Source organism: Centrocercus urophasianus, unplaced genomic scaffold (genome assembly GCF_019232065.1).
Source record: "Centrocercus urophasianus isolate 14NV4802_14NV808 unplaced genomic scaffold, USGS_Curo_1.0 seq_17, whole genome shotgun sequence".
In the NCBI taxonomy this organism is placed as follows: domain Eukaryota; kingdom Metazoa; phylum Chordata; class Aves; order Galliformes; family Phasianidae; genus Centrocercus; species Centrocercus urophasianus.
Window position 1 is genome coordinate 18,617,210 of NW_024884722.1, and position 68,991 is coordinate 18,686,200.

At 49.3% G+C, this 68,991-nt stretch overlaps 5 protein-coding genes across 6 annotated transcripts in view; 2 read left to right on the forward strand and 3 right to left on the reverse strand.

Moving 5' to 3' along the window:
* Positions 1-3,183: 3,183 nt before the first annotated feature.
* Positions 3,184-20,788, forward strand: PITX3 (paired like homeodomain 3). Its single transcript, XM_042817774.1, has 4 exons — positions 3,184-3,227; positions 14,185-14,325; positions 17,877-18,082; positions 19,291-20,788. The coding sequence occupies exons 2-4, from the start codon at positions 14,217-14,219 to the stop codon at positions 19,852-19,854; spliced, it is 879 nt and encodes a 292-aa protein (XP_042673708.1). The 5' UTR covers positions 3,184-3,227; positions 14,185-14,216; the 3' UTR covers positions 19,855-20,788.
* Positions 20,789-23,863: 3,075 nt separating this feature from the next.
* ELOVL3 (ELOVL fatty acid elongase 3) lies at positions 23,864-28,015 on the reverse strand. The gene is made up of 4 exons (XM_042818811.1): positions 27,953-28,015; positions 25,475-25,606; positions 24,898-25,049; positions 23,864-24,285 (listed from the first exon to the last, which is right to left on the reverse strand). Exons 1-4 carry the CDS (start codon positions 28,003-28,005, stop codon positions 23,864-23,866), a joined length of 759 nt encoding a protein of 252 aa, XP_042674745.1. The 5' UTR covers positions 28,006-28,015.
* Positions 28,016-39,373: 11,358 nt separating this feature from the next.
* On the reverse strand, positions 39,374-44,300 carry LOC122160237 (2-hydroxyacylsphingosine 1-beta-galactosyltransferase-like). The gene is made up of 5 exons (XM_042818601.1): positions 43,464-44,300; positions 41,149-41,288; positions 40,940-41,016; positions 40,314-40,533; positions 39,374-39,750 (listed from the first exon to the last, which is right to left on the reverse strand). The coding sequence occupies exons 1-5, from the start codon at positions 44,298-44,300 to the stop codon at positions 39,435-39,437; spliced, it is 1,590 nt and encodes a 529-aa protein (XP_042674535.1). The 3' UTR covers positions 39,374-39,434.
* A 5,029-nt stretch (positions 44,301-49,329) lies between these two features.
* On the reverse strand, positions 49,330-60,586 carry NOLC1 (nucleolar and coiled-body phosphoprotein 1). The gene is made up of 14 exons (XM_042818731.1): positions 60,476-60,586; positions 60,313-60,368; positions 60,103-60,233; positions 58,808-58,926; positions 57,939-58,080; positions 57,319-57,431; positions 56,422-56,569; positions 55,617-55,757; positions 55,128-55,217; positions 53,760-53,903; positions 52,993-53,547; positions 52,155-52,267; positions 51,695-51,775; positions 49,330-51,407 (listed from the first exon to the last, which is right to left on the reverse strand). Exons 1-14 carry the CDS (start codon positions 60,584-60,586, stop codon positions 51,249-51,251), a joined length of 2,103 nt encoding a protein of 700 aa, XP_042674665.1. The 3' UTR covers positions 49,330-51,248.
* A 4,139-nt stretch (positions 60,587-64,725) lies between these two features.
* The window catches only part of PIK3AP1 (phosphoinositide-3-kinase adaptor protein 1), a 38,904-nt gene continuing 34,638 nt past the window's right edge, over positions 64,726-68,991 (forward strand). For both annotated transcript variants that reach the window (XM_042818137.1, XM_042818138.1), the window contains exon 1: positions 64,726-64,796. In XM_042818137.1, coding sequence (XP_042674071.1) covers positions 64,784-64,796 — 13 coding nt within the window. In that variant the 5' untranslated portion in view covers positions 64,726-64,783. The remainder of the gene's footprint in view (positions 64,797-68,991) is intronic.

The following is a 68,991-nucleotide window of genomic DNA, read 5'->3' on the forward strand; positions in this document are numbered from 1 at the left end:
CCCCCTCCCAGCTAAGCCTACCTCCCCTGCCAGTGAAGGGGCTGCAGCCTCTCTGTACCTTCTGCCCCTGCCCAGAGAGCTGCAAAGTGTTTACAGAAGCTTGTCACGGAGCTTGAAACCAAGCCAGCCAGGAGCCTTCTGTTTCACCCAAATGCATCTTAGTGCATTAATAAAGAGCAAACATTGCAGTGTGCTTTGCATTTTTACTCACGATCCAGTACTGCATTGTCTGGAGAGAAAACAATACAGCACAACCCCACGCTGTATGGGAGCAGCAAGTTCACTCGCACACACCAAGCACTGTGTCATCCAGCCCTTGAGTAGTGCAGCACCACCCCTGCACTGAGGGAGTGCAGGCAAAGGATCAAGAGATGGGAAAGGCCCACAGTGCTTTATTCCCAAGTCACTGGTTCTTACACACAGCACAGGACAGTCGAACTCAAGATCAGAACAGCAAAACGTGCAAATCCCTCAGATTCCTGCAGTCTGGGCAGGAAGGGGTTTGACTCAGAAGGCAGAAGCAGTCACTATGGCTAGGGACTGCTTGCAGATGCTGTCCTCAGAGATGAGAATCCAAAACAAATATCACAGTCATTCCCACCAGCTGCCCCTTTCCAGAGCAAGCTCAGGTAGGGACCAGCCCACAGCCAGCTGAAGGCTCTCCAAATGGAAACTGATGTTCTGCATCTGGTACAATCTGCTCTCGGGCCAGGACCTTCAGCTGGAGCAGCAGAGCTGAACTGAGACACTCAAGAACAATCAAACCCTTCTCTGGCAATCATACAGAACACAGCACTGAAGCTGCAGAGCAGCCTCCTTGAGCTGAAACATCCTCCCGGCTGTTCTACATAGCCCATGTCTTAGCAGCACTTCCCAGTGACGTGAAACTCCCAGCGTTTTCCATGTTCTCTGCTTGGCCACAAGCAGCCATGCCTTTTGGCAGGAGCAACCTAACCTCAGTTAGTCATATCTTTGTCACCTCTTGGCGAGGCTACAGCTACGTGATACACCTGGGCATGAAGCCCACAGCACTTGGCAAATGCCAGCTGGACAAGCACACTGCAGTGGGAGCCCTGACTACCACAAAGGCATCAAACCACCCTCTGCCTCTTGGCTCAGGAGGCCAAATCACAGCGTCACTACTGATCTCCAAGGAGTTTGATGACATGAACCCAACATGGCTAAAAGGTTAGTTAAGACAGGAAGGTGGAAACCATGACCAGCAAAGCCAATTGCAGCACACTCTGAGAGCAGTGAAACCAGGCAGCTGCGGGACTGGATCTGCCTGTAACAGAGACAGGGTTTCCTCTGAGAACACACTCCTCCCAGACGGTAAAAAGAGAAGTATGCCTAACCTGCTTTGTGATTCCCTTCTTCTGCATGTCCCATCTTTCTGACAGTTCAGTCTCAGTTTAGTTTGCGTTTACTTCTTTTTTTTTTCCCCTTACTTCCTAATTAATATGAAGTAGTAACATCTGTTTCCTGAGCTCAGGTGAAGTCCTTGGTCTCTTCTCCAGCAGTGAATCCTCCAGCTGGTGAGACAATATGAACTGCAGCCTCAGAATGCTCAGAACCAACCACAAGAGCTGCTGCTACATTTCATCGCAAATGGAGAGCCCTCTCTCCCAGAGAGATGGTTTCTGCAAGAGGACGGCTGCAGGAGGCTGTCCCAGAGAAAGCCTTCCTGTTCCCATATTGTCTTCGTGCTACACTCCGCAGGGAACAAGGCTGAGATGGAATGCTGGTTCTTATTTCCAGTTGCCCAAAGGAAATAGCTAAAAATACTTTTGTTTCATCATTACTTTAGAGCATAAGTACTGTCTGTATTTGTTGCAGACTACTCACGGTGGAAGGCTTGGAGGTTTGAGAGGCGATTCACATACTTCCCTTTATTGCTGCAGACCATGAGCTGGGTTTTCTGCTTCCCTTAGGCATGTAGTGAGAGAGACGGACTGTCCTGGGGAGTGCCAGTGCTGCTGTGCTGTGCCTGCTCCTCGGGGAGGTTAAAATCAGAGGTGGGAAAAGACGTGGTCTGGTTTGCAGTCCCTTACTGCATAAAGCAGTGAGGCAAGTGGGAACCTCAGGTTACTACTATTAATAAATGTGGTAATTTCTCATGAGTATCTCAACACTGACAGCTTCTCTCAGGCTTTCCCACACCCCCGGCACTGCCATGTTAGTGTGTTTCTGAACAACAATCCACAGTGCCGTGTCTTCTTAACCCCTCTTCATGTCCTGGAGTTCTCCGTGTGCATTTCTCTTCCCCTTCATATCTATGTGCCACACGATGCGTTTAGCAGGCTCCCTCGGTACATCTCATAAGTCACAGGTTAAAATCCACTCCTATTGTCACATTATTTCCTAATCTCTAAAACACGTCTGTGGAAGAGCTCCAGGCTGACCTTTAGCACCGTAAGCCGGCACACGGGTCAGCACCGAAGCGACCCGAGGGAGGAAACCCGGCCGCAGAACCGCGCATTTCTCCCTCCATGCCCGGCGGCGGAGGCACAGCACCCCGCGGCGGGGCCTCCAAGGGGAAGCCGAAGAGCTGCCGGTGCAACGAGAGCTGGGACGGGGCGGGCGGTAACTAACGCGCAATCAGCATTCCCGACAGCTGCCGCCGCGCCGTGCGGGGCTGCGCGCCCAGCAGTCGGCTGTGGGTCCGGACGCGGCGGACAGCCCCTCCGGGCCGCAGAGCCGTGCCCGCCGACAGCGCCGCGCCCGGACCCCCGCTCCCCTTCCGCGGTGCGGTCACGGCGGCGAAAGCCGTGCGGCGGGGCGGAGGCGCGGCCACCGCGGAGAAGGCGTGATCTAGCGCCCGCCTTCGCGAATAGGGGAGCCGGCGAGCGGCGGGATGCAGACGATCCGCGTGGAGATTGGTCGGTGTGGAAGCGGGGCGGGCTCGGGGCGGGCGGTGCTGGACGGGGCGGGCGGCGGCGGGCGCGCAGCTGGAATGGGGCGGGCGGGAGCGGGGCGCCCGGTGCAGCTGGCGGGGGGCGCCGGCCGCCGCCATAAAGTGAATGGGCCGGGTGAATGGGCGGCAGTCGGCCGGCGCCCTCCGCCCTCCCCGTGAGCCGCAGGCCGGTAGCGAGGCGCAGCGTGCCAGGGAGTCGCGGGGATTTACTTTCTGACAGCTGCGGAGCGGCCCGGGTAGCGGGGCAGGGGCAGCGGCGTCACCCCGTTCGCAGGATTAAGGCCGCCGAGCCGAGCCCGCATCTGGAGCTGCTGTAAGTGCCACTCCGTCAGACACCTCCCGGGAATGGGGTGGTCCGCCGCTCTTCCTGGGGCGCCCTCGGTGCCCGCCCGGCTGTGTCCAGAGCTGGCGCGGGGCGGGAGCATCCTCGGGGCGTTGCGCTCGGGACCGCAGCGCCGTGCCTGGGGCGGGAGCCGGGGGACAGCGGGAGGAGCGGGGCCCGACCCCTGCCCTACTCGGGGCCGCGGTGCTGCAGGTCCTGCCGTCCCGTTGGGCTGCTCGGGCCCCTCCCGGCAAGCGCTCCCGGAGCCCCTGGCAGTTGCTAAACTTAGGCATTTTCCACTGGGGCGAGCGGGGCCGGAGCTGTTTAAATTAGCCGGGGCTCGCTGTAAATAACGGCGCTGCGGGCTGCGGCTCAGCTGTCTGCAGGGTCCGGGGCAGCAGGACGCGGGGAGACAGCGCCTGGGAAAAGCGCAGCAGCACGACGGCTTTCGGACAGTTGGATAAATGATATTTATGTAACGGGCTGGCGCCTGTTTACAGCAGAGCCGACCTCCCTGCAACTCCGGGGTGAGGGCGAGCCGGCCCGTGACTGCGGGTACCCGCCGAGAGTAGCGGAGCCGGCCGGGTTGAGGGGGAAGGAGCGAGGGAAGCGCCGACCCTCGGCGGCGGCTCCGTCGGCAGCTGCGAGGGAAGGAATGGAACTGGGCAGCGCTGGGAGGCTCGAAGCAGAGCTGCTGTCGGGCTCCGGGTTCTGGCACGGGCTCCGGCGATGAGCGCGGCCCGGGGAAGCCGTTACCGCCGGCGGCAGAGAGCGGAGCGGCGCCCGACGGAGCGCGGCTGCTCTGCTCTCAACGAGAGCGAGCCCGGGGCGGGGGCTCCGTCTCTTTGCTCGCAGCGGGCTACGAGGCGGCTCGGCCCCGGCTGGCGGCGGCTCTGGGAGCGGCCCCGCGCTGCAGCTGCCGGAGCGGGCTCGGGGGGGTGGCGGGGCCCGGCACGGTGCTGCCGAGCGGGGCACACCTGTCGGCCCCGCGCCCCCGCCGCGGGACAGCTGAGCGGGACGGGACGGGCGGCCCCCCCGGCAGCGCTGCTGGGCTCGGTGCCGCGGCCCCGGCTCACTGCCGCCCGGCGGGCTGCGGGGGGAACTGGTATGAGCTGGTGGTGCGGGAAGCAAAGAGGGCAACCCGGCGCTCCCCTGCCGCTCTCTGCACCCGGCCTGCGGGATGCGGTGTGAAATGGCTTCGTCCTCGCTGCGGTTTAGGGAGATGCTAAAAGCAGCAGCTCGGGAAGGTATCTCTCAAGAGCGTCACCCTTGATCGTGTCCTGCCGCACCATTGGCGATGGCAGCGAGGTCTTTCATGAGCCCCCTGCTCCCTCGGAGGGACGGACGTTTGTGTAAGCTGCCTTCCTGCGGGGACAAAGAGCTGCTGCTGACTCCGGAGGGACTGGCAGGGCATGGAGCTGCTGCCGGACCTCACTGATAGTTGCAGAAACGGGGCAGGAGGCGGTTTTCGTTACCAGATGGTCGCACTGTGCCGGGTATCAGGCGTTGTGTGAGGGCTCAGGGCAGGGGCAGTGTTTTCGCTCTGCTGCCAGCATTGCACGAGGGCTAGTCTTCGTGAAACACAGCTATATCCTGGTAACTGAAATGTGTACTGTCCCGGGCACTGCTTTGACAACTTGCAGCTCTGCGTTGGCAGAGAAATGTCTGCAAGCCTCACTTAATATCTGTTGCCTTTCTGAAAGGGCTTAATTCTGGCAAATAATAGATGTGAAATTCTGGCAAATAATAGATGTGAAAACTATGCAACAAATTCGCTTGTGCACCTTATAGGAAGGTCAGCAAAAAAGCAATATCTTTTCTGTCTGTCAGATGCTACCAAAACCATGAGATTAAGAGGTAAGGCTAACTTTGGAGACTGCCAAAAAGAAAAAAAAAAAGAAAAAAAGAAAAAAAGAAGAAAAAAACAACAACAACAAAAAAGAAACAAAAAAACAAACAAAAAAAGAACCAGAAATCCGATCAGGGAGAGTGCACCGAAAGGAAGATGAGATGTGCTGGGGACATGAGCTCTGTCTCGTGACCTGGCACATGTGCCCCAGCTCTGGGGACAGGGGAGGTCCTGGGCTGGGAATTAAGTCCCTGTAGGGATGGCTGGTGGCCTTGCGCCATGTGTCCTACAATGGGGCAAGACCACGGAACCGGGAGCAGGAGCTGTGGCGCTGCTGGCTGCCTGAACACAGGAGGCTGTGGTTTGCTTAGGGCCTGGCCGTTGGGAGAAGGTCCCCCCACTTGCTGTGCAGTGCTGGGGTGCAAAGGCATTGAACTGTGCCAGCTCCGGAACCTGGCTTTGGGCTGGGGCACAGTGCTGGGCTACCCATGGCTTGCCTTCCATCTGCGCTGCCTGGCACCACAGCTGGGGCTGGGGAAAATCCTCCGGCAGCGCAGAGCTGGGATGCAGGCAGCAGGAGAGAGAGGATTTGTTGGCTGCACTGTGCCTGCTGTCCTCCCTTTGTGTGCCGGCACCCCTGCCCTCCGCCTGGCTCACCTCTGAATATTAATGCCTCTGGCAGATTGGATAATAATGTGACTGGGAATTGAATGAAGCTGGTTATTAGCTCCTGGCTTGCATGGGACATTTAAGGCAGCCCTGAGGCTGCTGATGGAGGTGCAGTGGGTCAGGTTGTGCTGCAGCAGGGGCTGGCTCTGCACTGATTGAGATTGGCTGTGCCACCAACTCCTGTGGTCTTTGTGGACAGTCCCAAGTGCGCTAGAAAAAGGAGACGTGGCCCGGTGTCACAGAGGAGAAACCGAGCTCTGGCTGTGCTGAGCACCCTGCAGCCTTGAGCCAGCAACACCACCTCGCTACGATGCTCTGCACTATCTCCCAAAGCACGACTCCACCAGAAAATAGGCACTTACACCCTTTTTATCCATGCACAAGAGCAGGGGAACCAGAGTTAAAGGGCAGGAGCTACTATTGATTTTGTACATCTGATTCTTCAACCTTTCAAGGTATTCAGAAAGGCGTTGAGGTGCTGCAGCTACTTGTGACTTCAGCTGGAGCAGAACTGCATTTGTCCAATTAACCCTTCAGAAATTACCATCCAAGCTTCTGTGAATGAGCCACCTGTTTGCAAACCCCGTCCAACAACTTCCACCATCCCAGAAGCCAACAGCCCCAGACTTGTTAGTGTCCCCAGGACGGAGCATGTACTCGGCTGTTTCTCACAGCCCTCCTCCCGCAGCCCCCTTTATTTAAATGCCATAATTTGCTGCTAGCAGAACCTCGGGAAGGGTCGGGCTGGAGGGCTCAGCTCCAGCGGCACTGCCTGCAGACAGCACAAAGAGGAACCAAAAGCACCACCATCAGGGCTGGGAACCCTCAGCCTCTTCTCCCAGTACCAATTCTGTGAGGCCAATTTTTGGGAGATGCCGACAATAACCATACAAAGAGATGCATGAGAGTTCAGCCATAAATCATGCTGACCTGTCTGTGTGTGGACGTTTTTATTTACTTGCCTTTCTGAAAAACAAATAAACAGAAAATGCCTCCCAAATAAACCAGCTCCCCACTTGGATTTGAACACGCTTTAGAAGAAATCCCTTTTGTTTTAGCCATTTTTTATTTCCTGTTTGTTTCTGAGCTTAGACTTGACAATGAAAACCACATGAAATTCCCTTTTTGTTCCATCAGTTTTATTTTTGGTGCCACAATATCCAAAACTTCCAGTTCTGCAGGATTTTTTTTTTATTTTATTATTATTATTGGTGGATGCGCATTTATTGCAAGGTTATTTTTTTTAAAGCAAATGCATTATTTTTTTTTTTTTTTTTTTTTTTCCCGTAAAATGAAAGTCAGGCAGTCTTGAGGACGAGGTGTACCAGGGTGTTTAAAGAATACTCGTGGATGTGAGTGATATTCGTTGAGCTGTAAGCGCCGTGCTGGTGCAGCTCCATAGCTAACCGGGGAGCAATCCCACAGGCGAAGTACGGAGCAGTGCACGACCGTGCGTCCCGTTGGAAGCGTTTCACAGCATCGTTCTGGCAGCGGGCGCCGGAGCTCAGCTATGGCGGTGCTCAGCGCGTTACCCGGTGCGGGCTGCCGGCGGATCTCGAGGTGCCGAGGTGTCCCTGCAGCGGGGGGCTGCGACCCTAGCCGCTCGCAGAGCGCCCGCCTCCCCCTGCCTCGGCCCTTTGCTCTACACTGCTTTGATGGGATTGCCCGCGGGCTGGGCTGAATGAGTAATGACGGATCTGCAGCTTTCTTCCTTACCCACCCAAATGCCTACCTCCCAGGGCTCTGTGTGGGATGCGGCATGGAACAGATGGAAAAAACTAAGGATTAAGAAAAAAGCTAACGAACAAAAAACACAGTCTTTGCACACGGTCCCCAGGCAGCGCAGTGCATCTCAGGACCCTGACATTCAGAGCCGAGTTTCGCTGCTTCTCTCGTCTTTGTGCCTACAGATTCACGGACACATAGCAGTTTGCTGTGGAGCCCTAAGCCCGATCCTGCTTGCACAAGGCTGCGGGGCTGGGGCCGGCCGTGTTTGCAGTGGGGAGAGCTGATTATCCCCTCGATGTCTGGGTAAACAGCTGACCTTCAGGGCATGGTGCAAGGGCCATAAAGGTGTGTGTGTGTGGGGGGGGGGGGTTGAGGGGAGGTGGCAGTGGGAGCTCCAGCAGCTGCCAAGTGCCTTCCCAAACAGGGCTAGCAGCTCCGCACATCCTTTCTGTGCTTCCTCAGGATGCTGCACCCTGAGCTCCGCCCTTGCTGCATTCAGACAACAGTGGAGCCAGGCAATGGGACTTGCATCCCTTGCAGCCATTCAGGCTCTGCCATCACTCCACCGCCAGCCCCAGCTCTGCACAGCTGTCCTACAGCAGCAGCCCAGCTGTGGCACCCAAAAAAGATTCTCTCTAGCTGCTGTTTTAGGCAAGTTCTGTTTATGGCCGAGTCAAACTTCTGCAGGCAGGATTTATGGCAGAAGCACTGACTGACGGCTTCACAGAGCACTAAGGTCGGAGCCGCATGCAGGGTGCGACGTGCTGGCGGCATGGCCGGGCCTCCCGACCTTCAGCCCGCCTGATTAGGGGCTTTCTTCAGCTTGTTTACTAATTGTGAGAGCTACTGACATCCTCAGTAGCGGCTGAGTCATCTGTTGCCCTCCATCTGCATACAAAGCTCTGAGGCAGCCGGAACCGCATCGCTCTGGCTGTCTCCCGGCCCACCCTCCCCTGATGGGCCAACTTTACAGCCACACAGATACCAAAAGGCACTGGACCACCTCCCTTTAATTGCCGCAGCCATCCTACCTGCACACACGCTGAGCAGCGAGCATGTAGGCACGCTGCTGCCAGGCTTGGTCGCCACAGCTGCTCTGCTCCTGCACACGTGGGCAAAAGTGCCATGTGCACAGGGACCTGTGAGCAGAGCCCCCTCCCTGCTCTGTGTCGGCTGCAAGATGCTCACTGCCAAATTTCTCCCCTAAATCAGCCTCTTTCTGCCCTGACTGAAGCAATTCATTTCTCTGCACCCTTTGAGTGCGCGCAGCTCCCAGCACTCCTGTGCTCCAAAGCTTGAAGTTGCCAGCAACTTTGTGCAACTGCGATTTGTTATGGCAAAACGGAGCCTCCGTTGATTTGTTTTGTTCCAGATGCCTAACAAACAAATGGAGCTGTAACAAAAGTGCAGCTTTACTAATGTAACTACAGAGCCTGTCAGAGGGACAAGCACAGCCCTGACTGATGGAGTCAAGGTGCTGCACCCAGGAAGGCAGCTGGACACAGCCCTGTGCTGCAGCTCCTGCAAGAGTGCGAGGAGTGCAGAAAAACCAACTTTGTAGGAAAGCAGGCAGGCAGTTTCCCCCTGCACTGTGACTGGTATCTCCTGCCCTTGGGTGCCATTTCAGAGCCACAGAGGTAGACTAAGGCAGCTCTGCTAGGGTGCCTGGCCATACTGCTTTGGCACGAGCTGAGCAAAGGCACTGCCTGGTTCCCAGGACACCCCCCCCAGTGCTGCCATGCCACACACAGACCTGATGGAGTGGGAGCACCAGGGAGAACTATTCCACCACATGGCTCACTGTTAATCCATGGTGCAGCCAAGTAGGACATATCCTTCATGGGCATTTTTTTTTTTTCTTTCTTTCTTTTCCTGCAGACGTGGGTACAGAGCTGTCACTCCTTGGGATGCTCCTACTGTGACAGTCCTGCATGAGACCAATGCATTATTAACCCTCTTCCACCCAGAACAACCATTAGACTGTTCTCTGCTGCAGCTAGAGGCTCACGCTCACCTTGTGGGCTGACCCCAGCCCCACAGGGCACATCAGGCAGTGTCCAGCAAGGCTGTACGTTTCCCTAGCACCTCTTATCTGATGATCTGGAAGCACTTAAAGGAATTTCACTTCGTTGCCTCTCCCAGTTCAAACAGGCTTTTTAACATCATTTCTGCAACAAGGAATAGCATCCCAAACAGCGTTACCTATATCACATACCGAGTTGTGCATCTCCCCATCTTCTCCCTGCCTGGTCTGAGTTATCAGAAACTTCTCCAGTAATGAAGAGAGAGAATGGGTGCGAAGCAGCAGCCCTCACAGCCAGCCCACATGGGACACATGACAGCGTAGCATGCACTGCTCACAATGCTCTTGCAGCTCAAATAACATGCTCCAAGCAATGAGGCACTGAGAACCTCGGGGGCACCTGGCAAATCCTGCTGATGAAATAGAGAGAAAAAATATTTCAGGCTTCAAAGAAGTACACGCTGCTATGAAAATGCCCCACACCAAAGCTCAGGGACTAGCACCACACTGCAAGGAACAAATAGAGAAATTATAAGCAGTGACTCAGCACTCACCAGCAGTCAGTGATCCATCAGTGAGCTCTGTGCACCTGGAAGCACTCCTCAGGCAGCCCAGGAGGCAGGCATGCTGCTCCCCTGTCCATAATGGGGCTGCACACTGGGCAACCGTTTTGCTTCTGCTGTTTATCTTCCAGTGATAAACGGTCTTGCCTGGTTCCTGCTGCAATTCCATTAAGATTAGAGATGTAAAGTTACACTGTGAGGTTTAGCAGCAGATGACCCCAGTCTCCCTGTGGTCTCAAGAAAGAGAAGATTTACTCTTGTCTCACATTCCATCCTTGCTCTCTAGCTGCAGGAAGGAGCCCTCAAAGGCAGCACATCAGCTCTCAGTTCAGTGCATGATTCCTGTGCCAGGTGCTCTCTGGCACCGGAGACCCTGACCTGCAGCACTAGCATAGCACTGTCCCTGCATGAGCACGTGGGTTGGGAAAGGACAGGGCAGCCCCAGCATCTTTCCCTCTGGTATGGAACAGAGGCAGGGGCTGCCCCACTGCAGTTCAGCCTTTCTGGACCCAAGTACGGACAGGCAGTTCAATTTCCTGACAACGTGTGCAAATAACCAAGAGGCAGAGGGAGATGCTGACAGCCCAGGCACTAGGCTCTTGCTGAAGCACTGCACCCACACAAACAGCCTCTCCTGCAGACAGACCTACTGGGGCCTTGGCTCTGCAAGCACATGTGGGGACGTGGGTGAAGCACTCCTGCCAGACCCCGGGCCTCCCTCTTGGGTAGGCAGCACCCAAGGCACCACTGTAATTAGCCTCACTTAGCTTGCAGTCAGCCTAGATGGTTCCTTTCCACTCCTCCTCAAAAAAAAAAAAAAAAAAAAAAAAAAAAAAACACCTCACAAACAAAAAAACACAGGTGAAGGAGTCTCTGCTCCTGGACGATGGAGCCACTTGTTACTGAGATCCAGGAGAGGAGGTGACAAAGACCCCATTTGATCCTTCAGGCTAAGTGAATATGCCAGCATCACTGCCCCTTGTGCCCGCTGCTGCTGCTTCCCTCCAGCAGAGAGGATGCATGGGCTGGCAGCTCAAAGGAAGTGCCTACTCAGTGTGAACTGGGAGCCTGTATCGCAGGAGCAAGGAAGTGCAGAAATGGAAGGAGCCACAGTGCAGGCTGGAGTCATGGGTTATTTTACAAAACTGAAATCTCTGAGCAAGTCTGGCTCCATGGAACACGTGCAAAAGGCACCCCTAACAGAATGGTTCATAAAGTGAGAAAGATGAAGGCACAGATGGAGTCAGTAAATCCAATGCTATCGAAGAACACTTCTGAGGTGCCGATTCCAGCAGCTCCCTGAGAGCAGACATACAATTTGGTAGAAGTGCCAGAAAGGTTTAGGATCAACTTTCTTAATGTCTCTGCCTATAGAGGGATCTATCCAGTATGGAAAGAAAGCTCCTTTAATTAAATCCAACAGAGCTGTATACTCTGGGGTAATACCTATAGCCTTTATGCTGGCAGAGGTGCTGGCCCTGGTGAGCATGGGTGTGGGGCTCTGCCCACAGCAACCCTCCATGGCCACACTGAGCAGATCCTTGTCCCTTCCGTTTGCTGTACCCATATCAAGATGAGAGGGCCCTGTTTGGTGCTACCACATAGAGTGCATGCAGCGGGTATGCAATCACACACATTCCCTCTCTGAAGCTCTCCTAGTTTTAAGCTCAGTTCAAAGAGCAAACTTGCTCTTAAGTCAGAAGCACTAGTTTCAACCTGAGCGTAGGCCATCTTTAGAGCCAGTGTTAGCCTGATTCCACAGCACATCCCTGCAGCAGGCCACATTGTGCCTAGTCCTAAATACTGGGGCTGGCTTACCCCAAGCCTGGTGTCTCATGTTGTCATTTACACTTCCATACAGCCAGCTGTGAGATGCTCCTCTCCTGGCTTCATAGCTCCAGTTTGCACAGATGAAACCTGTGCAAGACAAGCACAACACTTCAGGCACACAGGACACTGCACGGAGGATTCTGTCCTGCACATAAAGCGAGGCAAAAGGCTGAATTCCTCCTTAAATCTGGTCCAGTGCGGAGTCAAGCCCTCAAAAAGAGGAAATTGTGCTTGACAGATGCAATCATATGCAAATGGCTGTAGAAGAGGGGAAATTATCATCTACAAACATTGGGCAGAAATTCCATCTGCCGCCGCCTCAAGAAGGGCTCTTAATAAATTCTGAGACAGCAAAGTGACACACATCTTAATCAAGACTTAATCCAGGGAATTAATTCACTGTGCGTTTCTGCATAATTCCAAGAGCAATGCTAAAAGCCATGGCAATATCAGCAGCAGATGGACTCCCCCTACTCTCTGCAAAGGTATTAAAGAAAACACAGCCCCATCACATCACATCACGCTGTGTGCGTAGGGCAGAAAGCAACAGGGCTGTGGGTACATGGTCTGCAACCAGCAAAGGTCACCAAAGGCTGGGGAAAGTGGTGAGCACGGAGCTGCTGCTCCACAACCCAGGCCAAAACGCTTGCAGGAGGCAGAGCTCTGGAAAAACTGGCACTGGGTTCTACAGAGATGCTGCTCTCAGGGTGTGTCAGAGCCAGCACTGAGGTTTGGGAGTGGTGGGATGGGAGAGCTCCAGGGAGCAGGGGGGAAAGCACCGAGGCTCTCACTTGCAGCAGACACCAGCAGGGTGAAGCACCAGCTTCCAGCCTCATCGCAGCCTGGGAGAACTTCACAGGTATGATCTGGCCTTGCTGAGGTCCCAGCAGCAGCCCTGCTCAGAATGACAGGAGGCTTTAGACAGCTCTGAAAATACATTCTTAGTCACTGTCATCCAGCTCCAAAGGAGGTGCGACAGCTCTGTTATTAATCTCTTGTTTACATGTTTAAGCGCTCACACAGCCCAGCTGAAATGCGACCTTCGCTCAGTTTGGTCCTGGCACGCGTGGACTCAAGGGGCCGTGCAGCCCTCCACCAGCCATTCGGTCTCCACCACTGCCCATGTCCTTGTTTGAGAATCCCAAGTGCCCGGTCCCAGCAGCACGCACCTGCAGCCATGCTGTGTCAACAGCTGTGACACGTCAGCAGGAGCTGCTGCAGGGCCAGGGACTGGAGGGGTGTTGGAAAATGCAGGCACTGCACCCAGCTGCTCTTCTCCAGGCCTTCAGAAGCCATCAAACCAGCACATTAACCAGACCATAGTGCCACATGCAGCAGCATCATGAGCTGGACTTCAGGGCCTACAGGGCCAGCTCACTTGCCCAGGTGGCAGGGCTGGACTGCTGGCACCCAACACTTCCCGCCTGCCTCTGTGAGCCCCCAGTGCTGTACCACAGAGAGCAGCACAGGATAGGATAACTGACCCGGGGACAAAGAATGACGAAAAAGGGCAGTCAAGAAGCCACAGCAGTGGGAGCTGGGGGCAACTCCCAACTGGGATGCTGTCAGGTCAGCTCATGGGCACAGATAGCACTGGGGAGCCTTTGGCTGAGAGGTGCCAATGCTTGTCCCCAGGCACCCAAGGGCACGTAATGCGACTCCCGTGTTAACTCAGGCTCCAGAGGTCCTCATTTACCCAAAAGTATTCCACTTGCAGTGACAGAGCTCGTGGCAGCCTCTGCGCAGTTTGGCATGCCTTCCTCCTGGTGCCACACAGTTTTCTGCATCTGATACCCTGGGCACAGTTTTGTGCCCAGGGTATCAGGAGAGCCTCAGGGCCCTGGGCACTGCCTGTGTCTGAGCAACTTGCTCGGAGGTAAAGGAAGGCCTGAGGAAGCTGCAGAGGGAGGCTGGGAGAGCGGGATGTCTGGGGTAGGTGCTAACAGCCCTTGGCTGGTCCAGGACCACTTCCTCAGATCTCCGTTACACAGCATGCTCCGGCGTTGCTATTTTGGTCTGAATGTCACCTATAAATTGGAGGCTCTTTCTCTGAAGGCTGCAAATAGAAGTGTTACTAGATCATCTTTGATTTATAGGGGAGCTCAGCAGAAAACCTGGCATCTCCATTTTCCAGCCAGGAAACCCAGAAGGAGTCCAAGGATCACACGGGGATCCTCGGCTTTCCCTAGGCCTCTCCTTAGAGGCTGGCCAGTCCCTTTTCATGTGGACGAGAAGAGGTCATGAGCGCAGATCCAACTCCCTAATCACCCTGTGCTTCTTTTTCAGGTTCCTCCTTTGCCACCTCCTATTCCTGCCCCATGGATTTCAACCTGCTGGCAGATGCGGAGGCTCGCAGCCCAGCCCTGTCCCTCTCGGATTCTGGCACCCCCCAGCACGAGCACAGCTGCAAGGGGCAGGACCACAGTGGTGAGTGCAAGGTCCCACGCTCCCAGTGGGCAGCATCCAAGGTGCAGGGCAGAAAGAGAGCAGGGGGAGATGTGGGACAAGCATTGCTGTGCAGCAGGAGCTGCCCACCTGCTCAGATGGAAACTTTCCATGCTTTGGGTTAGCTCCAGGCTGAACTTCTCAGGTGCAGCCAAAGGGAGACAATGCAAAGCTCCCTGTGCAAGGGGAGCCGAGGGCTGGGGACAGCCTGCTGCTCCCTGTGTAAAGCCTCTGGGCTCACCCGCTTGCAGAAGCTAATCAGTGTAATGATGCAGATTAAAATTCCCTGGAGCGAGCACCACGAAGGGTGCTGCACCAGAATAACTATTGGTCAGAGAACCCAGCCACTGAATTCCCTGCTGCACACGTACCTTAGTTGGGCACATCCCCAAGGTTGGCGGCTCCTCATCAGCTGCTGGGACACACAGCGCATCTCCATTCAAGTGGCTTCCCAGTCGAGCCCTGCTCCCCACACAAAACTGCCAACTAGGGAGCAGACTTTTTTTTCCATTAGGCGTGAACTGCTAATTTCAGCTATGACTGCAGGAGTTTCATTGAGTGGGTGAATGTGCACGGGATGTATTTCATAGCCTATTTTAGGTCAACAATAAATGCCAGGTCACTCCTCACTGTATTAAACAGGCTGGAAATAAAGCATCTGAGGGAGGCAGCTACATGCTGGCATTACCTATACACAGGAGCTGCTGCCTCCTGCACTCTCACCAGGCAGCCTTACTTACCCTGGGCTCCGCTTCTTTCATCTGCAGAGCAAGGGGTGCTGAGGAATGGGGTAGAAACCCGGTCTGTCTTAGCTCTCCAAAGTCCTCCTCATCCTCTGATGGTGCTGAGTGTTTGCAACAGCCCCTCCTATTGGATCTCATCAGGCAGGAGAGCAAGGAGAGATGTATTCCACAGCCAGCTCCTCAGTAGGGACCCAGGGCAGCCCACAGGGACCTTCCTTCTCACAGGGTCCCCACCACAGCACACCCACGCTCTGCTCTCTTTACAGTACACTTTCCCCTACCTGGAGAAGCGGCAGAAACAAAGACAACAATGAGCAATGTTGAGGAAAAGCCAAAGGCAGCAAGTGCAGAACCAGAAGGGACACCAAGAGGGAGGCATAGTTTCAGACGTTTTTCCAGACTCAGAGGCAGTTTTACTACAGCTGCCTGGGCTTCCTTGACAAGATTTAGAGAAAGCCCAGACCTAGGGGGCAAGGAGGAGATGAATATAAGGTGCTTAGCTCTTCCACCAAGACACAGCTCATTAGCCAGTGGTTTTACTGTTGTTGCTTGCTTTGGGTATAATTTCTCCTTGTGGGAAGAGGGGCAGCTCTCTGCAGGAACTCCTGTTTTGGGCACAGCTCCTATTTGGTAGCAGCCTCTTTGGAAACTCACGGATAAGGGCTCCTGGGGGAACACACCCCATGCATGCATCAGGCTTTTAATTAACCAAGACTTAGCGGATGAGCAAACAATCCAAATGTTGTCCCTTCATCTGTGCCGAGCTATTCCCAATAACTAACTCAAACATGGTGCCATCACTGCCTTATGTGTTTTGGAGATGAGCAATGAAGGAGTCTTCCTCTTCCAACTCTGGCTTAGAGCGTTGAGCTAGAGAAATCAGACCTATCCCTTTGGCAATAATTCCTATTCAAAATAAAACTAAAATGCCAAGAGCTTCCAGCAGTCCTGCTGGAAGGTACTCCCATATGAGGATGCTCATGGTAGTGAGTAGAGCACCATGAGACTATAGCCAGCCCCTACAGATCCACTTTTCAGTTCTATGCCTTCTTCTATTTCAAGAGCGTGCTTTGAAATTCCTCATTCTGATCCAGCCTAGCTGGAAAGCCTGCTGCACACTGGCAATAGGAACAGGAGATCATGCCTTCCCAGCCAGCTTGCATTACAATGTACCTGGAGTTCCTGTATATCCAACACAAGCATTAAGCCTGCTACAGACCTGCAGGCAAAGAATGGAGAGCATACAAGAACTCCGCATTGCTTCAGTGTTTGCAACGTGTGTCCAACATGTGCTTTACCCCACAAGGGGTGGTGCCTCACTGACACATGCACCGTGGGAGCCCTACAGCTCCCTCAGAGGAAGGCAGGCACAGGGAAGCAGGGCTTTTGCAGAAGCCACAGGAGAGGTTTCTGAGCTAACAGACTGAGTGATCAGCTGCTTTTCAGTCTTCCTCTTAGGGCTCCCCTCTTCTATTTGGTTTCTATGGAACTTATTTTTGAAAGGCACATGCATTGTAGCTGATGATCCCTTTCTTCTCACCTGGGTGTATTCCAGGCTCCTGTTTCCTTGCCCTTCTGCATTTTCAGAGGTTGTACAGGATAACTTCCATGTTAGGATTTTTTTTCTGGACTTTAAAGCCTTTTAAGCCAGCTTCCACTTAGAAAACCACAACCAAACAAAAAGTCCTTTTCATCTAAAACAAGCAGAGCAGTGCCAGGATTTTTAAAAAGATTCTTCTCCCAAACACAATAGTTCTGCCATTGTTCACAATAATCTCAATTTGATTTTGCTGATATTTCCAACTGGAAAAAGAGCACCTCCCCTCCCTGCTGAAAACCAAGTTCTCAGTTGGAAGTATCTCACCCTGCTTCTCGTTCAGAATAAAGTAGTGGCAAACATTCGTAGTGATTCATTTTCCCTGGAAGAATTCTCTTCTATGGCAACCTCTCTTGGCTCCTGGTAGAACTTTTTCTAAGACATCAGCTGCTGTTTTCCTCCACTCACTGTCCTCCATTCACTGCCGAGAGGCTCAGCTGTGACATCTGAACACAGAGAACATTTGCTTGCAGGGTGCGTGCTGTGGCACAGGGAGGCACTTGGCGTGGCCGAGCTGCTCACCTCCATCCCAGCTCAGCACAGGCAGGCACACTGAGTTCCACACTTGGCAATGGCGGAGGCTGAGCTGCACTTTGAGGATGCACATCCACACAAACACCAATAGTTTCAGGACATTCACCAGAGGAGCAGCAAAAGAAAGACTCAGTCGCTTAGATGGGGAACTCCAAGTGGGAAGACCAGGGGTGAGAAGACAGCAGATGCTGGAATAATTTAAGGGAGGCCTTTTCCTACTTTTTAAAATTAAGTGTTCCTAGGTAAGAAAATATCAGGATGGACAGGGGGAAAGGGGAAAAAAAAAGTCTGTTTTCCTTGGGTTTAGTTAATTTAAGAGCTTCAACTTGCCATCACTGGAAGTGTGCCTTTCCCCAAGCACTTCTCCCCAAAAGCGCTATTTGATCTTTAGTTACATTATGAATGACAATTTCTTTTTGAATTTTTTCTAAAGGGACCCTTAAGCAGAAAGATTTCAGCACAGTAGGAAATAGCTGGCCTGGGAAAGTTCTGCCACCACCACCCATCCTCAGGGTGACAGAGGAAACCCAAGGGCTGCCTGGGTGGCTGTGCCCATCCAGGCAACACTCATATGAGGGCAGGCTGTGAGGGGCTCCCCAAACACAGCCAAGCCCCCACATTAACTCAGGGGACCTCTCCCATCTTTGTTTTGCATACAGATACTGAGAAGTCCCAGCAGAACCAGACAGACGACTCCAACCCTGAGGACGGCTCACTCAAGAAGAAGCAGCGGAGGCAGAGGACTCACTTCACCAGCCAGCAGCTCCAGGAGCTGGAAGCCACGTTCCAGAGGAACCGCTATCCCGACATGAGCACCAGGGAGGAGATTGCGGTCTGGACCAACCTGACGGAGGCACGAGTGCGGGTATGCACACCCCTACGGGGCAGGAAACCAGCTGTCATGCAAGCCACCAAGTTGTCCCCAAATAAGGGGCACTGGAACATTTCCCCACCTTGAAAGAACCTCACAAATAACTCCAACCGAGGTCTGATATAGCCACATTCACTCACTGGCTACACCTTCCTCCCCAAGCACAAGATTGGGATACAAGGGTATCCAGAGCCCATGCTCTGCCTCACTGAGCCTCCCCAGCCAGCTGTCCTGGCCCACCAGATCCCTTCCTGGTGGTGCCATCATCCCCAGCCTTACAAGAGGGCACCCTCTGGGGCTCCCCAACTGCTGTGCTGTCACAGGCACAGCGTGGCAGGGCTCCAGCTGGAATGAGAGCTTCTCTCTGCTGCTAGAATTATGAGTTAGCAGCACCATGAATAGCCTTCCAGCAGCTTCCATGCTCTGGGAAGTTATATTGTTTGAGTCCCTCCAACACTAACAGATTTTCCTGTTAGAAGACAGAATTCTAGCGTTCCCTGAGCTGATATCAAAGCAAAAAAGGTTGTCTCCTCAACTAAGCAGGCTCCAGCTGCATCCCTGAACACTTTGTTCCCAACCCCTGCTCCTGAGCTGTGCACAGTTGGAAATACAGTCTCAGCTTTCCTTCCTTTCCCTCCCAAGAAGGGCATTTAAACACAGTAGGTCAGGCAACACACAGAAGGCAGGCAGCAACAGAAGCTGTCTGTTAGCCTCTATCAGGGCACAGACACAGGTTTCTGCCCTTTGGAGCAAGCTGGAACCAAAGCTGGGCCAGGCTCTTGGTCACTCCTTGATCTCCTCCACCAGTTAACGCCAGTCGAACACAGTGCAGCTGCAGTGCCCAGGGTCCACAAGTCAAAGCTATAGCAGAGACAAAAGAGGCTTCCTGAGGTAGTTCCTGAACATGCTGCTTGTACAGGACCAGCACTGTCTAGCATCAGCATCCACACAACAGTGTGGGCACCATCTTTAGATGGCCTGAAACACCTAGTGTTATTCTGTGCACTCTTTGCATCTTGCTTGGATTTTGATCAAGGTAGTGACTCCCCAGGAGATGATCCTGAAGCCCAGACACCTCACTGCAACAAGGGATGCCTTGCCCAGCATCCCCAGGTACAGACCCAGCACTGCACCCACTCGTGCTGGGTAAAGATGCCAAGGGACAGCCCAGAGTGACTCTCCACCTCTCTCCTCTCCTACAGGTCTGGTTCAAAAACCGCAGGGCTAAGTGGAGGAAACGGGAGAGGAACCAGCAGGCCGAGCTCTGCAAGAACAGCTTTGGAGCCCAGTTCAACGGACTGATGCAGCCCTATGATGACATGTATTCTAGCTATTCCTACAACAACTGGGCCACCAAAGGGCTCACCACCAGCCCACTCTCGGCCAAGAGCTTCCCATTCTTCAACTCCATGAACGTCAGCCCCCTCTCCTCCCAGCCCATGTTCTCCCCACCCAGCTCCATCGCCTCGATGACCATGCCTTCGTCCATGGTCCCTTCTGCAGTGACTGGCGTCCCGGCCTCCAGCCTCAACAACCTGGGAAACATCAACAACCTGAACAGCCCAAGCCTCAACTCCGCCGTCTCATCCAGCACCTGTCCTTACGCCTCCACAGCCAGCCCCTACATGTACAGGGACACGTGCAACTCCAGCCTGGCAAGTCTGAGGCTGAAGGCCAAGCAGCACGCCAACTTCACTTACCCGGCGGTGCAGACGGCAGCTTCCAATCTGAGCCCTTGCCAATATGCCGTGGACAGGCCTGTATGAAGTGCTGCTCTCTGCTGACTGGGGACTTGACCTTAGGCTGACACAAGGAGACCTTTAGCCCTACAACAGCGTACATCCTGCAGAGTGAGAGTGGAAGTGAGAGAGAGTAAAAGAGCATGAGAGAGCGAGAGCTCACAGCAGCAGGCAGATGGACCTCTACGAAGATTTGTCTAACTATTGTATGGTGAATTTTGACTGTCTTTCCCCTCCCAGTCTCCCTCCCTTCCTGGCCACCAAATACTTACCCTCCCTGTTGGTAAGGAAACCAAAACAGTCTGCTGGAAGCCCCATGGGGAAGCAGGAGCCCAGCAGGCAGCATGCCTAGCTTGTGGGAAGCTGAGCTCAGCATATTTTGGCCTGGCCCATCTAAACCCCCTTCCCCAGCACAGCTGGGTGCCACCACAGTGGGCTGCAGGGACGGGGTGACACGAGGCTGCTCTCCAGTGCTTGGCCAACCCCATCCTTCTCCCCCCACAAACACAAAGGTTGGTGCAGAATATCTCACCCATCTGCTTATTAGGCAGCCAGTCATTGTCTTGGCTGATCGGCATCCTATGAGAGCACATCTATAGGCATGGCCTTTCAGATTTGAAGCCTTGAGGAACTGAGAGTCATAAGGATATAAGATATGTGCATGCATATATACCTATATATATATACATACACATATATAGACCTATATGTTAAAATACACCATTTTGTACAGGAAGTAACCTGTGAAGTAGACCTTAAAAACAAAAACCCCATAAAGCAAGCATGTCCACCAAGATGGTGTGCTGCCTGCCATGCTTCACTGCTCCACTCATTTCCAGTCAGACAGGAATACCTTCACCAGTATACATCCAATGCATCCCCTTCTGCAACAATCAGCTCCCCCCTTGCACATCTCCATCCCTTCCTCAAATCCCATTTCAAAAAAAGGAAATAAAATAAAAGTTGGCACAGTCTCTCTAAGGCTCCTGCCTGCCTGGTTTTTGAGAGTATGACCCAGTGTCTGAAGATTCAAAAAGCAAGCACCAACATTGAGTCCAAGCCTGGGGTAGACGCAGGCTGAGCACTCTGTGTTGAGATTTCCCCATCACGCTGTGTGGGCAAGTGCCTCTGAGTTCCTGCAGCACTCCTGGCTCCAAAAAACACCTCCAGTAGGGGCTGCAGATACCTGCCCACCCCCCTGGCCCTGCGCTGTTTCTTTCAGGAAGGCTGTAAAACAGAGCTGCTCTCCTGGGAGGTGCATGCACAGCAGGACCTGTAGCTTCTGCCAATGCAGAGGGACACAGTAGGGTTCCCCAAGAACTCAAGAAAGCTACGTAAGCAGCGGGTAGTGGGACGTCCCCACTCAGTGCAGTCTCTTTCCACATGGGGCACGCACTTCAGAGACAAGCACAACCCTGATACGTCAGCAAGACAAACCACTCCACATGAATGGGACAGGCAAAACCGGGACAAACCAGGTTTCTGCAATGTTGCCAGCACAAACAGAGGAAGCAAACTCTGTTAGAAGGGATCCTTGCTAAGAGACAAAGAGCATAGCCCTTTTTGTGCAGCATATAAACCACATCATCTTTACCATAGCCTGCTGCACAGAGAGCAGCTGCTGCTGAAGGTATTGGTGAGCAGATGCTGAAAGCCATCACTGATCTCAGTCCAACAATGCTATAGCTAAATTACGCTTTGCTCTGAGCTAACCCAAATTGAGGAATCCCTCTACCAAAGCAGCTACTGCTGGAAGAACAACTCCACCTGCAATGTGCGTGCAAAGATTGAGCATCGACATCTAAAGCACATAGCACATCCAAAACAAGTCTGAACTCTTACCTTGCTGCTAGATGCCAGTGATGCTGAGGTTACTTCTGTCCCTCCACCCTGAAGCCTCCCCACCATGCACACGTACTGTACTTCCACACTGACTCCTTTGCCTGCCCTGCCTCTCCTCCCAGAAGAAGGAGCATAAGTCCAGCCCCTCTCATTCCCTCTCCTCAGCTGACTCTGACCCCAGCTGTACCTAATCCCCACTGATAGCCACAGCTAGGTGCTGCCACAACTCTCTCCAATGCCTCATCAAGGCACAGGGTCCTTCCCACAGCTGCCCCTTCCTGTACTTTCAGCACCCCCCCTCACCACCACACTGACTTGAGTGCAGGTGGGAATACAGCACAGCCAGAATCACCTCTGGTGCAGTCAGAGTGAAGCACCACACATGCCCAGACCCAGCAGCAGCCATACGCCAACTCTGAGCTGAGAGTGCTTTGTACAATGGCACCAAATAACAAATGCATCCTGGGGAAAAAAACAAAAACAAAAACAAAAAAAACCCATAAAATTTGCAGACATCACAATGGTCAAAAACAAATAACAAAGTGATCAAATTGGCAGCAGTGAGCCCTAGGAGGGATCTTGCGCCTTCTGGATGCTACTTGCCTTCCTGGTACAGCTGAGATCTGGTGCTCAGCCCCTCAGCACTTCCCTAGCTGTGTCTCTGGTGCTCCTGCCCAAGCAGGCAAATTCTAGCAGGCTCCTGCTTATTCTACAGGCTGTCACTGGACACTTCCAGTCTGCAGATACAGCATGCACGTGTTCTCCTCCATCCGAATTGTTGATGGAAGAGTTGAACAAAACCGGTCTCAGGACAGATGTCCCTGAAATTCACTCATCATGACTCTTCCTTTCAGCAGTGAACCACAGATAACTCTCTGAGTAAAGATACCCAATGGGCTTTGCCCCCACCCAACATCCCACCTACATCATGTTTTAAAGCTCTCTCGAGATTGTAGAATGTGACACAGCATCAGAAGCCTTAAAAAATCCACTTCAGTGGCAGCCAGGGCTCTCCTTCCCCACATCCTTACCTGCCATGGGAGCAAAGCAGATTACTTTGTCCGGGCTCTGTACGCTTGTGCTACTCATCACCTCTTTGCTCTTTTTGCAGTGCAAATGGAACACTCTGGGTGTCTCTGTGCCTGCTGAGCCAGGTGTGAGGCGTGCTGCTGCCACAAGCCAGCCAAGGCTCGCCTCTGCTAGAGCCCTTCCGTGGCGAGGGCAGCTGTGTGCAGGGACAGAGGGCCTCAACGTGGGGAGGGATCTGGGGAGCTGCAGGCAGTGGTGGAAACGCCCCACGGAGAGACAGAGCCTGTGGTGCCGTGCTGTGGCTGAGCAAGCAGGATGCAGGGAGAAATTAGTGCTTCCCACACCACTCAGAACAAAGGCATCAAATAAACAAACCCACACACAACAGCATTTATTTTAGTCATTTTCAGGCATCACCATTGCCATTTCCAATGCACCCAGAGAGGAGTTCTCAGACCCTTCTGCCTCCCACCCATGGGTCTGTCCCTTGGCAGGGCCCGCAGCAACACCTGGTCTTACTCAGAGCCCAGGCAGCAGCTGTCCCAGTCAGCCTGCTCAGCACTCTCATGGTAATAACCACCAACATTCAAGTGATTCATTGTGTGACTCTAGGTGTAGCCTTATGGGAGGTGATGTTTGAACCTGTATCAGCATGCCAAGCATTTATGGCAGATTGGGTAAGGCTAAATGCCTGGGCTCAGCTCAGAGGTCTGTGTTACTTCTCAGCTGTACATTCTGTGCTCTGCAAACAGTTGTGGAGAGAAGACTTGCAGCCACTCATTGCTTTCCTTGTATTAAGCAGAGAGGGGTCTTCATCGCCAGCAGAACCAAGAACAGCAGATGAGCTAGAGCATGGTTCCTTCCCTCTCTGACAGAGTGAGCCCAAAACTAGGCAGCATCATATGGGCCAGGAGCTGGACCAAAGGAGTCTCCAGTTCTGCCTCCCTCCTCCTTGCATTGCACATGGCAACCTATGCCTCACTTTGGCAAGTCCCCATTGGGAGGGAAACATGCCAAAGGCCAATGCACGAGTTAACCTGAAGGCTTTCATCCACAGGGACCTTCACCACCCCCCATCCCATCGGGTACCTGAGCTCAACCCAGAAATGAATAGTTCCCCTTTCCCTCACCTGCCTCCCAGCTTCCACCTCCTCCCTCCCCAGTTTTATTCTCCCTTCAATTTCTGAGTGCTCGTCAGGTAAGACTTGGAGAAGAACTTACAGAAGAGCACCAAATAACTAAGGTACATTAGCAATGAAAAGGAAATGCTAGGCCAACTGCAAAGGCAGACCTCATCCTCCTTCCAGAAGATGAGCAAGATGCACAATATTACACCTACTGCCATCTGCAGAATCTGTGAAAAGGTGATTGCCATGGCAATCCAGAGGGGTAACCGGAAGCCCGCTGCTCGCACGGTGTAGTAGGAGTACATGACAGTATGGATAGTGAGGTTTAGGGTGATGAACCAGCCGCCACCTGACAACATCTCCTTGTAGCAGTACCAGGAATAGATGAGCGTGAGAATGTGGTGGTACCAGTGGAGGAATATGAGCTTCTGTTTCCGGAGAACAATGAACACGGTGTCACCTTGGTTGGAGGAGAGGTGCATCATCAGTCAGGCAAATCACAGAAGTTATGCAAGCCTCCAGGTGAAACAGAATGAGAGAGCTGTAATGCTACAGTTATTACCTGGCTTGAGCCCACCAAGACTAGCTTCATGTCAAATTTGCCCATACAGGCACCTGCTGTTCACAGGGGATAAACTTCCTACTGACAGTTTCAACCCCTCTTTGTGTTTCTGCAAGCAATTCTGCTCCTAACAGACTTGACACTTGCCAATGGAAGTGTTGCCACAAACACTTCAACAGGCTCCTGCTATAGAAAAGAAAGCTCTTGCAGGTTTGATGCAAAAAAACCCCATGGGGCTGCACTTGTGTCCCAGCACTCCCCTATCTGCTGCTGTCTTCCCACTGCAGAACAGCCCATTGGCTTGAGAAGGTGAAACCAGTGTAAGAACATCAGGCTGTACCCCTGCAGAAAGACTGCACATCATCTAGATTGAGAAACAGGAAGCAAGAAGAGTGAGTGACGTGCAAGGCAAAACAGTCCTGTTCTCTGACAGAGTCCTGTGAAGAAAAGCCTGCTCATAAAAGCAAAGGAGTTCTGAATATGTTGCAAAAGGAGAGATTTCAGACTCACCCAGTTCCAGGACTTTGCTCAGTATAAATAAATAGACCCATAGCTTGCAGATGGGGTCAACATAAAAGAGTTGATTGCACACTGACTGTTTAAATCCCACAGTAGTCAGCATGAAGACCATGTGCTTCCAGGTGCGATGGGCCCCAACGGCGCTGCAAGAAAACCAAAGGAGATCTGAAAGCTGTGTCCAGTTCACCCTCAGAAGGCTTCTTTGCTATCAGTTTGTACATTTCATGACATCTCCAAACAGACTGTGATCAGTCATTCCAAGCCAATTTGTGCTCAAAGGCAGAGGTGCTCCTCTACAGCCAGGGCCTAGCAAGGCAGGAGGCTTGCTCAGTGCTCCCTCACCAGGCCGAAGACATGTGGAGATGAGGGCAACGTTGGCAATGTGAAGTCTACTTAATCACAGAGCACAGACTGTGGCTTTCTCGTGGTCTCTGTAGGAAACCAGTACCAAAAGACTAGACTGTTCAAAACCAAGTATTCTAGACTGATCATTACATCTTGCATGGCAAAATAAATAAACAAACCAGAGCTAGAACTTGTCAGGTAGAGCCAGGCTGAGAGTTCTTACCTGAATAAGGCCAGCCCCAGGGACCAGAGGGCCAGTGGCATGCGCAGATTGTAGCCTCTCCTGTCCTTCATTAAATATTGGACTCCAAAGATCAGAATCACATAAGCTACAGAAAAAAGGAAGGTGTTATACCTGCAAGAAGAGAAAGAGCAGTTAGGGAAAGAGCCAGGCTGAGTTCCTCTTTGCAGTGGAGTTCTGTGGCCCCAGCAAAGTTCTCAACAAAAAATAAAAGAATAAAACATCGCCCATTCTTGTGTAAGTGTTGGGTTTGGTCACAGGAAGCTTCTCCTGGCAGTGAGTGAGGAGGAATCCTGGGATCACAGGTGAGAGCAGGAGCTGCTCCAGCAAGCAGGCCCCTGTGGGACAAGGACATGACAACCTGCAAGCAGGATCCCGAGCAGACAGGTTGATGTGTTTTGTTGCTTTGTGCACCTGTGCATTGGGCAAAGGAACCAGTTGCAGTGCGGAGGCTGAGCAGGGCTGTCCCCCTACGGGCTCCACCATGCAGTGGGATGAGAAAGCAGTGGGAAGAGAACCAAACAGAGCAGAGGACCTGGAGCTGAAACACGGCCCTAACAGCACAGCTCTCACACACAGGGTGAGCAGCAGATTCCGATGGCCCAGTACAAAACCAAGCCCTCGACTGCTCTGCAGGAGCAGATTCGGCAGCCCGGTGCTCTGGGATGAGTGTTCCTTCCACCACTTTGCTGAGCTCACCGCAACGGAGCTCTCTGAGCAGGCGACCCCAAGCACTGCAGAGAGCCCTGCTCCACCTCCCAGCTGCTTGCCAAGAAAGTGCAGAAGGGCAAAAGAGATTTGCAACTATTCCAGGAGCCATTACTTAATCAAGCGTCTTTAAAAGCTAGTCCTTAGCAAAGAGCTGGGGCGCATCTGCAGGAGCTAATCCTGCAATCGTTACGCTGGGGCAGGGATGAAGAGCAAAGCACCACCTGGTTTGACCTCAGGCGCTACTGGAGCATAAACGGCTGTTTAAGCAAGCTGCGGTGACCTGACTTCAATCCCAGCAGTGTGTCAGCACCGAGGGGCTCCGCTGAAGGGGCCCGGGCTGCCGCCCTGCCCTTCCAGCCCGTGCTCCGGTGGTCTCAGTGCTAACAAACTCCTGCCCGCGGGCTCAGGAGCCCAGCCCCAGCCAGCAGAGCCGTTGGCGAGCCATTCTCCACGCAGCAGCGCCGCAGATGCAGCCGGCGACTTGCTGAGGTCCCCAGCCCTCCTCACTACAGGTCCGGGACTGTCCCCTCCCGGCTTCCCCTGCTCGCTACACGCCAGCCTGTCCCCTCAGACACTCGGTGTGCCGTCCCCCAGGGCCAAGTGCCGCCGTAACAACACATGGAGAACAGACTGGCTCCCAGCCCCGCCAGGTCTCCACTCGAGCCACAGCTGCACCGGGCTCCTCGTGGCTGGGAGTCACCGCGTGTAAAAGCGAAAAAAGAAGTCAGAAAGGCTTCCTCTGGCTGAGAACAACTCCCTTTTCTCCTGGAGCTCGGGAGCTAAACAGGCTGTCCTCTCCGAAATACAAAATTGCACAAGAGCCAAACATTGCTACAAAGAAGGTAGCAATTACTGTTTGTAGTCACAGAGAGTTAAGCTGAGAACACCTCGAGTAAATGCAAAGCCACCTTCTTGCTGCAAATTCGTTTAGGTAAGAGCCATCCCTTTGCTCCTGAAAGTGAAAAGCAGTAGGAAGCCAGAGTGAAATGTGGACAGGTTCTGAGGAAAGTACAGCAAATCAGTTACACACTGGAAGAAAGAAGGCGACTTGTAGGGGTTTCCCCTGCAGTGAACAGGAAACACTGAGGAGGTGCATTTATTAAAGGTATTATGAGGACAAGAAAACTGTGGGCAGCAGAGAGAAAAGCAAGTGAGATCTGCCCCTTGCTCTTCAAAAGGTAGAAAAATTTCAGAACAAGATGTAACTGAGCTCGATGTATTTCTTTATTGTTCAGCTGACTTCTGAGTGAATGCACAAATGGGTAAAGCAAATTTTCCAAACAGGAAGAATTAGTTTAAGCAAGAGCTCCATATAAGAAGAGGAGGCTACTCTTCAACATCTTCTTTAAATCCAGCAGAGCAATTGCCCATCGAATAATGTTTATGACATCAAGCCACTGGGGATATTCTTGAGGAACAAGCTTGGCTATTCAGGCTGAGAGTGCAGGCACCAAATTATTCGACAGCAGCATTTTGCTGCAGGTTAGGGATTCAGCCTCACTGCAAACACAGGAGCTTGCGCTAGCAGATGTTTTTCATTCTCACACAGCAGCTCGGTCAGATAGGGACATCTTCCAACGCAGGTCAGGACCCACAGCCCCTTTTCCCAATAGTTTCGGGCCATAATTTCCACTTTCTCCTTCCAGCCCTCCCCCGCCAGCCCCAGCTGCTCTGTCTCATCCCCACACGGCAGCCGAGACGCGCCCCAGCCCCTGTTCCTGTTCCTACGGCATCGCACCCAGCGCTCACCAGTTCTCCCCGATCCACCTGATCGCCTCCCGCTCGTTAAAGCTCTGCTCCATGACCTCCAGCGCCGACGGGTTAAAGCCCAGCACCGCGCCGCACGGTCCCGCAGCTGTCCGCACCGAGCCGAACCCAGGCACCGCCCCGGGACCGCCCCCGCCCGTCCGTCGTCGCCTGGGGCTGCTCGGCGGCGCGGAGCGGGGCACCTGCTGCTGGCCTGCGCTATGCAGGTAAGTTTCGGGGTTAGTAGGCATAATGCGCTGAACACAGCACGCCTAGCTGTGCCTCCAGACGCCGCTCCTTCAGGCTCCTGTGTTTCACCCGACTTCCACCTGGACGCCCATCACTGGGGTGGCCACCAGGCGCTCAGCTCTGTGCCATGCACACACCCCGCTGGTGGCACTTGCAGTCGAACACCGTACAGACACGGAGCTCCAGGGCACCTGAGCCCTCTTCTCTCTGCCAGACGCTCAAAGTCTTCACAGTTTCTCAGGGCGTTGTCTGAAAACTGAAACATCATTTAAAAAGCTAGGTTGCCAAGATTCAGCATTTTCTCAGCAGGTGTAAAGGCTGGTTACATCTTTGCAATGGAGGGCTTGCTAAACTTCAATCTGTTGCACCCACAGAACTAACAATCCAGGATTTATCTGTCCAGAAACACAGCCAAAATCAGTCCTTATGATCAGTTCTCTCTTGCTTTCAAGAGCTGCTGTTTTTAAATCTGCAGTTAGCTGCTGTGCTGCAAGGTCAGGGCATTGGACGTAGTGCTCTCTGCCCTGCTGCTGTCATCAGCTTCTGCTCATGACCTCATGTTGTGGGGGAAAGCTAGTAACAGGAAAGAGCAACACTTGGTCAGTGCTTGGATAACCAGCATCCTGGACAACCTTGTGATCTAGCACACAGGCACTCTTCTCTTTGTTGTTATCCCCACCTCTTCCTCTTCTTTCCTGCCCGAGTGACAATTGCTTGCCTTTTGTCTCTTGCCGATTAAGAGATCATCATTACCATGCCTGGAAGTGGACTTCGGATAACAAAGCATCTGTGAAAACTTGCTCAGTTAAAAAGAGGCTCAGGTCTTCTTCTAACTCATGGAGATACAAGTATAAACCTTGTGCATCAGTGAGGCCAGCAAGTGGGTCTGTTGAGGGGTTTGCTTCTCACTGGTCACTGAGTCCCAGCCACATGCCACCTGCCCACTTATCAAGACTCAGTAGACCAGAGCCAAGCACCACCTTCCTGGTTCAAATGCCTTCTTCCCTGAGCTGGAAACTCCAAGGTAAGATAATAATTTCACCTCCAACCAAGGCTCCATAAATAAAGTAGTAGGAAAAATTCTGCCTTTCTTTAGAAGGCACAAACCACAATGGCTTTTGTTAAGAGGCTTCAAGCCTACTTCAACAGGGAGGTGCCTGTAACACTTGTAGAGAACAGCTGGGCAGAAAAGCCAGCCTTTTTACAGAAAGGCTCAAAATAAGGTTTTGGCAGAAAAAAACAAAACAAAAACAAAAAAAAAAACCAGCACAGCTGCTTCTTCTAACAGGAAGGAAACGTTTGTCTGGATGAGAGATTTGCTCTCTGTTCTATCGGGCAGAAAGAGTCTGGCACAGGAATGAAAATCCCGTTTCATTTTGCACCATCCTGACTTATTCCCCTCTTTCCAAAGGACTTGTAGGTTATTCAGGAAAGTCAGCTTACAGGTTTCTGATCAGCAGTGGTTTTGCCATACTGTGAAGGAAAACAACCATTGCAGAGTTTCATCCCCCTCACCTCACGCTCTCTTCCCTTCCTTCTCTTTGTGCCCTTGGCAGAACCAAGCTGCAATTCTCTGCTCGGCTGTTCTGCACTCCAATCTTTAGCAGCTCTAGTCAAATTCTACTAATTTTTATTTATTTGTTGAAGAAAGCAACGTTACAGAAAAGAAACATCTTGCCTGACCTGAAAGGACACAGCAGAGAACACCATGCATCAACACACTGCAATCAGGGCCCGTGCCAGAGAACCCCCAGCCCTTACATTTCCTGCTCCACTTGGGTCACTCCAAGAAGCTGCCTGGGTTGGGTGTTGCCATCCTTTCCCTCTGGCAGCAGTGATCTCAGCCATCTTTAGTGGAGTGTGGGTGATGCAGTGGTTTCTAAAGCAGCCTGCCTATGAGCTGAAGAGGGAACATTACCAGGTCCAGACCTCTTGTATGTTTCAGTAACCATAAAATCATTAAGGTCGGAGAAGATCATCTAGTCCACCTAGTGCCCACTAACCACGTCCCTCAGTGCCACATCTCCAAGTTTCTTGAATGCCCCTGGGGATGGTGACTCCGCCATTTCCCTGGGCAGCCTGTTCCTGCACATTACCACTCTTTCTGAAGTTTTTTCTTAATATCCAACCAGAACATCCCCTGGCACAACTTGAGGCCATTCCCCCTCATTCTATCATTATTACCTGGGAGCAGAGACTGACTCCCACCTCACCACAACCTCTTTTCAGGGAGCTGTAGAGTATGATAATGTCTCCCCTGAGCCTCCTCTTATGCAGATTGAACAATCGCAGTTCCCTCTGCAATACCCTTCTCTAAACCTGCTCCAGGGCCTCAGTGTCTTTCTTTTTAGTGAGTTCCTGAGGTGTGGCCTCAGCAGAGCTGAATACAGGGTATGATCACCTACACTCTTTCTGATACAAGACAGGCTGCCAAGATGGCCACCTAGGCACACTGTTGGCTCATGTTCAGCCAGCTGTCAATTAGCACTTCCAAGTAGCACTCTTTTCCTCTGAGCAGCTTGACAGCCACTCTGCCCCTCCCCTGTAGCGTCACATAAGGTTGCTGTGAGCGAAGTGCAGTGCACAGCACTTGGTCTTGCTCATATGACTGGCCTCAGCCCATTGATCCAGCCTATCCAGATCCCTCCATAGGGCCTTCCTACTCCCAGGCAGAGGGACACATCCCCCCAACTTGGTGTCATCTGCAAACTTACTGAAGGTACACTCAATCCCCTTGTCCAGATCATCAATAAAAATATTAAACAGGGCTGGTCCCAGTACTGACACCTGGGGACCACCACTTGTGACCGGTCACAAGTATGATAATGTCTCCATGGATTTAACTCCATTCAATACCACAATCTGGGTCTGGCTTTCCAGTCAGTTTTTTACCTGACCAAACCATGGGAACACCCACTTCTCCAGGAATACTGTGGGAAACAGAGTCAAAGTCTTTGCTGAAGTCTAGGTAGTCCCACACATATTGTGAGATTACATTCAAGGTGCAAACACTTGACGTTTTTATAGAACATACCATAAAATAGTACCATAAAATTGAGCTAAGAGCCAGAGATCTCCAAATAACCAACGCTTCTGCTTTCTGCCAAGGATTAAAACCAGCAATAAAATTACTTGCATAAGAGTGGCAGGACTGGATATTAGTACTCACTGCTGGAAATAGTCTCAACCCAACAGATTTAATTGCCTTGTGCCGTTGTCCCAGCTCCTAGAAAGCAGCATGTTGGTGCCACAGCTTCCCAGGTTCTCAGTACTACTCCTGCAGCCAGTCTTCCTTGTCTATTTCCTCCCATCTGTTAGAAAAAGCTGCATACTGTGTGCCCTGTTAAGGAGCATGATTCCACTGGGACAAAACTGCTCAGAAAGCCAAGAAACAATGGAGGAGGCTGACACAGTCATGTCTTCCAAACAGCCTTCACCAAAGCCAGCAAATAAAAACTTTGGACTCATGTATGGTCCTGACAAAATATTCAGTAGAACAATTCAGTAGGATTTTCAGTAAATACAGATTTGTTCCAAGTTCACAGGGAAGAAACATGCAGTGAGGACCATTATAAGTAACTATATGTTGTAGCTTTGCACTTGGTTGTAACATTAGAAGTAACTATATGTTATAGCTTTGCACTTGGTTGTGAAGAATTCTCAGGTTCTGGACTTAAATTATTATTTCATCTTTATAGATTAAATCCATGTTGAACAAGGTGAACAAAATCCAAGGTGAACAAAAATTATATATATCATACAGATCTCCGAAGACGCCACATTTTGGAGTAAACCAGCATCTAGCTCCCTTGTAAATGTTCCAGGAAGGCAAAGTGAATGCAAAGCACGTCAAATCACAGCATGCACTGCATGCTGTCACTGACAGAAAACACTGAGAATTGATTCCTGAAACTCCCTCTAATCTAATTTCTTCTCCATCATCAGTTTGGTCCTGCTGTCGTTCCACAGGCCACAGTGACAGAAGATGCTGGAGGAATCACCCTGAGAGCAAGGCTAACATTCACTGATGCCCACATAATCCTACAATGCTGATATGCAATGAGTCCGCCTGCAGCTCCGATCTAGCACGCAGGTATTCGAGCACCAGAGCCCATGAGAGCATTGTCTGCAGCAAGATCCTCTTTGGCCGTTAGAGGGGAGCAAAAGACCAGAAATGCATAGGGAGGCACGGCAAGCAAGAGCAGGTAGAAGGCTGGTCCTTCCTGAGCTCTTCTGCCCTGAGAGCAGCAGGGACCTCAGGCCCCAGGAGAGAAGAGGATCCCCGCCCCCCACAAGCAGACCCTCTCTGCCCTGCTTCTCCACTCTCTTTCTAGTGGCATTTCCTCACAAGTCACCCAAATGGGCACTTGGGATGCACACTGATGCAGTGGGAGGCTCATACAGCTTCTGCACAGTAACAGAGGAAGTAGTCCTCCCTTGCAGCTCCCTGCACAGTGCTGACCAGTAGACACGACGAGCCGCAGTTCAGCCTAAAGGTCTCCTTCTCATGGCAACATGCCACTGTATCAAGTAGATCTGTATGTGACCCTCACTGCGTTTTAGCATGGCCCTTCTGAAGGATGTGCACAATAACAACAAAGGTTGGAGGTCTGAGAACAGTTTTGCAGAGAACTAGCCAAGTGTTGCCTCCTTGATACAGGTGTTCTCCAAAAAACTGTGGTGGGAAACATGCTAGGCTGGACTTCCTCCTCCTGCCATGCAAGAGTGCTTCCCTGGCAGGACAGAACAATGCAGATCCACAGAATGGGAGGAGAAGGTTCAGCAGAAGTCACCCTTTGGAGTCCTTACAAGTGCTCCAAGTTATTTCTTATTCCCTGACCAAGTTACTCCTACCACTGCAGAGCACTCCAAAATTAATGTCAAGGATAGCTAATCTCCCAAGGGTTAAACACAAAAGTAATGGTGATGTCGCTTAACCTAAAGATGCCATTATCTGCAGTCCCTCTCTGCACAAATGCCATCAGAGCAGCTTCTCTGCTCCGAATTAAAGGTTATGGGTTGCAAATCCCTCATGAAACACTGACTCTGAAAATCATCTCAACGGAGTGCTCCTCCTGGTGGCACGGCAGCGGTTACCATCCATGTTACTTTCTCTTAAAACCTGCTAGTAGTCTGGCGGCACTTGTAAATAGAGTAAAAAAAGTGAAGTGAGTGAGCCAGTGAGATTTTGCCTGGAGTTGCTGTGCTTTTAAACTTAATTCTGGAAACAACAGCTGAATGCATATTCAGAATCCACAGAACTTCAGATTCCCAGAAAGTTGGTCAGTTTAATTCATCACTGTCAAATTTTCACAGCTGGAAATTCAAAGAAGGGAGGACATCAGGTAGGTCTGACTGCCTTAAAAACAGGGCAAGCTTGTGAGCCAAAATTCCTGTTGAAGGACTCTTGATCAAGATTCTTAGCATGCTTTAAGCAACCTGATCAGCTGCACCTTTATTGCAGAACTCTCAGAACAGAGGCTGAGTGGAAAGAATTCAGGAGTGCATCAGTTGTGTTTTGTGAACTGCTCAATAGAAAGACTTGACATTCAGTTTTTGTTTAAAGCACTGAGCGTGTTCTGGATGAAAAGATTAAAATGAACTACATCACAATGACAGGTTAATTAACCAAACCTCCTTGTCACATGCTGCCTATATTGTTTACAGTGTATGCCTTGCATTCTCAAAGACTAAACACAAAACCTTCTCTTTGGCAGAGCTCAGAGTATTCCTCTGTGTCACTTGCACAGCCAGATGTAGCCCACAGCCCTGCCAGCCCCTCTCTACTTCTCCATCTAGGCATTTCCCTGGCTAGAATCCCAAATCTTGCACTGCTCCTGCTTGAACTGAGACTGTGCCTCCTAAAGCATGGCACAAAGGTCTCTGAAGCAGAACTCCAGCTGAAGACTTCACCCAACTCATGTTTTCATGAGAGGCACAGTTTAACCTGTAGTGCTTTCAACAAAAGTTCACCAATCTTTTTTCAATTCTTCATTCACTTTTCAAACAATGGACATTAGATACATACCCATTAAGATTACATATCCACTAAGGCTTTGCTTTTCCCCACTCCTTCCAGCTTCTTGTTCTCTGATTTGATACATACAAAAAAGCCACCTTGTTTTCTTTAAACTACTGTTAATTGATTCCACACACCACCTTGGGCACAATTACCTCTACACAGCTGAGAAGTGTCACTCTGGTTTTCCAGGACTTCCAGTAACAGAAGCAATCTCTACACTGCAAATCTTCTATTGAGTGTTAGTGATCTTCACATCAGAACATACTTCAGTCTTGTAACAGCCTACCTTACAGAAGGAGACAGGGATTAGACAGCAGCAGCACTATTCCAATTCTATTCTATTAAATAATAAATAGGCCTTCTATTAAATAATAATTCCGAATTTCTCCTCCAGAGGATCACCACACAGTTGGAACTACTATTGCTAAGACTACTTGCAAGAAGCCAAGAAGGGAACAACCCAGTTGCACCCCACCTGAAATCTCTAAAAGCAGCAGTGGAGTAGCGTGATTGGTAAGCAGATTCAGCTGGATGGTGGGAAGCATGAGAGCAGCCTGATTCTGATGTTTTAGGGATAACAAAGACTCTAATTGCTTTTCTTTATTATTCTGAAACTAAATACCCAGATAGCCAAACAGCTAAATCCACAACCTAACTAATGTTTGTGCCTATTACTCAGCAGCCATACAAAGGGGCTTCCCAGGAATTTGCTTCAGCTCAGACAAACCTGGCAGCTGGTTTGAAGAGGCCACTGAGAGGAGAAGGAGGGGGAATGGAAGGAGGGACAAAGTTAGAAAGAACAAGGAGCAAAACCTTTGTAGCTATTAGAGTGCAGTTCCTTCTTCCATTCAGAAGGGAGCATGATGTTTCTGTATCACACCATTGCTTGGCTTCAGGCCTGGAAACCCCCAGTATGCTGTTGCTGCGTGTCTGCTGAGGAGAAACCCTGTGCCTCCATGCCTGTTGCTGGCAGCTTGCCTCTGTGCTCCATTCTGTCAGGGCTGGTGTTGGCTCCGTGCCTCCCTCACCACCCTGGCCTGTCCTCTGTGCACAGTGAGGGATGGCACTGCTGGGGAGCGCAGCACTTCATTTTGGAGCTGACATCATGGGGACATAGCTGAGATGAGCTATACCGCCTTAGCTTAAAGCACCCAGTCCCTATGGCACAGCCAATTAGACCCACCACTGAAATCCAGCTGGAACCTCCACAGAAACTTCCCTCCTCAAATGAATTACGTTTGGGAAACTAGTGCTGATGTGAGAACCTCCCACAGGCTGCCTACAGGCACCAGGAGTGCTGCTGAAGGTGACCAAGCCCTGCCGTGCAGCACCCCCTATGGTCTTGATCCTCAGACTGGCACTGCTAGGAGCAGACACCCACAGAGCATGGGCTCAGTGCATCACTCCAGGCTGGGGAACACAGCTCGGTGCTTCTCAGTGTCCCACTCTCCCTGGGCCATTCTCCTCCACACACTCACACCTGCTGCTTGCATAGATGCTCCCCAGGCCTGGCCAGACGGGCACAGAAAGAGCCACAAATTGATTGAAAGGAGGAGAACTCTGCCCTCTGTGCTGTGGGAGTCGGTGATCCTGGAGGAGAACTTATTGTGGTGGATAAGATAGCTGTAAATAACTGTAATGGGGAAGAAAAGGGAAGCACTGCCGTATCCTCAAGAGGATTAATGAAGGGCATAGGGACAACCAGGGAGGGGCCCACAGGCAGATCCTGCCCTTGGTGAGCAAGTGGCTGTGGCTGGGCTGGACCAGGCTCACACACCAGCCAAAGGGAAGGTTTGCTGGCACACAGGTACAAGGAAACTCCCTCATCTCTTGCTCATTGCTCACTGCCATTTAATGATGGGATGAGTCAAAATCTTGGAGCCTTCAAGGAGCCATCCTGGACGCTTTCCTCCCACAGTTGCTGTGATTTCACACTTGCCTGCAGAGGGAGACGGTTCCCCCTTATTAGCCAAATTTTGTTGACACAATTTGGTGCCATCACCTTCCCAGACTGGAAAAACCAGCCGAGGAGCTGATGTGGTAGCTTTGGGCTGAGGATAGGCTCTCCTGTTGGGATGCTGACATGGAAGGCACACCAGGACCCTCCTGCATACAAAGCACCGGGACTGATCAGCACTACTTTATGAGCTGCTTGCAAATCCTGCTGTGCTCCTTCACATCTGCCTGTCCACAGCCCAGTCTGACCCTGGAAAACACATTCATTTGAAGTCCCAAGGTGCCTGCAAGTGAGGCCTGGTGGACTCACAGGGCCACCTGTCCCAGAGCAGAGCAGGATCCCCATATGGCTGGATGAACTCGAAAAGCTTCAGAAGTGTTTTCCCTGTGCCTCCCTGCCCACAGAGCCCTGGCAGGAGTTTGCGGGCAAAGATGAGACTGCCAGCACTCCAGCTGGGCTCCCTGTGAACCAGCAGAGGTGGGTGAAGGCAGAAGAGGACTCGGCTTTGGGAAAGTATTGAGTCATATCCTACTTCTCCTCAAGGGGGAAAAAACAGGGGGAGGATTTGTTGCCTGTTTGGTGTTCTTGTGTATGGCAGAGTAGGGCACACAGCAGCCAAGAAGCACCATATCCAGAGAGGAGGAACCAGGGCTGTCTGACGGGCAGAGCTCACCCCATTCATTCCCCAGCACAGGTTTTGGCCCTACCTGTATGTGTGACAGGCTGCTCATTATTGGTAATTGAACTTAATAACCAGCTGAAAGCAGTGTTGTACTTTCCCTCTGTTTTCAACACTGAAAGATTAATGTGGAGAAGTCCAAACAGACAAAGCTGTGCCTTTAGCAGGAACACAGAATAGTTCAGGAACTTAGGAATAAAGCTGGAAAGCTAGAGAGTCCTCATCTTTGATAGATAAATCCAAATACCTGCAGAGAACCACCCCATTACTCATAGAATAACTCCTGGCCATTTCCAAATTCATACACTGCTCTCCCTGGGGACGGCTCTCTGGGGTACATTCTGTATGGCCACTGCCTGCTCATGAGGTCCTTGTGCAGGGGGTTGTGCTTTACTTCATTAAAAGTAGCTTTCTCACTGAATTGTTGAAATGTCTTTTCATATGCATATTTTAACGCCCTGGCTGAACATGCTTCCTGTCTCTGCTGTATGTTTGGAAGTGAGAGTAGTCATGAAAAGCTTAAGGACATCACTATAGCAGACAACACGCTGGTGGTGCCATACTTTTATTTTACTGCCTTGAATCTCCTTCTGAATCTGCAATCAGCAAGAAGGCAGCGTTGCTAGAAAGCTGGAAAACAATCTTCAGGCTTTTGTAAAACTGCACAGTCCTTGGGCCATAAAATTCTCCCTACTCTTTCACTTGCAAGCAAAACAAAGTGCAATTCTCCAGCCCCCAGCAGGCCTTTGTGCCCCTATTGATGACAACAAAGCCACCACAGAGCAGCCTGCAGCCACACTGCAGAAATGGCACCAATATATTTCTCCCCAGAAAACACCAACCTTGAAATTTAAACTTGGAGGCAGAAAGGTGCCACGTAGCCAGTGGTTCCACCACCCATGCACACTCCGCTATTTGTTATAGCAGCTCGTCTTGCTCTATTATCCCCCACTGGGAACAATTGCATTCCATGTCCCAGTCTCAAAGCCACATAGGCCTTGCTTTGTAGCAGCCCAGCAGGTCGCCAAGCCCATGACTGCCTGCCGTCAGCCTTGGGTACCCCAGGAGCTGTCAGAAATTTCAGGAAGAACAGCAGCAGTGTAGGGTCACAGCCTGTTCTCACTCACCCTAGACAGGAATGGTGTCTGAAACTTCTACTGCAGCCCTGCTGCATGCTGAGAGCTGGGGAGGGAAGGCAGCACTGCCAAGTGTCAAAGAAGCACCGAGTCAGAGCTGGGCAATGCCCCAACCCTGGGCATCCCTGGAACCCAGCCAAACCGCTGCTCACTAGGTTACACACTGTGCTGCACCTCAGCTGGAATGAGAAACACACACAGAGGCAATCAGGAGCAGAGCCTGGAAATGCCAGCAAGGGCAGACGTGGCAGTGAGGTTACTCTCCAGCTTGCGGCAGCTCTGCAGAGCCCTCAGCATAGGGCATCACCAGCAGGGCTGTGAGCCAGTGCTGTGGGAAGGTTGTGCAACTGCACCCAGGTGTGGGTTTGCCTCAGAGCCCTGAGTGAGTAAAAACACGTGGGTATCACTCCACACCACATCCCTGATGGGAACAAGAGCGTGTCTGCTCACGTTGAAATGAGAGGGACATTTTCTTCAGAATGAGCAGAGGTCATTGCTTCTGTGAACAGCCTGTGCATGGCCCACTGCCTGCGTGCAGCTCCACAAGCTACTGGCTGATCTTCCTGTGGCCCAGGCACACACGTCTGCTCCAAATTCTTCTTTTCCTACAGGGTTAGAGGTTCCACAGTCAAGGATGTGTTACAGGTGGAGCAGAGTAGGCAGTATGAGAGCTGTGGGAAGGCCAAGATAAGCTGCTGACAGCTGTCAGTAGGGGCCCAGAAGTACATAGAGGAGTGGCAGTGGTGACAAAAAGGGAAAAAACAAGGCTCAGGGACTCGCATTAAACCAAGACTGGAGCACCGCTACATGGAGGAAAGAACATAACTTTATTTAAAAAAAAAAAATAATAATTTAGCTCAAATACAAAGAAGATTGCCAAGGGTTGAAAGAAGCAGGAAGAACGATATTTACCCCCAGAACTTTGAACAGACCGATTTCATTCTCTTTTGAACAATACTTCCAGTGCCCCTCCCTGCCCACAGCTCTGCTCAGGTCCTCACCTGAATGAAGGAATCCTGGCTCTCAGGGCTCCTAGTAACAAGCCAGAGGAGAAACAGAACCAGCCTTAAACCAAACGCTATTCCTACCTCCAGAGTTACCACAGAGATGCAGAAAGAGAGAAGAGCAACACCAGCATCTAAACCAACGCGCAATAAGAAGGGAACAGCTCACGCTCCTCCCTAGAAGTCTCCCTACCCATGCCCCACTCCCAGCATCCTGGCCAAGTACTTCCACCCATGCCTGAATTCACATCCCCGCCCACCAGTGCAGTACACAGAGGTGTGCACATCGGCCTTCGCAACAGTCCTCCCTCCCCCCTGCTCTTCTCATCCAGACCTGCTCATCTCTCGCCTCTCGCTGTGCCTGCGTGCCATACATTTCTTGGCATGGCAGCAGCACGTTTCACACTGAAGGGATGTGCCCTAGAACACACTGAGCCACTATTGCAATTTCTTCTGTTCTGTGAAGTGGCCTCTCACACAATTGCCATTCTGATAGACAGGGCTGGCCGCCTTCCTCCTGCACCACACCACAGACTTGTAGAGGACAAATGCCATGCTGGCCAGGCACAGTAGGAGGAGAGCCAAGATGTCCAGGCAGAAGTACTCGTACAAGGAGAGGTCGTAGACAGCAGGGCGGAGGTACGGTGCCCCGTCATGACGGAGGATGTACTCCAGCCAGTACACTGTCCTGTTGAGAGCGTGCATCGGTGTGTCCAGGTGCAGAGCAGAGATGAGTTTAGCTGCTTTTCTGTAGCTGCAAGGGAAGAAGACAAGAAATCATTGTTCTGACAGGGGCTTCAGAGCTGAGAAGTGGCCTGATCCATCCAGCGGTGCTTTCGATGAGCAGGTGTTTCCTTGGGCCAGAGGCGCATTTCCTCCATGATTTTCTTTGTATCTGCTGTGAAAGCCATTCTGATGGCAGAGAGCATGTTACACGTTAGCAAGGCTCCCTTAGTTCAAGTTCCTCAGTAGGGGGGCTGCTGAGTGACTGCAGGCAGATCGTAGGTGTCTAAGGTCAGCCTGTGCCAGTATACCTTGTCCAGCACCAGTCACATCTGGTGACCGAGCCAAATCCTTCAGCCTGCCAACTGCTAACACCCTAGCTACTTACTCTGAGGTCAGTAGTAGGGGCTCCTAACAGCTGATTTAAAAAATTATGATAATAAAGATCTTGGATGGCACTTTAACCACTATTTGCTTCTGTCATATTAGGCGGTGAGTGCACTGTGTCACAGTGCCACAGCAAATCTCAGAAAGGCACCAGCCCCTGCACACAATCATCACCAAGGATGAGCTCGATGCACCCGAACACCTTACCTGGGGTCAGTGATAACCGTGACAACAGCCTGGTAAAGCTCCTCTTCTGTCACACTGTTCCAGTCCATGAGGATACCCATGCCCTTCGCCTGCACTCTGGTCATGATGTCAAACTGATCTCCATAGAATGGGAACCCCACCACTGGCACACCGTGATAAATGGCCTCAAATATTCCATTCATCCCACAGTGACTGACGAAGGCTTTCACATTGGAATGGCCTGCAGGCAGAGAAACAGCAGCAGGTCAGTGCCTTCTGCACCAAAACAGGGCTATCAGTGGCTTCTTCAAGGCACACAGTTTCTGTGCGCTTAGTGAAAGCCAAGCATGCTGAGCAGAGAGATTGAACATTAATCTCTCCTGCCCAAAACTTGCTGGACACAGCCAAGAGGAGGTGGGAGATAGCAGCCGAGGTACAGCTTCAAAGCAGGTGTTAGACGAAGATCAGGTGTTAGGCTTAACACCTGATCTTAAGGTGTTAGGCTTACAGATGGTACATGCAACAAGTGAGAGATTTTGACCCATACAGATGCTGTTTTCCTTGTACGTCTTTGCTGTAGTTTGGACATGTTGCTAGTGGCATACAAGTACACACATATACACACACACACACACACCTTGCCTTACCTAGCAGGTCATTTTGGGGCAGCCAGTCCATCATCAGTGTGTTCTCACCCAGGTTTCTTGGCTTCTGTCCGAAATATCTGTAGGGTGAAGTCAAGAACAAGATGGGAAAAGACACACATGCAATTACAAATTCAATCAGATCAAGAGAGGGAAAGGAAACTGTGATTTTCATCCAACTGAAGTTATAAGGAAGCCCTTGCCCTCCTCACCTCCACACCACCCGCTGTGGGAGGCGGGCAAACGCGCCAGCCATCTTTTCCACCAGGTCAGTGGGACGAGCTCGGATCCCAATGCCAAAGGAGACGACAACAACACCTGCATCTGCTGCTTCCACCCAGAGACGCAGATCCTGTGGGTAAAACACACACAGATGCCTTGAAATCTTATTGGAGAAAGGCTCTCCCCCCTGCTTCCTCTGCCAGTGGAGAACAGCCTATGGAAAAGATGAAGCCAAATCCATCTCTTTTTAACTGGGGAAGCAAGGAAACTAGGAGACATCAGCCAGTACAACTGCTGTGAAGCAGATGAAACATTCTCCTATATGCTCTGCTGGGCACCTCTTGCTATGGATTCTGTCTGCTTTCAAGTTCCCCGTGTACCAGCTCACCATCAGAGGCATTTTAGGGAAGTTTCTCAAATTGTCTTTGAATATGATACTTTCTTGAAACAAACAAACAACACATTGTCTAAGAACATGAAGGGTAAAAAGAACACAAAAACTCACCCTGTTTTTAAGAAAACAATTAAACCAGAATTTTTTACTAGCAGTACCTACAATGTTGAGTATCATAGGTATATAGGAGTTACAAAGCAGATTTTAGTGTTACTCTCTGGGGATGTTTGCCCTTTCTCAGGTACTTTGGGACTTGAGCCTTTCTTTGCAGAAGAGCTCTAAACCCCACCAGCAGCCAAGAATCACGATGATTTCAAAAAGGGGCTTTGGTTTCTCACTTCTCTTGAATCCCATGTTTCCTTTTGAGTAATACAACCACTAGAACTGTTAAGGAAGAGGAAGTACTAGCTTGGCTTTGCTGGATAGCACTTCAGTGACTCACGAGGCAGAGGATTACACTGTCCATTATAGTTAGGCCTTCACATCTGGCTTTCAGAAATAGTATTAAAGTTGCTAAGGGAAGTATGATTGACCACCAAAGATGCTTAACTCTCAAATACATATCTATATTCCACTGTGCCCTAATTAAAGGAACTCTCTGCCACAATGTTTCAGATGAGGAAATAAATTCTTTAATTACATAACCCAGCTCCTGCAGAGATGGGAAATATCTTAAGCTACACCTAGATCTACCAAGGGCCTCTCTCCTGTTGCCATCCCATAACCTGGGTATCAACCTGCCCACATGCCTGCTGCCACCTACCACCTGGCTCTGGACCTATCTCCATCACTCTTCCCTTTGGGTGCCCTGGGCTCTGGAAGTCATGAAGCACATGAGTAATGCCACAGCAAACAACTCCCTTCTTTATAAGGCAGGCGTGTATGCGTCCAGATTGGACCAAGCTAATGTTTTGCAAGATCTGCAGGGCAGTCACTCTCTGACACAGATTTTGGAGCATCCTACATGAATTGCATTACCTGCACGCTGTGTCACACTGGAAAGGGTAATGTGCAGCCATACTTATCTCAAAGACTTCTGATTCAAAGTACCCAATCTCATTTCCTCCTTTTAACTTCAAAAAGGGAATCCACAGTCACAACTAAAGCTGCCATCAGAGACCTTCACAGGCATTTAATCAGGTGAAACTTGAATCTTATCTCTATTTCAGTCTATCAGTTGGGACAGCAGGACAACCCAACTGCCTCAGTGCTATTATCCAAGCCTATTTCCCCACACTGTTTGTAAAAGTGGTAAAGCAATGAGAGGAATGGGAGACAGGTCCTTCTCCATTCCAATGCTGTCCTTCATTTGGAGGCTTTATGGGTTTGTCCTTCTTAATTTATTACTGGGGATAGAGAGGTACAGATCAGGGAAAGCCTCTGGGATGCCTGGGGAGTTTTCCTCAGGGCTGGCACTTAGAAAAGAGAGAACAATACATCTTGGTTTTGTATACTTTGGGACTCCACAGTGAATTTGATAAGAAAATAAACACAGCTCTCTGCTATTTCTTAGGGCTACCTGCTTGTAGGCAGAAATATCTTGTGAGAAACTGGATTAAGGAAGAAATTCTGGATTCATTTAAGGCAGTGATGAAGCAACAAAGACTGATTGTTCTTCCTACTTCCTCTTAAAACGTAAGAACAATTTACTTGTGAACTACTTCCAAAGAAAATACTGCCATTACAGGACACATCGTTTTACACTGATAACACAGCTGACTCCTTCTTCAAGACAGACAACTTAACTCAGTACCCTTCCTGCAGACCCACAGTCCTCAGTGCTCCCAGTCTCCTTACTGCACACTGGCACCAAAACAGCCTCACAGCACTTACATAGCTCTACATCAGATTTGAACCAAGTATCTCCCCAGCTTAATAGGCAACCATGGCTCAAAGCTTTCCTGCACTTACCACTGGAAGAGGCTTTGCAGGCTCAGCAAGGATGCCTCCTGTGAAAATGACATGGGGGAGTGTTGGCCGTGGAAAGTCCAGCACTACATCATTACAGAGGAAGAAGAGGCTTGATCCATGGACAAGATCTAGCATGGATATCTTGGGCTCCACCCCATGCTTCTCCATGAGATGTTCAAACTTGGGGAGGATGACCAGCTTTGTAGCCACACGAGTGATCACGTAGACCAGGAGATTCCAAGTCCTACCAAAGAAGCTCATCCTGTCAGTCATCAGGGAGTTGAACTCAGGGACATAGGCAACAGGGGAAGTGGCACCAATCTCTGCTGGAAACCAGAAGCCAGTGGAGATCACAGCATATTTGACACCGAGGATATGAGCCAGGATAAAGCCACACATCTCATTGGGATCCACCAGCAGCAGGTCAAAGTGCTCATGCCGCAGTTTCTGCAGGAGGGTAGAGTTTCCCAGCACAAGGTCACAGTTTTCCAAGTACTTCTCCAAAAAGGAGAACATCTCCAGAGAGGTCATCTTCCCTTGGAAGACACGCTTTATCTTCTCCTGCACCCACGCATCTGCGCTCTGTGTGCTGAAGATGCCCCAGTATCTCTGCACGCGGAAGGCAGGCAGGTGGGCTTCTACTTCCCGAGCCTCATGGAGCAGCAGCACGGGGTCATGGCCCCGCTCAGTCAGTGCCTCTGCCACACGCATGAAGACTCGTAAGTGGCTGTCAAAGACGATGGTGGGCATGATCAGCAGCTTGGCACAGCGGCATGGCTCCAGGCTGAATGCAGCCAATAGGAAGAGAAAAGCAGCGGGGCACGGTAATGCCTTCATCTTCTTCACTGCAAGGAAAGACACGTGCCATTTATATGGTATGAAAGGCTCAGCCACACGCTTGGACAGCTAACAACTGAGACTACAGCTGCAATCCAGAAGCTCCTAAGGTGGGAGAGGGGAGCAGCGGGGATTTCACTAAAGGGAGGAGAAAGGAAAGAAAGCACAAATAAAACCAACAAAAATGTCAGATACTAGGGTGTACAACATGTGTTTTCCCGAAATTCAGAGCCTCTTTTCTGTGCCCAAGAATAGGTGGGCTGACTACAGAGAGGAGCAATCAGAAGGGCCCTGTGGAGTCACAGCACCAGCTAGGGCACCTGCAGCTCCATCCTTGTTCATCACTACAGGATCAGCACAGCTGAATTTCATTTCTATTTCTGCCTGCCTCCGAGACCTTAGTGGCCATGCAAGCTCTCCAGGAGGCCTGCACAGCCCAGCCAGACAGCATACTCTGCCTTTATCATTGCAAATCACCATGCTTGGTGCAGAAAGGGCAGGAGAGAGCCCAGCAGGACTAAGGTAAAAACATCAACCTCAGAAAGTACAGAAGGGGTCTGGGTGGAGAGCTGCCCCCTCCCCAGTGATGGATCAGCTGTGGGAAATCAGTGGAAAAGGCTGGAAAGATGAAACAGGTGCTGGAATATCCATGCAGTGGGAAAGAGCAACCCCTGAAAGCAGTCCCAGAGACAACGTGCAACACCCAGGGCACACTGACGCCCCTTAGTCACACTCCTACAGCTGTCACCCCATTCCCAGTTTAGTGAAACACACAGCATTTCTCTTGTGTAAGGGGTGTTGCTACATCACTGGAAGCAAATGCGCCTCACCCACACCTCATATTATTTTGGGAGAAGAATTACATGATAATTATTTGGGAACAGTCAGAAGCAGAGCCGTGTCCTGAGGACCCAGTTCAGACTTGCTGGGAAGGGGGTGGGGAAGGAGTTACAGTGGGAACAACTGTAAGTGGATGTAGGACAGCCTCACACACTAAGCCCCTAAGGGGCTACGGGGATGTGGTGAAGCAAAATGGGAACCAAGAGAAGCACCATAAGAAAAGCATCCCATCCCTCTGCTAGCAGGAACAGGCTGGCCAAAGCCAGCAGCACGGCTGCAGGCCCTGGGGCACCTCTCTGCACTGCCTGTGCCCAGAGAGGCACCTGTAGGCATTGGTACAGCCCAGCCCTCTGGTTGCATGAGCACAACTCCCAGAGCCACTGCTGGATTCAGATCAAATGGTCTTCAGCAAGAAACCACCAAACTGTGGGTTTCTGGAGTGCAATCCTGCTGGGGGTGTTTTCTCTGCTTCTGTGGTGTGGAAGTGTTGAGTTAGGGGCTGAAAAATGTGAGAAATAACAATGAAAGGAAAGGGAAAGGTTTGTGAGGAGGCAAAATACACCCTTCCCTTTGCATGACAAATGTTCAGCAAAATCACACAAACTGCACAGTTATCACTAAGAGCCCAGGATGCTTCCATTCGGGCTGAGATCAGCTCTGTGCTGTGCACTATGTTTGACAGGGAAGGACTTCAGCATTAATGGAATATATTATCAGTGTAACTGAAGCAACCAACAGCCACAGCTCTGAAGACAGATGATTCTTTTTGGGTGCTTTGTATCAGGCTGAAGCACTAAAACCTTCAGCAGCAATCAGTCCAGGTAGATGCCCACAAAGAAAGGGTGATGAGCAAATATCCCGTAGCAAGAAAGCTGTGCTGTACACCTCTCCTTACCCCTCTAGTATTTTCTATTGCCTGGTTCCTGCCTAGGAGTGGGAAACCCAAATGCACAGGGCTCCATTATTTCTTCCTCTGCTTTGTAGTCTCCACCTCAGTCTTGTCCACAGTAAGAAGAAGTATTTTTCCCTGTAAACTTCTCAGGAATTAACAAAGCACCAACAGAAATCTTCACCTGAGTGCTCTAAACTCCTAGAACAGGAAATCAAAGTTTGCCTCATCTGCTAGGTGTAATCAGAGAAAACAGCAGTATTTGCCACCACCAGGCTGATGGCAGCCACTCAGTTGTGACTAATGGATGGAAACACAAGTCCCATGCAGGCAGGCAGCTCAGAGCAGCACAGCTGCTGCAGGACAGCACTGTGCTACCAGTGGGAGCTGCCCTGGGAAATCTCTGGTGAAAACCTAGAAGATACAGTGCTGAACAAAGCCTTGTCTTGTTCTGTTGTTGTTGTTGTTGTTTTTATAATGCTGTTCACCTGCAGAATGAGCAGTGTGCAACGGGTCTGCTCAGAGCAATGAACTTTCCTGGTGTTTTCCGTTTGACATTCTCACAGCAGCCACAAGAAGTTCCAAGAGTAAGCAAAGCCCACATCTCCTAAAGATCAGAGGGAAAATCATACCAGCAACCAAGCTAACAGAGCAACCAATGCCTTGCACCACTTCCACACAACAGCATCAGAAGCTCATCAGAAGCCCCTCCTATTTTGGATGGAATGATGCAGTCCTGAATCAGGTTAGAACTTTTAGGACCTGGGGCCATTTCCAACAGCATTCCTGGGTCATTGAGGTGGTACAAAGGAAGCTGTGAAGGCATGGTGGGAATCTGTGAGCCAGCAGCAAGTTGGCAGCCTGTAGCTCACAGCAGGGAACATTGGCACCAAAGAGAACAGATGATCCTTAACAACCAGGAGGACAAATTAAAGTCTGTGTGTCAGTTTATCAGGGCATCTGGAAACACACTGCTCTGAGAACTCAGACTGCCCAGTGGTGCCCAGCAGCATACCTTTGCTTTCCCTCTGACCATACACTAAACCTGCCCATGTGATGGGATAGGTTTTCCCACTCCATATGCACAGACTTCCCAGGTGCCTCCTGCCGGGGTTGGAGCCGCTCTGTAGCACTGCCTGCTTCACCAGCAGGCTTGTAGGAAGGCTCTCCTCTTGTTTGCAACATGGTTGCAAGACCAGAAGCAGCTGAGATGAGGCTCTTTGAAAGCATCAGGGACAGCCAGCCAGAGCAGTTCCCAAATATTCACGTGAGCCACATCTTATAAGCACACATAACAGCTCGGTGCACGCTTTGGGCTAAAAGAGGGTTGTAGGATGCACAGGTTGAACAGGTTCCCAAGGTTGCAGAGGGAAGCAGAGGGCCAGGAGAGCAGAGAGCTTCAGAGGAGAGGTCAGAGGGATGGGAGGAGTGAAAGCCTACCCAGCACTGCTCTGTCATTTCGGCTCCGTGCTTTGGAGGAGCACCACATTAAAAGGAAGAAGTCATTAAGCATCCCTGGAGGTTGTGCAACCTGTGTAGGAAGCACCTGGGATTGATAAAGCCATGCCAGACAAGTTGGGCCATGTTTAGCAGAATTACAGAGGCAGAGAAGCTGAAGATAAGACTCATCTTCTGTAAAACCATTGACGCCTCCACGTTAAAAATAAAATAAAATAAAGTTAAATTAAAATAAAATAAACAAAACAAAAACCAAAACACACACACGCACACAAAAAGCCTACTTGTCACTAAGGATACAGCAGGAGTGGAATGGAACCTAGCCGAGCTACCATCAACTAGGGCTGGACTGGAGGAGGAAGGAGGGTAGGGAAGGTGCCCCTGAGATGCGGTCAACGAGAGGAAGATGCTGTAAGAGGCACTGAGGCTCAAGCGTCAGTGTATCCGGGCTCCGATTCGCACAGTGAGGCGGGCACCCAACCCGCGCCCTCCAGCAGCCCCGTGAAGGCGAAGGGGCTCCTGCAGCGCCTCATCCCTCCCACCGCCAGCGGAGCGCTCTGACACCCATGGCGCGGCACCGTCCCCGAGGCTCTCTTCCCGCAGCCCTCCCCGGACCGGCACCCACCTGCGCAGAGCCGCGGCCCGAACGGCACGGCGAAGGTAAGGGAGCGGCCGGCGCCCGCCCGCCTTCCCCTTTCATGCCGGCCGGCGGAGGGTGCGGGCGGGGCGGCCCCGGCCCCGGGGCTGCTCCGCTCCGCCACGCCCCGGCCCCGCCAGGTTGGGCGGGAGGAGCTCCGGGAGGGCCGTCCCCGTGGCCGCGGGTGGGCAGAACCGGCGTGCGGGGAGGGGGCGGCGCGGGGCTTCTGCAGCCGCACGGGCAGGCGGGGCCGGGAAGCCCTGTCCGGGCTGGGACGGGGGCAGGATGGTGGCTGTGCGGCAGGGCTCCCTTACCGGCACCGTACGTCCCATGGGAGACCGTCCTGTCTGTCCTGTTCGACGTTAATCGCGGCTCCACTGAAGCCGAAACGCCACGTGGGAAGCGGGCTAACTCGGGGACGGCGGCAGAGCTGCGATGCAGGCCGAGCTTGCCCTGCAGCTCCAGAAGCAGTCTCTCCTTAGGAGTGCCACAAAGCACTGCTCAGTCGATTCCAGCGGGGCCTGTGACATTCTGCGTGTGCTGCTGCGACCGCGGACGGCGTTACACCGCCTCCTCCTACAGCGCGTTCGAGATGGAGGGCAGTGGTTACGGACTGACTGATGGATGGCATTAATCACAACATGCCAACCAGCGCGGTACTTCTCTCCCGGCCTTCCCTGGAGGTGCAGCACGAGGTGCAACACCAGCGCTGCAGCACAAGACCTCCAGCAGGCCGTGCTCTTCAGGGCGTTCCCTTACCCTGAGCAGGCTGTCACAGAGCAGGAAGGCATCAAAGGGAACACAAATTACACCTTTAATAGGTATCCACGTTTTCGAGTTGTGCCAATTCTTACTCCCACAGGTTGGAGCTACCTAACTTACATTGCTAAACACCATAAGGTCAATCTGGCAGCAGCACTGCAGGAGAGTTGGTGCAAGGGATCTCAAGAAGTCTCAGCTTGTCTTGACATCAGTAAATAACCTTCTATCTTCCATCCTCTCCAAGTTTGCTGCAGCAGCAGCAGCACCCACTAACCAGCTGCACAGGCACCAGTTCCCTCTGCAGGCCCATTACATCCAGCTGAACACCCAACTCCAGCCCCAAGAATTGGGTGCAAACTGATGCAGTCAGCCTTAGTGCTGCAGCTTTTACAGCACCCAATCCTTCCCCCATCCCACCAGCCCCCCCACACCAAATGCACAGATTACAAAGGCAGCAATCTTTATTTTTGGAGACACTTGAGTACCCACACATAAAATACCCCAAGCACAACAGTTTTTAAAAAGTGTCTTTCAGCAGTTAGAGAGTTCAAACAGAAGAGGGCAAAATAAATGACAAACTAAAATGATAAACTATAAGCAAGGTTTTGTTCACATCCCTAGCACAGGTAAAAATTCTTCCCACCTTCCTTTGGCCTCCAATGTTGAATGCTGTGTGATATCTGTGCCCTCCCCTTCTCCCCCCCAGCCCTCTGCACAGTTGCCGAGGATCCAGCAACCAGCCCAGTTGTGCAAACCCCAGGGGAAGTCCTGAAAATGCTCATGGAAACAAGTTGCAGCATCTGCACATGGGGTTGGGTCATCAGTTGCAAGCAATGCTGAATTATGAGACATTGCTTTGCACACAACTGTGGCTTCCTGCAGCAACAGGGCTCTCCTCACTGGCACTCCCCTGGGAGGGCACAGAAACAGCCTCTGAGGGGCAGCGGTGTCACAGCATGGGGGCAAGGCAATCTCACAGCCCACTGCCTCTTTTCCCACAGATGTTCTACACTGTTCAACCCATATTGGCTATGTGCTCAGCATACTGCTTCATAGGCTAAAATTAACTTAATCCACCTAAGAGGGAAATGAAGATCTCTCAAAAGCAGAAAGCCTTCAGATCATCTCATTGCTTATAAAATCTCACTTCCTGCTGCAATTACTGAACTTGAGACTTACACTACGCAACTTGTGGTGCAACACAACACCAAACTATATGCAATAAGGTGATGGGAAACTGGCATTTTGCTTATTCAGAGGGACTTCACAAGTAGAAAAACGCTGAAAGAGAGCAAGTGATTTAACCAAAGCAATTTAAGGCATTAATGTTACATTCATCTCATCTATGATCAATTGGTGTGGCACAGTACTGAGTAAGCACAAACAGGCACATTGTATGCTCAGAGAGAACAGAGTGGTGCCATGCTGCAGTTGAAGCTTCTTTGGGAAAAAAAACCAACTGAAACCACAGCAAAAAGCAGAGCTGGGTTTAAAAAGCTAAAAATAAACAAAAACCCTCACTTTCTCCTCTTCCTTAAGCATTCCCACTGAGCCAAAGACACTTCTTCCAACATGACAGCAGGAACTGTTGACTGTATTGAGGCTATCTCCACTCCCTGGCTAGATTCCCAATGTAAGCCTTACCAAAAGTGCCACAGTAATACAGTAAAGACCTTGGCCAACTTGTAACTCCAAGCCATGCGATTCCTCAGCTACTGAGATGAATTTACTCTCCTTAACTACTCTTGCCAGCACCCTCAATAGGAAGTGAGGGAAGAGGAAGGTAAGAGTTTATTGCAATACAAAGCAATCAGAAAAAAAAAACCTGGACACGCTGCAACTGTGAATTTGAAATGTCAGATATGAGTGGAGATTACAGCCACAGGATTCAAATGGGTCGCTGCTCTCAGGGTAACCAGCCAAAGACAAGTCACAGTACTTGCAGCTTCACAGGTATCCAAGTTAAAGTAGCCGAAAAAGAAACAGTGGGTTAAGTTAGAGGGAAATAAATTCTCCCTTTTACTAGATGACAGGAAACTAGAACAAAACAACAAAACAAACAAAACAAAAGTTACTGTAAGTCTTTTAAAATAAGACTAGAAATTTTAAGTCTTGGAGGTCACCCTAGTGGTGTTTAACACCAGCTCAAGGATGGTTTCATATGAGGGGCCTAAATCAATATTAGATAGAAATGAAGGAGGAAATCGTCCAACCATTCTCCCACACCCCCATACTGAAGCTGCCTGCCCACAGGGGGCTGTAGAAGTTTGCATTCCAGGACGGTTTCATGTCCATAAAATCCACGTGCCCATCCAAGTGATTCTGGTGAGCAGACGGTTCACAAATTTTCAAGGAAACATTCTCATTCGCTTTCAAACTTGACTGAATTTACTTGGGTTGATATAGTGCCCCCACAGTAGCTGCCTCGTTTTTTCTTAGTCTTCTCATGGCGAAAAGATTTGCCCTTAGTGAATTTCAGGATATTGTTAGCCTTCTCGCCCCAGTCACCAGCTGCTCCTTTCTGTAAGGGATGAACAGGGAGAGGAAGAAGAAACTCATATCAATATTCGAGAGAGTTGAAGCAACATTGTGCCCTTCATCGTGCCCAGTAAGTGCCAGTACAGAAATACTGGAGCTGACAATACTCTTGTGCGCTCCTCCAGCCAGTGCTCGTGCAGTGCTCATGCACCTCCTAACAGCACCTCCTGGTGGAAAAAGTTCCCATCACATGACTGCTCAAAAATCTGCTCTGGAGACCTATATTTACACAGGTCAAGGGTTCCCCCTCTGAGCACCACCTAACCATACCTTTGCATCAAAGGAGTTATCAGCAACACGGGCATCCACCTCAATTTCTTCTTCTCTTACACGTCGGAAAGGAGAAGCTGCCTGTTAAAAAAAAAAAAAAGGCACACTAAGCACATATTAGCACATATCTTCTCTTAGGGACAACCTCCTTCCCACTCTGTTCCTGTATGGGTCACCTAAAGCCTTAACAATTTCTCAGATTCATTATATTTTCCATTCTTCACATCAGGTAGCACAGGGCTACTCCTCTGCAAGCACATCCAATCAGCCTTTGCCACAATAATATTATGTATATTAAGTAGGGTTCTCCAGACAAGATTCAAGTGCTTGAGGAAGGAGCAAAAACATAAATAATTCCTATGGCTTGAGACAAAAGAAAAAAGAAATCCCACAAAAGAACCCTTTTGTTTTAGCATGCAAAGATGCCTCTCCTGCCAGTCAGCAGCTTGCTCTCACTCACCCGTTTCACTTTCGGAACTGTATGTGGTGTTTTAGGTTTGTTCTTTGCCTTTTTATTGTCTGGTGTCTCTGACTCCTGAACAACTTCTCTCTTCTGTTTCTTCTCGACTATGCCTGTTAGAAGTAGAGTAGTAAAACTTCAAGTAATTGCAATGTGGAAAAAGACAATGGCATCTCTCCCCCAAAATGCAGTCTTGAGACACATCAATCTCTACATTATCCCACCAAAAAAAACAAAAAACAATCAACAAAAAAAACAACAACCAAAAACCAGACAGCAATAGCTACCCTGAGCAGCAAGGATTTTGCCATCCTATCTATCTAAATGGGTGAACATAAATTTTATGTAACTGAGTACCTCTACATTAATGATTTAGTGAATTTGAGAAAGTTCTGTCAGTTAAAATCTGCCAATTCTTGGAGTTGCACAGTAAATACACAAGCACATCTCCAGTTCATTGTGAGCGTTTTCCGTCCTGTCTATACAAAACTGAGATTGTGCACTGGGGCTACACCTGTGGTGATCCATTCACAATACAGATTGAGGTCCCCCAGCAGTCTGCATAGTGTTACTAATAACTAATAAATGCACAGACAGCAACTAATAACAACTGTACAAAGTGGGTTTCATGTCATCATAAATTCCTCTGCCAGGAGATACATAACATAGACAAAAAGGAACAGTAAATTAAAAAGTGGTTCTTCCCTCTCTGTACTGCACCAGATAGCATAACATAACACAGAAAGTAGACTGAACAGCATTTAAGAAAGGCTCCCACACATGTTCAGCTCTGTAACATATTGACTGATGATCCCACTTCCCAGACCGTAGGCAATACCTCCATTTGCTTTTCCTTTCTCCTCTTCAGAACTGCTTTCACTGCTGCTACTGCTGTCACCAGCTGGCTTAGACTTCTGGTTCTTGGCTGCTGGTGTGGATGCTTTTGCTTTCTCTGTGGAGGCAGCAGTCTGAGAAGTGTTTTTTGCCCCTTTCCCAGATTTTTTGGGCTTCTCATCCTCTTTGCTGGAACTATCAGAAGAGCTACTACTGCTAGATGCAGTTGCTTTCTTCCCTGCAGTTGCTTTTGCTGCACCCGTAGATTTGTTGACTGGTTTCACTGCTGGTTTCTTTTCTTCCTCACTGCTTGAGCTCTCGGAGTCAGAACTGCTTGCTTTGGGCACTGGGATTGGTTTGGACACTGGCTTACTTGTTTTGCTAGCTAATTTAGCTGGAGGGGCTTTCTTCTTCTTCTCCTCCTCAGAGCTGCTGGAACTGCTATCTGAATCAGAGCTACTTTGTGCTTTCTTTGCAGTAGCTTGTGGCTTCTTTGCTGCAGGGGTTGCTGTTTTACCTGCAGGCTTCACAGGCATCTTCTTGCGAGAGCTATCAGAATCTAGAATGGATACAAGAATTCAAGACTCAGCCCTACTCCTTCAACATGAAGTTAACAAATTCAGTGCTGTCACAGTACACTTCTTTAATTGATTGAAACAACACAGCAGTGGGCAATCCCTATCCAAATGCAACCTCACACCCTGGCTGGAAACACAGATTTCGCAAGTACAATACGCACACAATAATTCTTTTTTTCTCTTATCCCAATACCTGAGCTATCTGAGGAGGAGCTGGAGTCCTTCTTTGCTTGTCCAGGCTTGGCAGCTGCTTTTGCTGGTTTGGAAGCATTCTTTAGCACAGGTTGTTTAGCTGAGAGCTTACTCCCTACCTTCTTCTCATCTTCAGAGCTAGAATCTGGACAGAAGTAGTACGTTCTTTCAGTTAATAACCTTGGGGTACAAGTTACTTTAGTAATGACATGTACATAACTCATGAGAAAATAAACAGTGACACTGGTGGTGGCTATGTGTGGAACCACAGATAACTTGCAATAAGAAGCATCTGATGAACGCTTCCCAAGCAGGCAGGGGACAGCACTCATCTTTGCACCTATCTTCCTTCTTGGGAGAAGTGAACACAAATAGAAATTTAAGCTATTTATTAAAGCATGCACAAAAAAGCAGATAAATATTTGCTAAATAGGATTCATATGTTAAATATATCTTATTATGTATAATTTATAGTAATAGTAAGGGACTGGAAAAGAAATTGCAAATATCACCAAAAACAAACTCAAGAAGAAACATTAAGAAAATAATCAATAAAGATCAAATAACAGGCAAGAAATTAAGAAGGCAGGAACTGCCAAGAGGCAATAGGACAGGAGCTCAGTATGCTACTTGCTATGTCAAAGGTGCTTAGCAACATTCCACTACTGAGACTGGAGATTTCTGTGCACAATTACACCTGTCTGACAGTAACCTGGAACACTACGCTTGATCTATTCCAACACCTCTGAACACCTTCTTCACAACAGTAAACAAATCACTGTTCATTTCTGAAAAACTAGACAATAACAAACAGAAAACACAGATCTCCTGACACTTGTTAAAGGATCACACAGTCTAGTGCTAGCTGTCTGCAGACAGGCTGCTAACACTCACAACCCTACTGTAGCATTAGAAATGTTGAGATAAACAAATCAGGAGATCTTTAAACAGGAGGAAAAAAACATGGTATGCTGGGCTGAATTAGAAAGCAACTTTATCCATTTATTTATGGATAGAATTAAGCTTGGTATGGTGGTAGTAGGTTTTTCTATCTTATTTTCAAAGCTTCTCTCAAAGCCCATAACAGGATAACAGAAAGTGAAAAGCTTAAGATATGGACACAAGATTAACCATGAACCTTCCTGGAGAAACACAATGTCTCCACCCTTCCCACCTGGCAACACAGCCTCTCTGCTGTGCCTCATGATCAGGATATGCCCTGCACAGCAGGCTCTTTCTCAATTTCACAACTTGTGGAGACTGCGAAACTTTTAAGCTCATATACTAAAGGTTTTTCACAGATACACCACGGCAAACCACCTTAGCCAACAAAAACATCAACAGAAAACAAAATGATTTCTTGAATTACCTGAGTCACTGTCTGAACTGGATTCAGCCTTCTTTGCAGTCACAGCTTTGCTTTTTGGGGTAATGATTGTTTTAGCTACTGCTGCTTTGCCTGCAAGAGCAAGTCTAAAATTAATACAGGTCATATTTACACAAAACCTTTGTACTGAGGTTCCAATCTTCCCAGAAAGTTCCCTGTTCAGTATACTAGTAATTCAGTCAGCACTCTAGAAGCCAAGCAAGAACCTGGCCAGTTTCAGCAGTGGGCCTGACTCATCCTCATGAAACAAGATCCCTATGACTTTTCAAACCAACATGTGTAAATAACCCAATCTGCACAGTCACATACACTGTGTTCTGTACGAGATAGCTTCAAATTACTCAGAAATTTTCAGAGAAGCAAATAGTAACACAGACTTGTCATGTGCCTTTTTCATGGAACCCAAAAGATGGCCATAACACTGATTACACTGTGTAACAATTCTTCTGAAGCCTCCTGCTCACAACATACCCGTTCCTCCCTTTGGAGGCATCTGTTCTTCCTCATCACTACTGTCTGAAGAGTCACTGCTGTCAGCCTTTTTCACTGGAGCCTTGGCAAGAACTTTCTTTGTCTGCACAGCTTGAGGTGGTGGTACAGCACTGTACTGACCTGCAGAGAAACAGCATTCAGATGCCCATACGATAACACAAGCAGCATATCTAAGATGTTATAGTTAGAATAAATCACTTCTGCTTCTTGGTTCCATTTACACCTCTCTTTTATGTACAAAGATATCAGCATGTAATTTCAAATGTTACACTTACTTCACTGCTACCCACTGCTTCTACTGTAAGTTTAGCTACCCTCTTAGGGAACACTAAGAGCACTATACTGTATTGAACAGAGACTTGTTTAGTCCATCAGACCATCCATAAGACCACAGCTTAACAGCCCTGGATACTCCAGGGAAAAATTAAAACAACTTAAAAACTGCAGTTACAGGATAGCCAAATTACAGGCAAATGAATTCCCAAATCCTGACAGACAGGAAACCTTTAAGGGCCTTAAAAGGCCATCTGAACAGTGGATATGCAGACAAGTAAGCCGAATCTCAGAATCTCCACCACTTTCCATCCTCTGCTGAGAGAAGGTCCGAATTTTAAGCTTACTCCCAAAAGCACACATGAAAAAAGCTGCTATGTTTCTGGTTCACAAAACCAGCAGCACTTAGAAGTTTGCGTGCAGCAAAATTTGCCTTTGGTTGTCAGCTGTTAAGTCCTGCCATCCTAAAAGAAGTACCCTCCCAGATAGAACAATGGTATCTAGCGTTTACCAGACTTTGGCTTTTTTTTTGCAGGTGGCTTTTCATCATCTGAACTGTCAGAAGAGTCTTCACTACTTGAACTTTCCTTGGCAGGTTTGGTTTTCCCTGGACATGACTGTGTGGCTACAGGTTTGGGCACAGATTTCTTGGGAACAGCCTTAACACAAGAAGGAAAGAAATACAGATTAAAAAAAAACCAAGCACATGCTATGGAAAACTTGGGTGGACAGTTGGATGCAAATGTCTAACTATATGTCTCACTTAAGAGGCAGCAAATTCTGAACATAAAGGAAGAAAATTAATGAAGATTCTCACATGCAAATTCCAGGAAACACATGAGTATCACATCACGGCCACTCTGCTGTTATTTTCTGCTACATAAATTCTTAACTGAGAGCTAACCTGGCTGAAGAGCACAGGTAGCTAAGCACAGAGAATTGATGCAAAATGAATGTACAAGGGAGACTATATGGTTAAAATATAAGAAGACATTTTCCTGTAGAAGTAGCAGTGGAAAGTCAGGGCATGGACAGGACATGTTAGGCCATGTTCTGCTAGGAATGTTACACAGAGGGCAGTGAGGACCTGGCAGCAGAGAAGCTGTGGATACCCCATCCCTGAAAGCCAGGTTGGATGGGATCCTGGGCAGTCTGATCTGGTGGGTGGCAACTGGCCCACGGTATGAGGCTTGGAGCTCAATGATCGTTAGGGTCCCTTCAAACCTGGGCTATTCTATAATTCTATGGCATAATCCCACCATAAAAAAAAAAACCCACAACTGTTTAATAGCCATAAATACTTTACTCAGCTTCCATGCAGTATGTGCACATGCTCTGAAAGACAGAGATACATCCAGTCTTACTACGTTACTATAGCATTTTAAAACTCTTTCAAAGTCCAATTTACCTTTTTCGGCGCAGCCTTTTTCTCATCAGAATCTTCACTACTGCTGCTACTGCTGCTGCTGCTTGGTGCTTTCCCATTGACCACTTTGGTGGTTGCTTGAGCGGCTTTATTTCCTTTTGGGACAAGTGAAAAGCAATACTAGAACATGTGCTCTGAGAAATGAGGAGTCATTACATTCAGCATAAAGTATCATAAAGAGAAAAACACGGGAAAAGATGACAAGGAACCATTATGGTAAGTACTGTAAACTTTTTATTCTTACTCTTTTTCAAGTTTAGGGATGATTTTCTGTAAGATGTCCACTTTAACTTATTAATACTTCCATGACCAAAGACTAAGTATTGTTAACTTCTTCCAGCTCTGCACTTCAGGGGAAGACACTGATAAAAGCATAACATAAGCAACTAAGGTTGCCGATTGCATCTACTTATGCACATAATACAGCCTTTATGACCTGATGTTTCATTTACAATCAGTTCTACGCATGCTCCATGTCGGAAGTAGACTTCTTGAGAATAAAAATAGCAGAGACGGTAGATTTGCAAACTATGTTAACAGGTATGCCTCACTCCTCTAGCTTTTTGCGCACACAGACTCACAATATGCAATAAGGAAGATACCTGCTTTAGGTGTCGCTGATTTTGGTGGCTGTTTCTTTGGTGCTTCTTCATCTGAGCTGCTTGAGTCAGAGCTGGAGCTCTCTGCTTTCTTCTGAGGCTGGATTTTGGTTACAGCTGGCTTTGCTGCAGGTTTTGTGCCTTTCTAAACGAAAGGAAGAAAACTAAGTAGCCCTTATAGCAAATAAAAGAGGCTAATAAATGGTACACGTACAGGAAGTTTAAACAGCTGGAAACCTCACAGCATAACAGCTGGTGTTTGAAAATCTCTGAATAATGTTTTTGTTTCCAGTTTTGCTCTGGGAAGCCTCACAGAAGCACACAGGATATGTTCTTTACTCTTTAGTCTCCAGTTCCTCCCCTTCCAAAGAAGGACAACCTGAGACTAACACTGGGTTCTCTTCTTTCTGGGGATCAGACAAGTTCAAAGACCGAAAACATTGATGAGGCAACCTTGGTTTGCCTCTTCAAGTGTAATACTATTTTTCCTGCCTCTGCTTCTCAAGACCATGGCAGCAGTGAAAAAGGAAAAGAGAAAATTCTCTATTTATACATGCGTACAAGCTGTAAATAATCTTTCTCTTAAAAAAAAAAAAAAAAAAGAAAAGCAAGCACTGTCTTGGGAAAAGAGCCATGAGCAAACATGGATGTGAAACAAATAGCTGTTAGACATGAAATTAATTTTTCAGAGGATACATCTAAGCAGTACACTGTCAACTGCAGAAACATCTCATTACATTGTATCTCCAGAAGTCCAGGTTCTTTGCAGTTTATGAAAGCAAGCTCACTGTCAGTGAGAATTTTGGTGGTCAAATTTGCTATCATTCATCGTTATCTAGCATGTAGTAAAGAGGCTAGAAAGGAAGGCTGACCTTTGCTGGCTTCTTCTCCTCCTCCTCCGAGTCCGAATCATCACTAGAGTCCTCGCTGCTGCTCTTCGCCTTCTTGGCTGGAGGAACTGCTTTCGTCTTTGTTACAGCTGTTGCTTTAGCTGCAAGCAAAGGAAAAAAATACGCTGCCCAGCTAATTCACACTTCCCACACACATATATCCTGTATTAGTATTATATCACGTTAAAATGATCTATTAAAGTCAGTAAACTATGCCTGAAGATTGTAACATTGACCCAGGCTTCTGTTTGCAATACACGGAGCAGTAGAAGAATCCAAAATAGTTCTAGATTCATCCATCCCTTATTACTCAAATATTTAAGAGCAGACTTATCAGCAACAACACCCCACATAAGAAGCACTCCCAGAAACTGAGAGAATATTGAAATTGCCGTCAATGCTGAATACCTTCCAGCATCAACAATAAACCACTGCAGACTTCCAAAGGGAACCACTGCAGTACTGTGCTACAGATTTTAACTTGTATCTAGATAACAAGCTCATGCTCACTGGGAATGAAAACGTACCACAATCAGAAATGGGAAGCGCAGGCAGTAGAGCTGCCAGGAAGAAGATTGAGGGATTGAGTGCATCCTCAGTAAGTTTGCAGATGACACCAAGTGGGGAGGAAGTGTTAATCTGCCTGAAGGTAGGAAGGCCCTACAGAAGGATCTGATGATAAGTAGCATCAATGTGTTGAGGCCAGCTCTATGAGCTTCAAGACAACCAAGCAACAGGTCCTGAGCACTGACTGCAAGAACCCCATACATCGCTACAGGTTTGGGGCAGAGTGGCTGGCAAGTGGCATGGAGGAAAAAGATCTGGGGGTGTTGGCTGACCCTTGGCTGAACCATCAATGGCATCCTAACTCATATCAGAAACAGTGCAGTTATCAGGACTAGGGAGATCTCTCAGGTAAAAGTGATGATAGAATGAGAGAAAATGGCCTCAAATTGTGCCAAAGGAGTTGAGGTTGGATATTAAGAAAAACTTCTTCTCTGAAAAAGTAGCAATGCACCGGCACAGACTGCCTAGGGTGCGTTCAAGAACACAGAGCTGTGCACTGAGGGACATGGTTAGTGGGCATAGTGGGGGTGGGTTGATGGAGTACATGATTTTAGTGGTCTTTCCCAGCCTTTACGATTCCACAGCTCTAAGACCAGATCGTGACCCTGCTCCCTGACAGTAGCACAATCGCTTCACCTGAGCCACAGCCACCATGCCGTATCCAGAGCAGGGTCAGGTTCCCAACCCAACGCGGCCCCTTTCCCCCTCACCCGGCTTCTTGGCAGGCGGGGCCGCCGCCTCCTCCTCCTCCTCACTGGAGCTCTCACTGCTGCTCGAGGCAGCCGTCCGCTTTGCCTGAGGCCCGTTGGACACGAGCTTCCTTTTCCTAGCGGCAGGAGACCTGCAGGGAAACAGACGGATGGACGGAGCTCCGGGGAACAGCCCCTAGCAAAAGCCCCCCGCCCCCGGGCAGCACTCACTTCACCCAGTAGCTGAAGATGTCCAGCAGCGAGGCGGCGTTGGGGTCCTGCTCCTTCTGCGGAGACACGCGGACACGCGTTAGCCGCAAGTGCAGGGACACGCTACACATCACGCTCCGCTCCCTCCCCTCGCCCTCCCTTCACCCGCCCCGGCCAAGCTCACCGCCGCCGCCTCCTTGGCGAAGGCGCGCGCGGCGCCCTCGAAGCGGTTCTCGCGCAGGAAGGCGAGCACGAAGGGGAAGAGGTCGCTGGGCACCGCTCGCCGCTCCGCCATGCTGCGCCGCCACGTGCCGCCTGCGCGCACGCGCACCGACGCGATGACGTAACATCGTACGTGCGTGCGGCCGGAAGCCCGCGCGGCGCCTTCGCTGCGGTCTGAGGCGATGGCACGGCGCCATGTTGGAGGCGGGCGGAAGTGCGCGCGTAGCGCTGGCAGATTGAAGATTTCGGTGCGGTTAAATTCGCTTTGTCCCTTTTCTCCCCCCGATCAGTCCCCTCTAGTCGTAATCCGTTAAAAAGGGAGAGGCGAGTGGTAAGGAGCAGGAAGTGCAGGCTGCTCTGTGAGGGAACGTCCTGCCCGTCAGGTGTAGGGCCGCGTGCTGGCGGTAGGGGCGCCTGCAGCGCAGGGTAATGTCGCGCGTGAAGCAGATCCAGCATCTTCCTGGGAAGCATTCAGAACAAAAGGAGATGGGGCTAAAATAAGCGTACCACTAGGCTCAAGGGAACTACTTATAAAGGGGAACTAGAGAAGGGCCTAGAAATAGAAATAAGGTTACCTACAGTAGGTATGTAGAGGTTTGAGGGGTATGTAGGAGGTAAGGTGGAAGATAAGGTTTGAAAAAGATACATGTAATAACAAAACAAACAAACGAGCCTCTAATGCATATATCGACTGCTGAGACTAGAGCTTAAAGTGAGCTCTGGGACTTTGAGAGTGAAGGGTGTGGGGTGGAAGTCACAGGTGAGGCTGATCAGAGCAGCTGTGGCCTGTTACTGTATGGGGGGGACCTCTGATAAAGCATTTAATTCAGCTGCTGCATAGTGCTGTGGATTTAAATTAGCTATTTCTCTTTTTCAATATAAGCTTTCTTGTCTGTAAGCCTCGAAGTATTTGCTAATAAATGGAATGTTCTATTTTATTCCTTTTGCTTTGCTCTGGGGACTTTTTTTTGTTGTTCTGTTGATACAAAGTCTACTGAGCGTAAGTGGGAGAGAGCTCTTTGCTGAGAGTCTGAAGTTAGGGCTGCTAGCATTGAACAAGTAGGAGTAAGGGAGTAACATTAATGCTCTTGATGGTTCTCCTGGCCTGTTCTTTGTAAGGCTGCTTAGGTACTACTGTGCCTAACTGTATGGGAGTCCTGCCCCTCTCATGTGCTTAGGTGGTGTTCGTTGTATGCAGGAAGGTCTCACTTGTTGCTTTCATTTTCTGGAAGGTCTCATGCTTGTGCTGGGGGGGGAAGAAAGCACCTTATGTAGTGGCAGATACTACTGTAATTTTTCTCTAATCTAAGTACTTAGTACTAAGGTACTGTTGCGCAGTCAGAGACAAAGGCAATTCTATTTTACTGTTAAATAATTGCTTTTTGTTTTCAGATTCTTATCTGCCCTTATACATGGGATTGATCAAATGTGAGGTGCAGAAAGGAAGCTATTTCCAGGAACCATTATTTCTCCTGATTTTTATTTATTTGAGACTGTCAAATGCAGCTGCAAGCCCCATCTGCAAAGCTCAGCACAGGTTATGTGCCTCCTTTTACATCGGTAAGGAAGAGGTGCATCTATTGCTGATAAATCCTCTTTATTTGAGGTTCTGCTATCTTAAGTAATTCTGCTGTGATAAGCCAGGGAAATTAATGGCTGTGTTAAGCAACGTGAAGCCAAAAAGCTGAAAAAGATAAAAATTTGGATAGGTAAGGTGTGGCTAAATTTTCTTCTTTTGGCTTTAAAGAATTTCAAAGCATCTTATGCAGTTAGATCTCTAAAGATTCTGAGATTTTACCGCATAAAAGGGAGGCAAGAGAAAATCTTTCCCATGTTACAGATGTAGAGAGTTACGTGTATTTGTCTGCTTTGAGGATCAGAGCCTGTCCTGTCTCCCTATCAGACAAATCAAATTGCCCTTAACATCAGCAAACTGGTTTTGAGCAACAGCTTTAGCAATTAAACCTGCTACATGATCTGACCTCTGTGGTGAATTTTGTGGGACAGATTTTTGAGCAAGGAAAAGCAAGTGACATATCTTCGTGTCAAGTGCTGCTTTAGTCAGTGTCGGAAATGTGCTGGTAGATAAAAAAGGAATTGTAGAACTGGAAGCAGAAGGTCATTGGGTTATTACCCATAGGGGAACTGGAGGTAGAAACAGAAAATATGTGATGAATGCTCTTGAAGTCCACGGGAAAATGGTTCTTACACTGCAGGGTGGGTTAAGTAGTGCTATTCCTGTGAGGAAGGTGCAGATCATGCTGATTTCTAATGAAGAACTGGCTCAGCAAGGCTCAGGTTTTCCTTGAATTAAAGTGGTGAAATTTGTTTTTCTTTGCGTGAGCTGCTGTGCTGGAGCTGCAGTCTTAAATGAGGACTGAGAGCCTGACTTGCAGAGAGACAACCTGGCTCTTCCTCAGTAGGACAGTAAGGCATTTCTTTTACTTTTTCCCAACCCCCGACTTCTTTTTCCATGCATTGAAGTGAGACTGACACGTTTTGGTTCCAAGTGTGTGTAAAGCATTCTGTTGTAATTTTTCAGGAGGTTGTTGTGAAGTTTGCTGCAACAGAGCACTGACAGTTACTTTGGGGAGGCACATTAATTTTATTTTAGAGGCTAAAAGGATTTCCTGTGTTTTACACTGAATAAATCAAATAGCATCCCAGGTGACACTGATGCAGGCAGAGAAATCCCATGGATTCTCATTAAGCAAGAAGATGATATTGCTAGCTGCTTATATGATGCTGCAAAGCTCTAAAGGGAGAAATAATTTAAAACTTGTTTCAAAGAGCACGTTTAAATCCTAATCTGACACCAGAGATGATTTTGAGATGTTTTTCACTTTTTATTCTGAGATTAAGCAGATTTACAAGAGAAATAGCAGTAACTGTGGAATAATAATTAAGTCGTATATATACTAATCCATCTATTCTTTCTTATATCTGTTTCTGAATATATGAGTATTATTCCATTATATCAAAAAATTAGAAGAGAATAGCTTCCAACTGGCAGATTTTTGTCCCTTATAAATGTAGATTCTGTAGCTGCAAATTTTTCCAGCACCCAGGTCTTTATTCTATTGTACATACTTGGAATTCATTTGGGGAAGTGCTGACTTCTTCTCTGCATGCCTTCGCTTTCTCCTTAGGCTGTACCTTCGGGATTTTTTTTGTTTGTCCTAATAATTATTGTAGGAGAAAACTGTCAGTTTTTGGAAGGCAAGCCGTAGTATGTAGTTATTTTGCAAGCTTAGAGTAAGTTTTAGGCAAATAAAGGTTTGGAGATTGAATGGATAAGCAGGAAACAGACTCGGTTCGTTGCTGTGTGTGATTAGCTAACTGCTGTGCTCTGCTGTCAGTGCTCATGGCAGTGGGCTGCATGCACAGTGTGCTCCACGTGAGTGACTTTTTCTTCACTGGGAAACCAGGCTGTAGGGCAGTCGGTGTTTGCTTTACCAAAGTGCAATGATGAAGACTTCACTGGTTCTCAGTAAAGAAATGTATTTCTGAATACATAAATATATACACAATGTGTTGTATGTATTTTTTTTTTCATCCAAGTTTGCAAGGGAATAATCTGAAATAATTATTTAAGCAGAATCTATTGGTTTGTCATAAGTGACAAACTAAATTGAGCCCTATTTTCTGAGCTCCAGCAGAACCTTTGGAACCTTTCTGCTGCTCTCAGTATGAGCACAGTCATCTGGACGCTGGTGAATCTAAGGGCACCAAGATGTGTCCTCTCTGATTCTTGTGTCTTCCACCTTTCCTGGCTGACAGCTGTGATTTTAACCACTGTACTCTTTGTCGTTACCGTTTCATGTTCACCTGCTCTCTTTCCACTGTATCGGACTCTTCTGTTCCCATCCCTCCAGCCAGTGCTAAGCCCTGCGGAGCCGGAGCAGCTTTAGCTGGAAGCAGGAACAGAGACAGTTCGAGGGAATCCCAGAGAAGATATAAGTGGTCATCCTAAACGCTCGCTTTTAGGTAGCTCCGCGGCACGTGGGTTTTAAAAGCGCTGAAAAGCGAAAACGAGCAGTGCTAGAGCAGGAAGGAACGGCCGGGGCTCAGCCTGTGCGCTGTTAGTACGAGCGAGGACCTGCCGTCGCGGTAAGCCCGAGGGCGCCGCCGTCGGGGCCGGAGCTGCGCTAGGAGCGGCCCCATGGGCGGTACTGGCGGGCGGGGGGCGGGCTGCGGAGCGGGTCTCCGGACGGGCCGAGGAAGTGACCGCGGGACGGACGCCGCGGTGCGCCGCCGCCAGCCCCGGACCATGACGGCCTACGGTAAGTGCTGCGGCCGCTCCGTGGGGACCGGGGGGAAGCGCCTGGGGTCGGTGCGGGAAGCGCCGGCCGCCGCTGAACGGGGCGGTAGCGGAGCGCGGAGCTGCCCCGGCCGCAGCCCGCCCCGCAGGTAGGGCGGTGCAGCCGGCCGGCGGGAGGGGAAGAGGAAAGGAGAGTGCCTCCCGGAGCGCCGCGCTCGCTCGGAGGCAGCTAACAAAAGGCGATGGTCACCGCGATTTCTACCCCGTCTTGCTCTGCTTATCTTGTCGCTGGCAGGGCTGTGCTACTGAGGGAGAGTGTTCGGCCGAGTAACCTTGCCCTGCCGCGCACCGGTCGCCTCGGTGGTCCGCCGCGATGTTCTGTAGCAAGGCAGCTCTTCCTAAATATCGCCTTATTCCCCACCATTTGCACGCTCCCTCTTCGGGGTACGATTTTGCTGCCTTTTGCCACATGGCACCGGTCACAAGGTGCGCTGGGTTGCCGTCCGTCTTCGCTGACATGTGCGGACAAAACTGATTAAAGTACACCGGCAAACTCCAGAGGTAGATGAGGTTAACCCGAATTGTGTAAGTTCACTAGTGCCCACTCTGCAAGTTCCCCCTTTGCGGGGAAGTGTGTGCGTCCTCTCTAAAAAAGGGAAAATGTGCCGTTCTCAGAGAGTGAAGTAACGGCAGCGTTTCACTGACGCGTATCTCCTTGTGATGTAAAATCAGCTACACGGGAACCTCTGGAGACTTGTGGGCAAAACTACCTTTCTCCTTAAAGAGAGGTGTTTTCACAAAGACTCCTAAAAGTAGAACGACTGTAAATTCACCTATCATAATGCAAATCTCATGTGAAGGAAAAAAATGTATCTAGTTCGGTTCTGTTTCCACTTGCTTGTTTGCAGCACGTTGAAGTGGAAGATTTCTATTCTGGTCAAAGTGAGAGGTGTCGATAGCCTGTTAATAATTATTGCATGTGATCACTGTTGCTTTGTCATGCATTCCGGCTAGGTGAAGAATGCATTTCCTCATACATGACTTAAATACGTGCATTGTAGACACCAGATATGAAAGTTACTTCTTTCTGTGGCACACCAGCAGCTTCTAACATCCCTTGGAAGATCTCTCATTTAAGAATTTGATTTTTAAGGCATCTCGGGTGGAGTTTAATTGATATCATAGGGATTTTTTTCATAGGAAATGCATCCTCCTATATCAAGGAATTGGCTGCTGCTGTTTTCTTTTATCTTCTATACACATATATGCCAAAGCAAATTGATGGTAATGTAGATAAGAGACTACGTAGCGCTTCTTCATTTTGTCAGAATTTGAGGCAGGCTTGATCTAGCAGATGAAAATCAACTGACTTGACACAACATTTGGTCTTTTAGGACAGTGGAAAAGATTTGTCTAAGTTTTTTATAGTCTGTGGTTGGTCTATGGACCCTGAGAAGGCATGGACTACGTAGAAGGGGGGTACAAAAAAGCTGTGTACTGTTAGAGATCTTGAATTTGCTTTAGGAGGCAGACAAGTGCAACGGAAAACTATTTACGGTCTGTGAATCAAAATGGTTAAACATTTTGGCTTGTGAAGTGAAGCAGTGGTTGATTGAACCTATCAGATTCAGAAGTGTGAAGTGTTAAGTGGGCAGATGTGATCTTACCCAGCTCTGATCCGCTGACTTCCTGCAGTAAGCTTTAGCCATTTCAGTGCTAATCAGAATCTTCCAGTGCTGCCATGAACTGCTATTTCATGTTTGTTCCAAACTTAAGAGATTGTCACCTCCCTACTCCTGACCATGATCCAAAGAGGATTCATTCTCAAAGAGAGGCTGTGAAAAGCCGTGATACAGTCTATCCTTTAGGACACTTTTATTCTCTTGCCACTGGCTGTCTTAGGTTCTGACTGATGGAATTTATCCCTTTTTATTTCATGTGCGGTTCAAGAAGCAGGGAAGGCTTTTTATCTTGTTCTTTGTCTATGACACTTAGTTTGTGGGACTTCAGCCTCACTTAGAGATCTTAGGTAATTCTAGAGTGATAGATCATAACCTCATCAGCTTTATATCATTACTGTTGTAATGAAATATACAGCTAAGCATCCAAGAGGGAGTTACAGCTGGAAAGGAGTACAGAGGTTATATTTTGTCACTGCAAACTGCAGCAGAATTATACTTGGATGATTTTCTATGAAATAAATAATCAAGCATGCCCTGCAGTATTGTTAATATAGCTGACATTTGCTAAGCAAAAATCATTTTCCTACTCTAAACTTAGGAATGCATGAACAAGATATTGCTGATATTCAAACAAGATTGCACTTTGCATGTGAAAGATTTCTGGAACAGTTGACTGACACAAATCTTTCCTTGTCTTGCTAATGCCCATCCTGTTCATAACTTTCTTACTTGAACTGAAGGCTTCCTTATGTTTATTTTTGCAAAATCAGGCTGTTGAAAGAACTACCAAAGCATATGAGGTCAGGATTGAAAGACATGCTTGGTGTTCACCTAGGTTTTCCTTGTATGTACAATAGGAAGGATTTACATTGTGCTTTGAAGTGTGCTCTGCAGGTTCTTTTTGTAAGTGATGTATGAAGAACCTCCTCCATAAATACGTTCTGTATTTCCTGCATTGCACTTTCCCCTGAGGACTAGCAGTAGTTGGAGCTGCGAAGGAAGGTATTTAATCAGATAAAAATACCATAATCTGGGAAAGTGAGTCTTATCATCTGTTATTTACTTACTTACTTAGAAAGAAAGGGGTGTTGTAATTGAAAACACATCTAGGTTTTCCCATCTGCTGACTTAAGCTTACTCAGCTAGCTCTTTGAGACTCACTTCCACTGTTTTTGCATATGAACTGGAAAATTGCCTTAGCTCTTAGCATGGAGTCAGTAGTTTCATTTTACTCTTCTCCTTTTAAAGGCCATTGGTAGTTTATCTGAAGCATGTGCAAAAAGGGTACAGGATGGAGGCAAAAGAGCTTGGGAAGAGCTGGCACAGCTCTGTTGAGGGGAGCAGTGTGCCAGCTAGAGGATCCATGCTTTTCCTAAACTTCCTTGGTGAAGTTTGTTCCTATGTTGCACTTTGCTCTGGGTGGTGATTTCCTGGGATATAAATGCCACCTTGGGAGCTTGCAGAGGGTCTGTCAAGCTGGCATATTTGCTGTTTCTTTTGGGGAAGGAAGGCTTCTCACTGTGCTCCAGTGATCAGTGTTTACAATTAATGGCTTCCCAACTGCACCCACCCCCAAGTGCTGGGTTCTTGCTGGAGTGAAAGCTTTTTTCTTTTTTTTTTAATTATTATTTTACTGGATCCACTTTGGAGGATGTTCAATTTTGATTTAATTTTAATAAGATGACTGCAAAAGTGCAGTCTTCAATTTTAGTAAGCTCACTCTTTGCAGATGCTCTTCTTGGCATGCTGAATTTTAAACATTGCCTTCTACTTTAATTAGCAAAATCTGCCTTTGTTTGCTTGCTTCTGGATGGAGGTAGGTTAGAAATGCTGGTGATTTTAAGTTAAACTGCAATTAGAAGATAGTTTGCTCATAACATTTGAAATATTCAGCACTGAAATTTGCAATGGGGTCAAAGCCATAATATGCAAATTTGAGTATATTTCTTCATAGAAGAATGGAAGAATTAAACTTTGACATCAGCATTTTGGGGGATTTATAGATAAAGCACTGCCTCATGTCATGTTCCTTCAGTCTGCATGTGACCTTCATAGCAAACTGGAAGCAGATTGAGAAGTGCCTTCAGTCCAGAATACAGAAATGCGAGAAGGAGTCGTTAGGAGATGTCCCTAGAGAGATGCTGAATAAGTCAACTGTGAGCTTATTTCAGGCTGTGTTATAGCCACCACTTGTTGTACTAGTTCCTTCCTTCTGAGGAGGTGGGTTTTTTTCATGCCAAACAGGTCAGGAAACCTTTTCATGACAGTTTTGGGGCTCCAATGCAAGCTTACAAAGCCTCTGAAACCTGGATGGTAGGACTGTGCTGCATGCCCTGGGGCTGCTGTACCCTTTGGTTGCACGCATACTTTGCAGACCGTTTGCTTTCTGCTGCAATGACAGCAAAAGTGTCTAAAACCATGGAAGCTGTCATGACTTCCTGTGAGCACTGAGATCTCATTTAAATGAAGGCCTGTCTTATCTTTGGTGTGCTGTGCTGAGTGTATGCTCCACTTGAGTATGTGATGGTCTACGGT

Excerpts from the sequence above, each read along its gene's own strand:
- PITX3 (XM_042817774.1), top strand. The coding sequence starts at position 14,217 with ATGGATTTCAACCTGCTGGCAGATGCGGAGGCTCGCAGCCCAGCCCTG. Across the intron at positions 14,326-17,876 it reads CAAGGGGCAGGACCACAGTG|ATACTGAGAAGTCCCAGCAG; the intron begins GTGAGTGCAAGG and ends TTTTGCATACAG. Across the intron at positions 18,083-19,290 it reads TGACGGAGGCACGAGTGCGG|GTCTGGTTCAAAAACCGCAG; the intron begins GTATGCACACCC and ends CCTCTCCTACAG.
- NOLC1 (XM_042818731.1), bottom strand. The coding sequence starts at position 60,586 with ATGGCGGAGCGGCGAGCGGTGCCCAGCGACCTCTTCCCCTTCGTGCTC. Across the intron at positions 55,218-55,616 it reads GCCTCCAAAGGGAGGAACGG|GCAAAGCAGCAGTAGCTAAA; the intron begins GTATGTTGTGAG and ends TTGCTCTTGCAG. Across the intron at positions 51,776-52,154 it reads CAGTTCCGAAAGTGAAACGG|GCAGCTTCTCCTTTCCGACG; the intron begins GTGAGTGAGAGC and ends TTTTTTTAACAG.
- ELOVL3 (XM_042818811.1), bottom strand. The coding sequence starts at position 28,005 with ATGGAGCAGAGCTTTAACGAGCGGGAGGCGATCAGGTGGATCGGGGAG. Across the intron at positions 25,607-27,952 it reads AGGTGGATCGGGGAGAACTG|GTATAACACCTTCCTTTTTT; the intron begins GTGAGCGCTGGG and ends CTCTTCTTGCAG. Across the intron at positions 25,050-25,474 it reads CTGGGGCTGGCCTTATTCAG|CGCCGTTGGGGCCCATCGCA; the intron begins GTAAGAACTCTC and ends GTTTTCTTGCAG.
- LOC122160237 (XM_042818601.1), bottom strand. The coding sequence starts at position 44,300 with ATGAAGGCATTACCGTGCCCCGCTGCTTTTCTCTTCCTATTGGCTGCA. Across the intron at positions 40,534-40,939 it reads GCCCCAAAATGACCTGCTAG|GCCATTCCAATGTGAAAGCC; the intron begins GTAAGGCAAGGT and ends CTCTGCCTGCAG. Across the intron at positions 39,751-40,313 it reads ACGGTTATCACTGACCCCAG|CTACAGAAAAGCAGCTAAAC; the intron begins GTAAGGTGTTCG and ends CTTCCCTTGCAG.